Source organism: Alosa pseudoharengus, unplaced genomic scaffold (genome assembly GCF_046254945.1).
Source record: "Alosa pseudoharengus isolate Yale_2024_CS ecotype anadromous, Long Island Sound unplaced genomic scaffold, YU_APseudo_1.1 YU_APseudo_1.1_scf_15, whole genome shotgun sequence".
Lineage (NCBI taxonomy): Eukaryota > Metazoa > Chordata > Actinopteri > Clupeiformes > Clupeidae > Alosa > Alosa pseudoharengus.
In genome coordinates this window covers 23,529,289-23,600,555 of record NW_027468620.1, presented here as the reverse complement: position 1 = coordinate 23,600,555, position 71,267 = coordinate 23,529,289, and the positions used below count along the sequence as shown (strand labels likewise).

The window sequence follows — 71,267 nt, the reverse complement described above, 5'->3', positions numbered from 1 at the left end:
GCTCCAAGAAGAATGGCCAAAAGGAATGGCTGGAACAAACATGTGCTTTCTAGACACAGGTAGGCCGGCTTCTGTCCTCGCATACACTCAGGATTATCCGCTGGGGTTTGTGAGGTCAATCCATATTTTGCTTTTACAACACCGAATGGATAATAAATGATATCTCAGTGTTTCTTTCTTTAATGATTCGAGGATCCTTGCCAAATGCGTCAGTGAGACGGTGAAAGAATAGACCGTTTTCTATGGCGCTGTCCAGAGAAGGGAAGGACATCTGTGTAAGTCCTAAAAATGTAAACAGCCAATGGGGTCTGGGAAGAGGCTTGGGAGAGAGAAATGAGTGTATGACTTTGTAGAGGAAATGGTTAGTGGTTGAGTGTCCACTCCCACATCCAGGATTGTCTTGGCTATAAAAGGCAGTGATCTCCGTCTGTGTCTTCCCAGGGATCAATAGATGTCTTATCCAGAAGAAAGTCATTATGGTGGTGATGGAGGTGGGCACGCTGTGGAGCAGCAGCTGATGACAGGAACATGTCAGACACAGATGCCTGACAGAGACATGGAGCTGTGTGTGTGTGCGTGTGTAAGTGTGTGTGTAAGTCTAATATTTTGTGGACCACTCACCCGAGTCTCCCCAGGGTGTTGTCATGTTTGGTTCTAAATCTGGAGGGCCCTCTGTTTCCTCTGAAGTGGCTGCCACACAAAGGTCAGAGGGTGTCTTAAAGTGGCCTTGGGAACCCAAACAAAGGAAACAAGGAAGGACTTAATTCAAGTATTGAGAAATAGCAACAGAGTATATATGAATAGCCTCTGTTGGGAAGTAATAGACAAACTGAGCCTGTGAGTTTGTTATGAACACTGTAAAAACAGCTGAAACACAGTTTGTGTTTTACAATTTCCACTGCTTTGTTTGTAACACATGGACACATCATCAAACTCCAAAGTGTTTTCCGTTGAAAAGTCCAAGAATTGCGCACCGTATAGCATTTTGGTGGCAACGAAAGCAACTACATATGAACAGCATACCGGACAGGGCCCTCATCACTGATGAAGCCTGTGAGAGGACTGGCAGTGGGTTAAATTGGGATCTGCCTTGGTGTAAAAATAGGTGAAGTGCATGCTGAAAAACACCATTGGCTTTACCCACAGCACGTCAAGATAAGGTGGGAAAAACAGGCTCTCTTTTAGCATGGACATGGACAGAGCCTGCCAAAGCAAACACTGGATGCTTTTACCTTAATAACCACTATCCTGGTGCCAAAATCAGACAAGAGACAGTTGTGTCTGGTATCTGGATTGAGAGATGACATCTTTCATAGGCCCTCTACTCTGAACTAAACTGAGGACTGCAGAACTACAACTGAGAAGTAAAGCAGCAGTCTTCACTGTATTGTGTTGTCTTTGTACATTTATGTACACCCAGGCTCACTGTCTATACAAAGGTTATGGTTAATCACACATACTGATGACATTTTCCTGTTCTGAGGTGGCTGGTGTGAAACTTGTTTCCAGCAACAGTCACCAGATAGGCTGTCATGCTGAATAATTTCCTGTGTATTAGCCACAGTGTGTATAAACCGCTGGACAATGTTTTACGCAAGTTGAAAAAACAAAACCACAAATACCATTAACTGCCCCCTGTTTATTAATCTCATAGCTGAAGAAATTTGGTAAAATCAATATATAAACCTCGGCTAATAGTTGGGAAATTATGGTAGTCAAATGTGTGACGCATGGCACAGTGTCTCAAGGAAGTATTTAGGATTGATTGGCCCATTGCATTGCATCACAAACTATTATTATGATATGGCTATTCATATAATTTCCCTTAAACATCTGTATATAAATTCATACTGTATAATCACAACAAATATTAAGAACATACTAAGGCTAACTGCTTAGAGTCCACATCAACGGGGCCTAAGCATTTGTTAGCCTAAGCATTTGTTAGCAAAGCCTATCTATATATACTAAGTATTTCTGATATGTTGCTGATTGGATCATAAACGGCCACAGCAACGAAGAGGAATGACTGATTCTTTTCTATTATTGTGTTACATGTTACAAATGTAAAGCACTTTGAGCTGCATTCTATGTATGAAAGGTGCTATACAAATAAAGCTTATTATTATTATTATTATTATTATTATTATTATTCTATAATATGACTCTTTAGAGTCTAATATAGAGACATACAATGATTCCACGAAAGCACTGATTCATTTGAAGGGAATCCACCCCTGGCAGCTCCTCATTAATTACACCTCACTCTTCATGCCTCATGGTCCATTTACTGCATGGGTGGTACGGCTGCGCTACTGTGCTGTGTCTCTGTAAGCTGGAGTGGATAAGTGTTTACTTAGGCTGCCGCGGCTTCTCAGACCTCCACACATGTGACCCAGTCTGATCTGGTGGATGAACAAGCAAACAAACAAACTGTAGGAGAACACAAGCATCATTCACGAAGAGGGAGAAAACAAGAAGTGCCAGTGTAAAGCCAACAGACAACAAATGACAAACAAAAAATGACAACATAATTAGTCAAGGCATGATTTCTGGGCAACAGCACACTGTGTAGACAAAAGCTGTAAGCCAAAGTGCTTTGCACAAAAGTACAAAATAATACAAAAATTAGGAACTGTTACTGAACTCTAACATGCTACTGCTTTTGTTACTCATCCCTCCACATTCCCTGAACAAAATACTTTATTTCTTCATTTTCTAGATTTCAATATAAGTTCCTGTCTTTGCACACAATACTGAGTAGATAAAACATGACCTTGTTTTCATGCTACACCCATCAATTCCTACAAGTCTTACAAGTCGGGCAAAGAAGACCTTGTTCTGACAGGTAGGGTACTGGTAGTTCTACTCAAATAGAAAATCATTTACAGGAAGCTGTACACGTCTCAGCCTAACATAATAATGTGAAAATCAATTCAACACAGGCCTTACTTGCAAAAAAGTAAGAAGTCTTGGACCTGTGTTCACAGTGTTGGAGGAACTGAAAAGGAGATGAACGGGTGATTATAGTGTTTGGTTTTGCACCCACATGACAATGGAGGAAGCAATACAGTTGTTGACTCTGTTGACAGTCATGCCCAAGATTACAAGATGACGGAGCTTACCACATGGTTTTCTTTGGCTGACAGGGTTTACACAAGGTATGCCAAGAAACATATTGTTAAATGGCGCCACCTTTTGAACAAAAGTAGTTACTGCTAAGAAAAAAAAAAAAAACAAGAACATGAGGCCTAATATTTAAAGACTACAAGCATGGACGGATTATGAACTTTCGGGCCCCTGGGCCCAGATGTATTAAGAGCCCCCCACTAATTGTCGTATATGTGGGAGGGGGGGTTTGGGGGTCCTCCCCCAGAATTTTTTTTAACTTTGATGTGATTTCCTGTATTCTGGTGCATTTTGGGGATGGCCAATACTAAATACAATCAGATTCATAGCCTACATCCTGATTTGTTGATATTGAGGCAATGATTCCATGCAAAGGCTTGGGCTTCAGGGCCCCCTGACCCCTTGGGCCCCTGGGCCTGGGCCCGGTAGGCCCGTGCAGTAATCCATCCCTGACTACAAGTACAGTAGTGGCTGCTTACAAGCAGTTATTTGTTTGTAGACATGTGATACATGTGGGTATAGATGGATGCAAAGAAAGAATAAAATCAAAATAAGAAATACATAAAATTGAAACTACATGCTATTTAGCAACATGCCAAAACACAATCATAGAAGCAAATTAGCCTGGCTAACGTCAGACCTCATCTCATTGAATAAAATCAAAAGTGAATAAAATCGTGCGAGTAAGGTAGCATGGGAAAACCCAGGCTACAAGCAAATAATGTATGTAATATTTGGATCCAAAGAGTGAGAAGTGAGCATATTTTTAATTCATGTATTGTCTTGTGTTTTATACTCATTGCACTCAACGCTCAGTGCTCTGCATCCTCCCGCTGGGTTACATCTTTGACCTTGTCTCCTGGAGGTGGCCTATGTGAGCTGTACTGCAGCGATCAAGCGGCCAGGCAGGCAGATGGATCAACAGATTGGGTGGTGCTGCCCATGACAGATTGGCAAATCGAGGTGAGTGTGTGTGTGTGTGGTCCCTCTTTGGATTTTCAACCTGGATGAACAGATTGAGCCATGCTGCACCGGTGGCACCTGTTCAGAGACCTTAACGCCCCTCTTATGGCTGTCAATCAAGGCAAGGTGTTAACCGCTACAAACAATTCACCTAGGCCTATTACTGTGATGCTGCGTGGAAAAAACAGAGCTTGAGTATTTCGCCACCTAGGAAGAGGAGAGGCTCTTTCGAACTCTCCCATATCAGCTGTGCAAACAAGCACACAACAAATACCATGCCCACTGCCATCTTATTCTTCCAAACACTCAAAACCTGCCATGCTGCTGAATATCCATTGTGTTTGCTTTTATAGTGAAACTTGCCTGTAGGTCTGTTGCAAATTGTGGTTTGAATCAGTGGTTTGAATCTTCCTTCCTCATAGGCCTACAGTGAGTGTATTGTCATGAGCGTGACCAGGTCATTAAGATCAACGCTTACACTGTAATTAATGGCCATAAGCTCTAAAGCTGATTAAGTACCATGTAATGGGACGTCTCACTTCAAATCATGTCTGCGAGGCTTGATACTGCTCTAAAGCCAGAGGATGGCATATGGACGCCTGGTGTCTCAGGCTGTCCACCTCTCCTAACTCAACAGTCAAACAGCAGCAGGGGAGGAGACTTGTTGGTGTGTCCAGGTGGCGGGTTCTGGCATAATCTCACATTAAAACGGCATTCTAGTGATTTCTGCGGAGCCAGTGTGATCGTTTTCAGGCTACCTGTCAAGTCTCACAACACCTCGGCCCCGAAGCAAGAGAAAGAGAAAATCTCTGACGGAGCACGGAGCAGAGCGCTTGAAGAGTGTTTTTGGCGTTGAAGAGTGTTTTTGGCGTCTCTGACAGGGGGGTTGGATGAGCCAGAGATGTCGGCCGTGGTGCAGCAGACGCCCAAGTTGCGGGCCAGCGAGGTCTGGGCACTCTACGGAGGGGAGCTGGAGTACTGCCTGGGTGGCGAGGATGGAGAGGAGCAGGAAGCAGAGGTGAGGGGATGTGGCTGGCCTGGCCACAGAGTAGGTGCTGTTATCCTTGTTGTCAATATATTGACAATAAGAATATATTAAAAAAGTAAAGTAAAGTAAAGTAAAGTAAAGATGTCACTTTTATGCCCTCCCTCTTCCAATTCAATTGCACAAATTAATTGTGTCTATGACACAGTTGTGTTTTCCAGGGCAACAAATATTTGACACTTAACCTTTAAATTGAGAATGTCATGCTTCTGCAGGGTCATGACTGACTTCCTGCGGTTTGTTATGACCTCTGTGTCTCCCTTCACTCCCTCAGTACCTTGATCAGCATTCTGAGTGCAGTGATGGGCAAGCCTCTGTCGGTAAGCACCACACTCCATCTGCCCCATCTGAGTATGAGCTGGTCAGTAGGCACGCACAGGGTCTGGCCTGCCTCTCCAACCAAGACTACTACTCTCAGCTGGAGGCCCTGAAGAGAATGCACCTGCAGAACATAGCCGAACTGGAGGTCCTGTACCAGAATGAGCTGACGGCCAGCAAGGGCAAAGCGTCTCAGGGGACACAGGTGGACGATAAGGATGAGATGGACAGGTAAGTGAATTAAGAAAGTGAACACTGCAGTGTTCGTACTGAATTGTCAATTCATCATTATCACTTCTTGGGATGAATGATCGATTCATTACCTCTGTAGAAGCAATAAATAAGTCAAATATTTGATCACCATTATCCTGCTATGAGGTTGTGAATATATTTGTATTGTTATCTTTTCAATAGTCAATAGTAGCACCAGCTGTACTACTTACATTGCAAGTGACCACAGGCTGCCTTCTCCCCCTGATGTCTCCTTGCCTGTGCCTGTTGAGGTGTCCACTACCATGGCAACCCTGACAGGGACAACAAAGAGGCAGACATTTTGCCCCTCAACAGCCCCCTCCCCCTGGACAATTGTGCTACCCTATCCCATCTATAGTACACTATCTATATTTATAAAATGTACATACTGTAATAACTCTTATACGTAGCAATATTGTACTGCTCTTTAAACTGTTCATACTGCATATACACTTATTTTTACTACTCTTATAATTTTACTCTTACTACGCTGCACATATCTGTACATGTTGTTCATACATTGTTCATACTACATATCCATATCTATTCTGGTCTTATAAGGCCACTGCAAATACATTGCACATATTTATATTTAATTCATATTACTGTAAACCATACCACCTTCTTAACTGTATACTACTGTCTACACTGCACTATATGTCTTACGCTAACAGTCTTATACTGTTTATACTGCCCCAACTGTCTATACTATGTATATCACATTGCACTTTTCTGCTTTTTTGCACTTCTGGTTAGACGCAAACTGCATTTCGCTGTCTCTGTATTTGTATACTGCACAATGACAATAAAGTTGAACCTAATCTAATCTAATCTAATCTAAAGACGGAAAGTCTGCCTGATTATCTCTGATTATCTCTACAGTGCTCAGGAAGAGAGTGAGTCTTTGCCAGCTGGGCAAGAGACCAGCACGATCTCCAAACAGGACTTAAAGCTTGAGCAGAAGTCGGTCAGTGAGACAGACACACCTGGGAGCCAGGGGATGGAGCGAGAGCAGAAGAAGAGAGAGGAGGAGAAGGAGGAGAGAGCCAGCAGACAGAGCAGCGCAGATGCCACCAATGAGGCTCAGAGTTTAAAGCCTCCGGTGCAGCTGGAGCCCTCGGTCGTCTCTAAGGCAACTCGTGCTGGCTCAAAGGACCGTTCGAGGGCTCCCAGCAGACGATCCTCGTGGACGGAACGTTCCGGAAGGCGTGCCAGCAGGCCAGTGACGGTACCCAAACCGTTCCAGATGATGCTCCGCGAGGCTGACAAGAAGCGGCGCAACGTGAAGACACGCTCGGAGGTGGTGCTGGAGAACGCGCTGCTGCGCCGCGAGCTGGAGGAGATGCGCGAGTGCCGGCGGCAGTTCCGCGCCACGCCCGCCCCGCCGCGCTCTCGCAGTGTCGGCCGCAGTGGCGCAGGGCGCAGGGCCCGAACGACCTCTCTGGACCGCGTCTCCGAATCGAGCGCTGGCGGCAGCAGCAGCAGCGCCAGTGGCAGGAGCCGCAACACCTCGCCGCAGCCCTTCAGCTTCATCGAGCGCGAGCGCAAGAAGAGGGAGCGCAAGCTGGAGGAGGCGCTCTGCAGCGGCGCGGGCTCCCGCGAGGAGCGCTGGGTCTTCAAGGCGCGGCCCCTGCCCCGCATCTACCGGGCCTGCTCCGAAGACTACCAGCTGCTCGGGGCAGTGGAGATGCACAGCAGAGACCAGGAGCAGCAGCAGCAGCACCGTGGGCCTCCGGCCAGCAGAGGGCACCAAAAGCATGCAGGGAGATTGCTGGAGAGGGAGAAAGGGGGCATGGAAGTGGATGTGGACACGGAGACATCGGAGGAGAAACCAGAGGACCGAGAAGACGAAGCGGAGTCTATGGACGGACCGGAGAGGCCGATACTAGACAACGCCAACTGGACGCTGAGAAGGAAGCCGTCGCTGGTGGGTAAGGGACTGCAGCTGGAGGGGGAGACCGGCAGGGGAGTGCGGAGGGGCAGGGAGAGGGAGTGGTCCTACATCCAGCCCATCCAGCGCACCTGCATCAGCCTGAACCTGGCCTCCTCCTTCTCCGTCAGCCACGAGCGGATGCTGGCTGGCAAGAGCGACTACATCAGTGTGTGAGAGCCAGCCGGGACTTCGTCATGGCAGCACACAGGAGCACAGGCTATGCACTGAAAACACTGGCCACAGCAGAATAGGAAGGCTGACATTTGAGCCAACAGGCTGATGTTACACTATGACAAAGGTTAGGGAGGATTATGCATTAAGTACATATATGTGTAAAGTAGAAACTTTAAAAATCAATTTAATAATTTCCAGTTTTAGTGTTTTTTATTAAGGTACTACATATCCTTATGTTTTTCATGTGCAAAATAAAGCAATTATCTTGATTTACAATATACAATGTGTTGATTAGGAATTTTGTAAACTAACTCAAAGTAGCTTTTTACAAATAAAGTTTTTGTGTGCCACTCAGAACTCTCTCAGTTGCTGATATTTTACACAGCACTAAAACACACAGACAAGAAAACAGACACTCCCAAATGAAATAAGAATAAAGACACCAGGTTCTGTTTGTAGTCCTGCCCAGACATCAAAGGGCCAGTGGTGTACTGAGTCATTTCATTTTTTCCCCTTCACGTCATTCTTTCCTTCCACCTTCGTCAACCCCTTCCTGTTCTCGTCAGGTCATCTCATCCACTCTCATGCCACACTTTCTGAGCGTCCGTCTGACGTAGGGCACAGCCTCCTGGGTGAACCACTCCCGCTTGTACAACACCAGCATCACGTCAAGCAGCAGGCTGTGCTCCCTCTTCCTGCTCAGGAACACAACAAAAACGAATGAAGAAATAAACAACAAACAAGCAACAACAAACAGTGTGTATATGATGCTTGTAAATGGTGAAAAATAGGTAAATTAATCAATGAGCCAACATTATGCTAAATGGGGCAGCCGTGGCCTACTGGTTAGCACTTCGGACCTGCACTGCTCCCCGAGCGCCGCTGTTGATGCAGGCAGCTCACTGCGCCGGGATTAGTGTGTGCTTCACCTCACAGTGTGTACACTGTGTGCTGTGTGTGTTTCACTAATTCACGGATTGGGATAAATGCAGAGACCAAATTTCCCTCACAGGATCAAAAGAGTATACTATACTTATACTTACTTATAAATGCTAATATATGAATGGCAACAGTAGTGTGACTCACAGCTGCTTGAATATGTCTTTGGTCTTGCGTAGGCTGGGCTCCTGTTCGCGTCGGTTTTCTGGGTCTTCTGGTGGTTTCTCTGGGAACGTTGGTACAGGTCCTTCCTGGAACTCACTGCAGCTGGTGTAGCAGCATTTGCTGTCTGTGCAACACAAAAAAAGAGCATGTCAAAAAAAATTACATTACAATTGTGATCTATGCTTATACTTTATTTTATTTATAAAAAATATATTTCATGGTTTTCAGTACAATACTACCTCAACCAATCTTAGTCAATACTTGATAATAAAAATCTGGAAAGTGTTGCTGTTCATCAAACTTACTATAAGCTATAGTTTTGTGTGTGTGTGTGTGTATGTGTGTGTGTGTGTGTGTGTGTGTGTGTGTGTGTGTGTGTGTGTGTGTGTGTGTTACTCCTGCCTGTGTTTATTCCCCCTGAGCACTGTTGGGACACATGGTGAGACACCACCAGCATTTCCGTGTTGGTAGTGACTGTGTGGACATGGGAGGACCCTGAGTTTCCGAGAAGACCGTGGTTCACTTCTCTCTTCAAAGTCTCCACTCTCTCACTGAGAAGTGCATTGTCAGATTTCACCTGTAGGGGGAAGCAAGTGCATATTCTCTCACAGTTGGTCTACTCACTGTATTCTGTAAAATTTGTTCTGATTCTTATGCTATAGCAGTGTTTTTCAACCACTGTGCCAGGGCACACTAGTGTACCGTGAGAGATTATCAGGTGTGCCCAGAAAATTACCCAAATGTCACTCACTGGTCCAGTTGCATCAAAGAATTTATAACCACATGCTCTCATTGATTGTATGATTGCACTATTTGTGGTATGCAGGCATTGTACAACGGGGGCCCCATATCCAGTATTCACAGAATCATCACATATCCAGTTCATAACAACAATTAAATTAGATATAGTCACCTACAAATGAAACAGAGGGCGCTTGTTTTATTGAGCAGGTCTTGCATAGAAGCCATAATAAGGCCATATCTGTGTATTATTTGAAATTTTAGGCTATGGTATGTTTATTTTTTCTTCACACAGGATGTTAGTGTGTCGTGGGACATTTTAAGTGTCAAAAGTGTGCTGTGGCACAAAAAAGGTTGAAAAACATTGTGCTATAGGATGTCAATGCATACGAATACAGATTCTGGCTTTTAAGATTAAGAATATTTGTGATGATTCTGAGAAAGGTATTCATCTCAATATTATGCATGCAGCTTACCCTCTCGTAACATTCTCTTACTTCATCAAGATGGGACATCAAATCCTCCTATTAAACAAAACACAAGACAAACTTTGACACAGAGTCACATGCCTGAGCAATGCAAACAGTAGAAAAGAAAAACATGTCTGATGAGAGAATGAAAGACAGATGGGGCACCTTATCTTTCTGAAGCTGAGCCACACTAAGAGCTACATTCCCTTTGAATGTCTCGTGCTCCACACTGGCACTCTGCAGCTCCGATAGCAGCCTCTCCTTAAAGGTGAAGAGAGATGGGAACCCTTCTCAGATAACACAATCAGCACACTTTTATTTGCTTAAACTTTTTAACTCTCTCTTCGGCCAGCACCTCTGCTCACAGACTCTCAAAGAGAAGCATCTCTGCCGTCGCCAACAACAACAAAAACCAGAAAAGCCAAACAACAGCACGGAATGTTTCTGGCTCAGCCGACCGCCATGCTGTCTCCACAGCCTCTTCTCTCCCTGTGCTGTGTGGCAGACTGGAGGCTTAATCTTGTTGCGGTGATTAAGGAGCTTCCTGTGCTCCGGGAGCTTACCGTCTGCTCGCGCAGGCTGTCCTGCTGCAGGCTGGCCTGGTCAAGCTGCAATCGGAGCTCCTGGGCCTCTTCGGCGCGCAGCAGTTCGGTCAGGGCCTTCTCCCTCTCCACGCTCTGGTCCAGCTCCTTGTACGACACCACCAGCTCCTGCTGCAAGGCCAGCTGTAATGAGAGAAAGAGAAAGGGAGACAGGGAGGAAAGGCAGACAGCAGGTACAGATGAAAACAGCTTTTTTGCTAACTTTTTTGCTAACTCTGGCACATTTACTTTTTGACTGTAAACAAAAAATGTTAATTGATGTGCACTGTCCCTTTTAAATAAACAAACAAATAAATAAATAGGTAACCAGGGATATGGGGTTGGGGAAAGAATGGACAGAGAACATATGAAAGTGGGGACAAAGGGAGGAAAGTGACAACACAGAGGTGAAAAAATAAATAAGGATATTTATAGCCCTGAGCAAGGATGAAATTAAGGATGAACAGTTAAGTGATGATAGTACTTTTCTGATGACCTCTGTTTACTCACAATCTGTCCTTTGAGCTGGAAGTTCTCGTTCTCCAGGTGAAGAAGCTGGTCTGTGTTGATCATGGAGCTCACAGCCTCTACCTGAGTCTCTGTGTCTTCTCTCAGAGACTCTCTATCCTGTGGGGTTTCAGCAGAGCCAGGGGTTTGCTCCTACCCAAACACAAGAGAGATATGCACACTCAAGACACATACACAGATCTGTAGTTTGGTTTATCTGTTGAAATCAGAACTATTTCTCAACTAATTCAAATGTTACTGCGTAGCACAGAAAGAGAGGGCACAACACCAACATTACAAAAAGTCAGTTCTATTAGCCTGGCACAAATACCTCTGCATTGGCAGGTATATCAGTGGTGATACATCTAGAAATCTCCATGGCCTCCTCCTCTTTCCTCTGCTTGTGTTCTGCCACCTCCTCCTCCTCCTCCTCCTCTTCTCTCTGCTTGTGTTCTGCCACCTCCTCCTCCTCCTTTTCGCTCTGCTTGTGTTCTGCCACCTCCTCCTCCTCTTCTCTCTGCTTGTGTACTGCCACCTCCTCCTCCTCCTCCTCCTCCTTCTTTCTCTGCTTGTGTTCTGCCACCTCCTTTTCCTTGTTCTTCTCCTCCTCCACATTCTGTCTCTCTTCTCCTCTCGCCAGAAGCCTGGCCTCCAGCTCTGCCACTCTCTGGTGGAGGGAGTCTCGGTCTCTGCGCGCCTGGACGATGAACTTGTCGTACTCCTCCCGGATCTTCCGCTCCCTCTTGCAGTTGGGGCACTCGGCGAGTGACCCCTGAACGTCAAGGAGGGACGCAGAAGAGCACGGGAGAACACGGGAGGAGGTGGCCGACAGTCTCTCCACGGAGCGCCGTGGGGCAGGGTACACCACCCTCTCCACCCTCCCCACGCTTCCCCCTCCTCCTGCTCCGTCCTGGGGCAGAGAGAATGGATCGGACAGGCTGCTGGAGTAGGAGCGTGGGCGAGAGGAGAGCACGCGGGACACCCTGCTCTCTGCGCTCCTTCCTCCTCCTCCTCCTCCTCCTCCTCCTCCTCCTCCAGCTGCTGTCGATCGCTCCTCTCGTGGGCAGTTTCCCCTTCCAGCAGGATATCCAAAATGGCTGCCACCGCAGGCACCCTCAAACTGGCCCTGTTTCTCCAAATGGGGCAGGAACGCTTTGAGTTCGGGTTCATCTGGTTGTCTGTGGCAGGGCCGGAATGGCGGAGAGGAAGGGCCAAATGGGATGGGAGGCAGGCAGGTCTGAGCTGTAAGCTGAACAGAGACACAATCAAAAATAATATGGTGCAGGATTCATAATCAAATACCATGATTCACACCCCACCACACATTCATCTCACTATCATTCTCTGCATACTGTATGTACACAGTGCACAATTGTGACTCATTCAGTTGACTCTTCCTTATCAAGGAATAGACACAATGCTCACTAATGGAAATTGTATAAGATTGCCATAATGTATAACATCATCTGACGTAAGGGACAAAGAAAGACAATCATTTATTCAGTGTTGTTTTATATAATGAGCCAGAGCTGTGCCTCTTGCTCTTCTGGTACACCTGTTCCGTGGCAGTTTTAAGGCCTCTCCGTGTCTCTCCTCTCTATATGTTTTACGGGCCTCTGTGCTGTCGCTGCAGGCTCAAATAAAAAGCCCGTAGCTTTGGGTAATGGCCACGGGAGACTGAAACATTCCCATAAAAAATCCAGCGCGAGCGCACTTGGGTGGTTCGACCAGCCCGAGGCTCGCGGGGGGTCTCCACATTAAGCTTTATGAGTCCTCTCCATGCCTGTGTGAGAGGGAACACTTGAGAAGACAGACTCTGCAGGGGTCTTGGTATGCTCGGTATGCATCCTTTTGTCCCTGCTTAAGAGTGTGTGTGTGTGTGTGTGTGTCTGCTCAAAGTGTACACACTCCTCCCTGCCATCATGCTTGGCACCTGTGAGACAGGGAGCCACCTCTCTCTCACACACACACACACACACACACACACACACACACACACACACACACACACACACACACACACAAACACACACACACATTTCCCCAGTGACATGGTCCTATTGCCGCAGGCCTGCATAAACAGCGGGCTGTACTCATGTCCCACTGAATGCAAGCTCATAAAAATTTTAATTAGTTCTTAGGAGGAAATGTGACACCTATGCAAAACACAGAGCAGCTGTATGTTTTTAGGCATGCACTTGGAGATTAACTATTATACCCCTTACAGTACATACAGTTATATAAATCCTGTATGTTCTAGATCAGTGTTTCTTAACTGTTCTAGATGATGCATATATAGGGCCCTAATTCAAGCTCTTTGTCTGTCATTCAAATTAGGGCCCGTAAGTTTCCCTCTTCTCTGACCTGTGTGTCTGTTCCAGAGAGCCCTTAAGGGTGTGTGTTGTGTACCTGTGTGTCTGTTCCAGAGAGCCCTTAAGGGTGTGTGTTGTGTACCTGTGTGTCTGTTCCAGAGAGCCCTTGAGGGTGTGTGTTGTGTACCTGTGAGGGGACGCACTGTAGCAGCGAGCGGTGGACGTGTCTCCCGGGGATGGCCATCGCCCGAGATGCAAACTGCAGGCTGCTTAGGGTCTCAGTGACGGAGGACAGGTGGGGAGACACCGTCACAATCAGAGACATCCGGCAATTTCCTCCCAGGCTACATACAACACACAGAGGGAGTCAGATTAGTCAAATGGTTATCATAACGGTTAAAGACCATGTTATCATGTTATTCAAATACTGTAAATAAAGTAAATAAAGACGATGGTGGTGTAAGGTGTACATTTGCCGTGCCTTGAAAGAAGCAGAACTGATTATCTATTGAAGTCTTAGTGGGAAGTGTGTGCATTTGTTTCTTACCAGTCTCTCAGAACCCTGGTGAGCTTTGACTCTCTGTATGGAATGTGGTGACAACCAGCCGCACTGAGTGCAAAGATGACCTGTAATGAGACGGCAAAATACAGTAATTTCCTGTTTATTAGCCACATTGTGTATAAGCCGCAGGACAGTGTTTTATGCAAAATAAATAAATAAATATTAATACCATATTAACTGCCCCCGTGTTTTAAACTCATAGCTGAAGAAATTTTGCAAAATCAATGTACCAGTATAAGCCGCGGCTAATATTTGGGAAATTACTATACTGTAAGTAAGCAATGTCACCATCGTGCCTGCTGAAACACATCACAAGAACAGTGTGGAGTCAGAAAGTAATGTAACCATTAAGTCACTCATACAAACACAACATCTGAATTAAGGATCATATTCTACATGTCAAGCATTAGTCAAAATGTTCCTTGCAGTTCAATACAAATGTCAAAACCTTGTTATATCAACAAAGTCCATATGGGCCTCTTCGCCTGCCTTCATTGATGGGAATCCACAATCCAGTATATATGTAGCCACGTTACTTTAAAAAGGAAGAAGGAGGAGGGGGTCAACCAAAATTCCTTTCACCTTCTCTTGCCTTATCCCCTTCTCTGTGTAAGCCACCTTCATTCAAGTGGGGTACAGTCATTGTGTTCTGCCCTGCTCATTACGCTCAAAGACACATTCCACAGAGGAAAGTATGGGCCTCCTCTTATCTGTGGTTGCCACGGAGACGGCATTTTCACTTTGTTGGACTTGACACGTCCCTCTCCAAAGGGGAGATGTTTAACCCTTTACATAATTTCCTGAGTGGGCAGCAAGGGGGAAGGTTGGTTGGGGGGGGGGGGGGGGGGGGGTTAGCTGAAGAGTGAAGATCTAAATTGACAGATGCAAGATGACAGCATGAAGCGTGACCTGCAGGGGGGGATGACTCGAAGCCAAAAGCTGCATGTGATTATCCTCTCCGCCGTGCGCGGGCTGAAGTGTACGCACAGCTTTTTAGTGAACGTGCCATAACCTCCGATTAGCAAATAGCGCGGGGAGGGTGGATGTTTCAATCAAAACAAAGGGGAGGTTTTGCGAAAACACGAGAGAAATGTGACTCACATTTCCAAATATTGTGAGGGACCGCTTGAGAGTTTTGGCCTCCTGTGGGTTTTCCGGAACTGTTTGGAAACACCTCTTGACTTCCAGGGCAGCATTACCGCGACCACGAGCCTTTGGGAGCCGGCACAAGAGCGTCACACAGACACACACACATATGTCACAGGGCCAAGAGGAACAGTACATTCCTGTCCATTAGTATGACATCACCATGCTATGCATTAAGACCTGTTATCGCTCAGCCTATGTCAAACAGAAAAGCAACGTCAGGGGCCATCACAAAGACATTGTGTTATCACTCATGGAATTATCCTGGCTCGGTGCAGTATAGATGTCTGGAAGTACTTAATCATCTGAGCGTGCTTATGTGCGTATTGTTTGTGTGTGTTTGAGAGAGAGAGAGAGAGACAGAGAGAGAGACTGTGTGTTTAGGCATGTGCCTTTGAATGAGTGCGCTGGTGTGACTCTGTGTGAGTGTGTGTTTGTATACGCAGAAGGATTGGGAAATGGCCATGGGACTTACTTTCCCCGAGCTGGCAAGATCCACCTAGGAAAGCAAGAAGAGATACAGAGAAAGAGAGAGAGAGAGAGAGAGAGAGAGAGAGAGAGAGAGAGAGAGATAACAAATATTTGATGCTTGAGGACAGCTTGGTCTGTAAAGTGAATTTAAACACACAAACACCCATCCCACACGCGGCGTCTTGCGACATCACACCGGGGTGTCCACAAGTATGCAACACTTCCAATCATTCACCAAGAGACTCATTAGACACTTACCAGAGTGAGCTTGCTGGCTGTCTGGCCTCCCCCCTGCGCTGAAACATACACATAAGGACACAGGGATTCGTCTGTGTCAATTTGGCTAATACAATCCAGCCCTGCCACGTCATGGCATATTTGCACAAAAAAAGTATGAAAACAACCCGAAAGCAGAGCCTAATGGAATTTAGGTATGCACATACATACATATCAGCTCCAAGACATGATGTTGAAACACATGTGTACACATAGACACATACACACACACACATACACACACACACACACACACGCACACGCACACGCACACAGACACTCTCACACAAGGGAAATGAAATTCCACTGAATGCACATGAGGCTTGTTTTTTTTTAAAATTCTGGTTATATTGACAGAGGAGAATTCCAGTAATGAGGTTGAGGGAGAACTGTAGTGAATGTTATCACGTTGGTTTCACCTCAGCTTCTCTGCTGATGACAGCTGTTTAAGCTGACAGCTGTTTAAGTCTTTTTATTTCTGTTTTTTTTTTTTAATTTTATAACAAACTATCATTTTAAAAGTTGTTTCCAAAAAGTAAAACTTATATCTGAAAATGTTGATTACCAAGGCTTGCCTTTGTGTTGATGACCATGATATTGAATATGGAATGGCTTCTGGTGGCAAACTCCCCCTTTGAGGTGCCTAGAACACAAAGCACATAAAAGTAGAGAGGAACACATATCTGACGTGTTGGGGAAATGTCTATGCCTGCATTGGGAACATTCACTTATTCCCTACATAGTTCACTATATAGTAACTACTATATGATGTGGTGATGGTGATAGTGTGGTGGTTAGGACAGTGAAACCAGAACTGAAACCTGTCCGTTCGATTCCCAGCTGCCACAGTACCCCTGAGCAAGGCAATTGGATACAAGTTGCTTCAGGGAGACTGTCCCTTTAACCCTAGATACAAGCGTCAGCTAAATGCATAAATATTGTTAAATACTAGTGTATACTGTGAAGTGCACTATGTAGTGTGAATGAGTGAACACAGGCTATTTCTATGGGAGAGGACAACATTTGAAGCCAAACATACTTGTGGCAACTCCACTAGGGAACAGCACACAGTAAGCTTACGCAACAGCATGGCCACAATTAACAACATAAGCCACAGCATAAAGAAAACTCAAACATTTAATGTTGTGCGTCATTCTGCTGTAACTACATAGAAACTAAAAGCATTTCCCCGAAAGCGTTGACAAGACTCAAATTGTCAAATGACAAGAGATGATCAATTTGAACATTCTGTCCACAGTTTACATGCTGGCTGCTCAAAGGCCTTGAGAGATGCAGGTCTTGAGTCCTCCCACATCCATGAGTGAACCTGACATATTTTATGTATGTATGGCCCATGCACCCACCCCCCACCCCATCCCACCTACCTGCTTGTCTGTTTGCGGCCCCGCGTCGATATGCCTGGAGCAGGGCCTGTGGAGAGTCCACCTCCACCTCCTTCAGACCCTCCAGCACCACCGCGTCCTCCCCCTCATGGATGCGGCTCACCTCTGAGGGCTGGCTGTCCTGTAGGAGAGAGATGGTAGCATCGACTGTATATATAGACCCTTTCAACAATAAAAACAAAAACAATGCTTGAACGTTCTATTTGGGTCCCAATCTACTTCCTCTGCATTAAGATAACATATGGAATGTTAAAAAGGAAGTCTTGTGGGGCTAACTATGATGCTGATAATGGAACTCTCTTGAAAGGGTCTACAGTGCATACGGAAAAGTATTCACAGCGCTTCACTTTTTCCACATTTTGATATGTTTCAGACTCATCTTAAAATGAAAAAATAAAATTCAAATAAAAGACCATTTACATAAGTATTCAGACCCTTTGTTATGACGCTTGTAATTGTGCTCTGGTGCATCCTACTGCTATCATAAATGGTCCTTTAGATGCTTCTACGACTTGATTGGAGTCCACCTGTGCCTAAATTAATTCACTTGACATTATTAGGAAAGGCACACATCTCTTTATATAAGGTCTCACAGTTGATGTGGTGGTTGATGTGGCCATCATTCTCAAATGGAAAAGTTTGGAACAATTAACAGTCTTCCTAGATCTGGCCGCTCAACCAAACTGAGTAATCCTAGACTAAGGGCCTTGGTCAGACAAGTAACCAAGGACCCAATGGTCACTATCAATAAGATCCAGAGTTCCTTCGAGAGGATGAGAGAAGCGTAAAGAAGGACAAACATCAGGGCATCACTCCACCAATCAGACCTTTGTGGTAGAGTGGACAGATGGGAGCCAGTTTCCCAAAATGCACCTGAACGGCTCTCAGACCATGACAAGTAAAATCATCTGGTCTGATGAAATGAAGACTGAACTATTTGGCCACAACTCCCAACGGTGTGTGTGGAAGAAACCAAGCACTGAGCTGCACTGATGTTTGTCCTTCTTTACGTATGCACTGTAGAACTATATAGTCTACGGGTGGTAGAGTCCAGCATCCAGCAGTCCTTACGAGTATGCTGCAGGTTTGTTTGTTGCATCACTGTGGTCAGTGTTTGTGGTGCAGTATTTATATACATTTGCATTCCACATCTCTCAATTTTTTCCAGGTGTTTGTTATGAATGTACATTTTCATTTTCCAGAGAAGAGGAAAAGTGTGCAAAAGCAACACAAGGTCCACTCCAAAACAATCAAATAACATGCATGTAGTGCATAGGATTGTGGATACATTAGGCTTTCAGAATTAAAACCTTGTTGTAAATCATGCTGACAAAATCTGAATGCTTTTGATTGATGATAGACTTGAGTAACTGCTGGCATGCAAGCAACAGATGGAATGGAAATGGATTTCCAAAGACACACACACAACCACAGACACACACAAAACAACTTACCAACAGATCATAGATCTTGTCATTGGAAATGTGATAGAAGGACACTGTGACACTGCAGGTGGAAGCCTCGGGTGCTGAGTACAACCATTAAGGGAAGACAAATCTTTCACTAGACCTTTGGAGCCCTTAAAGGGCCATGTGCAAAAATTCACAAGAAAGTTTTGCATGTGCACCAGAAAGTTTCTAGTGAGCACGAGAAACTATCTGGTGTGCCCTATATTAAAAATTACGTTTTAGAAAATAAGTTTGAAAATATGACCTTATTGGGAAATGCACTTATTACATTATCGGGAAGTTATTACATTATCAGGTTTTTATTACATTTTCAATGGATTCAAGTGCAATTTTTTATTACATTATCGGGGTTATTACATTATCGGGGATTTATTACATTATCAGGTTCTACAAGCCTGCCAACTTAGGGGCCTCAAACTTCAACAGGAAAAGGATACAGTTGAAAATGTCCTCAGACATGCGGCTGAGGATGCCTCGCTGCTTGCCTGTCAAGCTCCCGCCAAGCATGGTGTAAGTCTTTCCACTGCAGGGGGAACCGTAGGCGATGACACAGCCATTGTAGCCTTGCATGAGGCCCCCCACCAGAGGCTGAAGAGACGCACTTCACGTTAAACCTGAGTCATGCGTCTTCCCGATCTCACAAATAACTCACCCGCAGCTTTATCACGCTGCGATTCAGTGACATTTTTCTCCCGTGACTTCCAGCCCGGTAAGTCTATCTTGTGCTGTTTTACTGGCAAAGTCAGGTATGACTGCACAAATTTACATTTTTGAAATCAATCCGAGTTTCCTCAACGTGTGGTGTAGTCCTACATCATTTAAGCTTACCTTTGCTGTGGATTCGTAAATATCATTTTGGTTAGCGCTCTCGTTCCACACTGCATCAAAGAGTAGAGAATGGGGCTGGTGGCCCTGAAATGTATTAAAAACATAATAAAGAAAAGGACATTTTAGACCAGGACTCCTGTCTTCAATGTTATTGTCCTACACCAGACAGACCATCATGCCATATCTGCAAAACGAGGAAGCTATTTAAGATCACTGCTCTATTAAAAATTGCTTTTTGATTTGGACAGTTGGACTACACAAACACTTACCCGGCCAGTGTCAACAACAATCCTGTTCGGTTCAACCACTTTGATAGAGTATCTTGCCTCCTCTGAACGAGAGATCATTGTGAAAAGATGGTTATTCGGGATTATTTTCATTGCTCTGGGAAGATATGCCTTGAGTTAAAACTGCAACGTAGCCTAGGCTATTCCAGTTTCCATGTTATGTTTATGGTTGTCATTTACAGCAGACTCAACTTCTTACAGCCTCATATTCTACGTTCTTCAGTCAATAATTCCCTTCAAATTGTAATGTGCCTGACACACCAGTACAGTGGTGCAGACTTTCCCCAGCAGTCTAATGAAATAAGATCAGTGCAAGAAGGGATATATGAGGAAATGTGGGTGACCTGTTTGGGGGTCCCACTGTCGCTGGGGGCACAAGCGAATGGCCACTCGAACGTTTCTCCCTGCACCCTGCTCTTCGTTACTGTCTTTTTGTCTGCCGATAAAAGATGAAATGCTTCAGTGACTAACTGAAGTTACAATGTGCATCAAACAGTGCTAGGTCATACAATAAAAATACGCTAATTGTTAAGTCTGTAATTTAAAATAATGAAATTAGGGTTTGAATAAAAGACATACCCTCTGTCCATGACAGGTTCTCAGATTTTCTGTTTTCATCACAACACAAACACGTAATAAACTGCACAAAAACTATCAGAAGCTCGTTAAAATTGGCAACGCAACACATTTTGGGAATATGAGTTATTTCATAACCGTGGGACTAGGCTACTCACCTGGTGGATGTCCATCAATATTTGTTACAGTCACAAAATCATCAGACATTACTCCATCAATCATAGATACCTGCTGACTTTCTCCAACTTGGGAAGACTAGGGAAACCGTGTGAATGAACTATAGGCTATGCCTTCAGGAAAGTACGAACAAGCGCTTTGGAGAAAAAGCGCACTGTTTAGCAGAAAAACGACTGGATGTTCCAGCCGTATAGACCAATGTGAAAGTCGACCACCACAACTGTAAGCATCCTGCGAAAGTCATTGCGAACAAGTGAATAAGCCCTCGATCCGCACCTTGACGCAAGTTGGCTACAACCAAAAAGACGACTCGCCCACTCCCATTCATCCCGAAATGTTCTCGTGAATGCGCACAGGGTCAACTGTTTTTGATCCAATGCGACTTGGAGTTAAACCCTTTCCCTTAGTTACCCTGATATAAGGCAAGAATTAAGTTAAAAATGCAGGACAATGTTGCGACGACAGGGATGCGTTTTGGTCACCAAGCGCTGCCGTAGTAAAATTAATTACGCTTTTCTTTCAGCAAAACCTGTAATAATGTAGGCAATACATTAAAAAAGATAACATTTCGGTTCCTCCGGAAACTTCTCTCACGGGTTTAAAGCAATTCAAAACACATTAATTTACAGTCGAATCAGCTGTGAAAACGTCACATCCATGGCTACCTTGACATGTGTCTGAAACTGTATTTATTACCAGTTGCCTGAGAGGTAGCCAGGAACGCTGAGCGCGCACAGACTCAGCTGCTCCTTCGCCCTCACGCTGCTCCCCTGTGCTGTTCTCATTGTTCGCTTTTGCAAAGTGAGAATAAACTGTCCGACAGAGGCCCCTTATTTTTTCCACATTTTTCCACATTTTTCTTGAATATACTCCCCTCTCCAAATTTCAGGAGACCATATTTCGTATGAAAAGACCCATTTACGTTTTGGCGTTTAAGTGCAGGGCACATTTGACTGTATGTTACACCAGGACAGAGGACATATTTCAGTGGCACAGAGGTTCCTATCCAATATAACAAACTGCTGCACATTTCAGATAGGAATGTGTAATGTAGATTAGATAAGATCAGATTCAACTTTATTGTCATTGTGCAGAGTGCAAGTACAAAGAACGAAATGCAGTTTGCATCTATCCAGAAGTGCAAAAAAGCAGAAAAGTCAGTGTTTCCCATACATTGACTTATTTGTGGCAGCCCACCACAATATCAACATTGACCACCACACAATGATTTTCCAGGTTGTACTAAATTGTGCTTAAATCTGTGTGATATGTGTTTTGTGATATGTGATATACAAAGTAAACACCGGTGGTGCATAGACAGGACAATATATATAGTGCCGTGTAGACAGTAGGTGGTTTACAGTAATATAAATTAAATCTCAAAATGTGCAATACTATTAGCAGTAACCTTAAGAGCAGAATAAATATGGCTATGTAGTATGAACAATGTTTGAACAACATACAGATATGTGCACTGTAGTAGCAGTAACATTATAAGAGTAGTAAGAATAATATAGATATATGCAGTATATTAATATAATATTTTATAAGAAAAACATAATAAATATGGATATTTAGTATGAACTGTATAGACAGATTGTAATAGTAAGAATGTATGTGCAGGTGTATTTCACAGTCCTATCAAAATCAGCCACATCATCTATGGCAGGACCAAACATTAGGTATGATCAAATAAATGATAGATCTAATACTTTAAGACCACATTTGCTACTTTTGTATTTCATAACACCAAATCTTGGGATGTTCTTGTGACATGGTGCAGAGTTTGGTCAGCTCTTATTCAGCACTAAGACAACAGACATTTAGAGTCCCTGACAGTGATGGAAGAGGCATGAGCAAAGAACTGCTGTGAAGGGCCCTGTAATGAGAGACTTAGGGAAAGTTATGGCCCAGTGAGATGGCCAGCCACTACAAGCTGACACAGCTGTGCTTGCCCTAGCTGTGCTTGCCCTAACAAATAGCCAGAGCCATCTCAGCCTGCTGAGACTACTACAGTGTTGCTTGCTTGAAGAGAGGTTAAAATCAGACTGAGGTTGTACTGAGACATAGGTCACTGTAATAAATTAACTTCACACACCTGTCATGCAAAGATTTCTTTCAAATATGAAACGGAGTTCTACCTTAGATTAGGACTGCAATGGGACACAGAAAGTCACATTTGGTGAATAGTCCTTCATAGAGCCGGTTGGTGCTTAATTGTGCTAAGTTGCTCCTCTCCAAGTAACTCCAGAATTAAACTGAAATCTCTTACTTTGGCCTATAGGACACTTACTTGTACATCCCCAACCGCCCACTGTGGTCTTCTGATGAGCGTCTGTTGTGTCAAACAGTCATAAACGCTAGGTCAAATTCAAGACTCTTCTCCTCAGTGGTTCCTTGTTGGTGGAATGAGCTGCCCGGTACTCTCAGTTCCTGTGATAGTTTGGGTCTTTCAAGCGAGGTCTAAACGCATATCTGTTCACCATGCACTTAGTTAATTAAGTGTTTCTTATGAGTTATGGTTTGTATATAATAGTATTTGTTTTGCCATATATTGATTGAATTGACATTATTGTTTATTATTGCTATTCTCCTTAATGTAGTCTTACCAACATTTTAAATTGTTCAGTGTTAAATTTAACAATTGTATTGTTTTTATTTGTATGTCGCTTTGAACAAAAGCGTCTGCCAAATCCCATACCGACACACCCACACACATGCACAGACACAAACACACTCACACACCTATAAAACACACACACATGCGGGCGGGCAAGCAGGCAGGCAGGCACACACACACACACACACACACACACACACACACACACACACACACACACACACACACACACACACACACATCCAGAAGCCCACTCTAATCAAACTAGCACACACAGTAGCACACATATACACAATAACATACACACATTATGCACACACTCATTTACATACACAAAAGTAGGGGATGGAGTAGGAGGTGGAGACAAATTGACCATAACCATAACACATAAACACACCCACACACATGCACGCACAAACACACCCACACACACATAAAACACACACACATGCAGGCAGACACACACACGCACGCACGCACGCACGCACGCACGCACGCACACACACACACACACACACACACTCACACACACACACACACACACACACACGGGATGGAGTAGGAGATGGAGAGAAATTGACAAGCGTGATTTATTTTTGCGGAGAGAATGTGCAGTTGTATTTTGTACCGCTCTGCAGTACATCTAGTTACACATCATTATAGAGAATGTTGCAGATAATATATGCATTTTCACAATATGTCAGTGGTAAAACACAGTGTTTCATTGAACCCAGTGCAAGCTTCTACCATGCCCACCCAAGAACCAGTCTTTATGATATCCTCCAGCAACATCAAGGACATGTTAGCATGGAATTGTGCAGCTTTTAACTGACATTCAGATACATTACCATTGTATGCTAGACTTCTTCATAAGGGTGATGAGAGTGTGTGCCAACATAAACAAGCCACTGTGCACAAACCCTTCACATCTTATTATAGAATGTAGCTTAAGAATATCCAAATGATCAGTATAACACAAACATTTGAATCTTAAAATCACAATGGAATTGTCTCTGCGAGACACTCTGGCGATGAGCAATGATGCACGTTACTTTTACCCCTTGCATCCCGGGGAACCAATCAAATCGGTGTATCTGATATATGCGGGCCAGAGGTTAGCTAAACTGATGACGACAGCACTGCAACGTTGGAGGTCAGTAAACATTGGTCGTAGTGTTATCCAATTGCGTCGAAGTCCGGAATCATTCAGAGTAAACATTGGTCTAGTGTTATCCAATTGTGTGCAGTGAGATTTTCAAATACATGCTTGGTGCCGCCCCTCGAGTTGGGCCATTACATTGTTCGTGGCCAGACCCTTAATCTTTCTAGATTACCAGGGTCTGGATTTTCCAGGCTAGTGAGGTATGGCAATGTATGGCAAATCCACATTTGTAAAGGGATTTCAAAATGACGAGCTACTCTTTATGTTCCACTGGACTTGAGTATGAAAGCTGTCCAACTTGGAACAACCACAAGTGGAGGATAAGAAAAAAGTAGTCTACTGTAATGCACGTTTTTTTGTTGTCTCTGTACTTGTACTCTGCACAATGACAATACAGTTTAATCGAATATCCTTTTTTTGTGCTGGTGTATGATGTCAGTCAAGCTCACACAAAAGGTACACTAACAATCTAAAATGACTTTTTGAAAAGTTTAACTGGTGCCCATGTTGCACTCCAAGAACTTATTTTGATGTGTTCAACTTTTTGTGAGGCCTCCAAATGTGTATGAAAATAGTCCACAATTTGCACTTTCTCCAGCGTCTTTCTCCACACTAACTAATATTTCTTAGAAAGTGTTGGAAAAACATAAACACATTATAGTGTGCCCTGTCTGGCCTTATATCTAAGTCTGGATAGAGAAAATAAATCACATGTCAGTGTATCTTAATAAACATAACAAGTAACAGGTGAAGTGAGGAGGCTAATAAACAGAATCAGGTGAGGGGTGGGAACAGAAACACAATTAACTGAAACACATGGCTATAAAAACAAAACATCACATGTTATAAGTAAACAAATGGCCACAGCAACTTTGGAATTACCCATATCCATAAAAACCATGTTTGATGCCTTCGCTAATATAGTTTGAGTGAAGCTACCAACTCAATATTTGATTGTCTACTATAAGGTAGACGTTGTCATACATGGGAAACACACACTAAAAACATAGACACATTTTAATTTAATACCATATTAAGCAAGCCATAACTCTGGGACATACATTAGAATTTGAAAACATCAAATTCTACGTTGTGCAATATTCCCTTAAAATGTCAAGCATCTAGCCTGAATTGTTAAAAAAAACTGCATTTTATCAGACTCATGACCCTATTTTTTAAGCCTCCATATCTCAGAAAATAAAGTAAATACAAGCTTAAACTTTTGCACAGTAGTTGTTGGGTATAATAAGATTATTGACATAACGTATTAAGCAAATCCATGATGGTCAGGCCAAGCGGGAGGCATCTGTTGATTTGGCACAGAATGACCCTTCTTCTCCCTTCCATGTCACTCCCAACCAAAACCCCAAAGCCCACAGAACACTGTACACAATCATTTTTATTAGAATTGTTATTTTCATTAATGTCATGTTTACATTCAGCCTTCCTGTTGTGTTCTGTTGCTATAACGACAAATGACTACAGTAGCTCATTATTACTGTAGTATTGTCATTTGTAAGAATAAAATAAAGCACGCACATCCAAGTTCTAAAACTGGGTGCTGGACGAAATGGGCCTAACAAAATGAGTTAAGGAAGTCTGCCACACCAGTATTGCTCCCAATGATACAATGAAGTCTGCCACACCAGTAATTGCTCCCAATGATACAATGGTATATATTTTTTACTTATTTCTTTACTTTTATAAGTAGGCCTAAGGAAACATCATTGGGAGCAAATACTGCCTGGTGTGGTGGACTTCCTTTACTCAGTAGCCTATTGTAATTTGCCTATACATTTGTGTAACTTACATGTAAGTGTTTCGGTTCCACAGGGAGGGTTTTCCCCTTCAGACAGATTGGGCAAGTTTTAGAGAGAAATGAGCATGGTTAAATAAGAAGTGACCTGTGTTCAGTATCTAAATACAGGTTGTTATCAACGTCATCATTTTGCCCACTTCAGAGCGACTGGAGTAGGCCTATGTGAACCAAAGATTCTAGCTCCGCTCTAGAATCTTTGATGTGAACTCTGCAAAGAGGAGTTTGTTGTTGGGTTTCTATGGTTACAGGTGTGCTAAATTATCCACCCAAAATGGATCAAGCTGGAACCTGCCAGCGGCCAGCCTCTCTCTCCGCACTCAAGATGCGTTCCCAATTAGATGCATGCCGGCTCCCGGTTTGCCCTTTCGGGACTTATTTTCCCGATGATCGGCATTATATTATCCCTTACATATCTATGCCAGTGATTACTAGCAGTAAAAAGTCTTGAGTGGCGTTGTGCTGGGATATCGCCACTTGTGAGGACTCATGGAATGCCTCTCGTCCAATCAGAAATGAATAAATAGTTCGACCGGATCTAACTGTTGTAGGCTATATTAAGCTAGGCTACTCCAATTGGTGCTTTACTCTAATTGTTTTACGCATGTAGTCATGTAGCCTACATAGCCTCATATACAGTAATATATAGCCTTAGGTTGATATAATCTTATTGATATCATCATAGTGCCAGATATAGCCTATCTATGATTATCACAGTGCCAACTAGTGGTGGCCATATGGCCATTTCTCAATTCATAGCCTATTGCCAGTAAAACCCTTAGGCCTACTCACATCAGTAGCATACTGCGATGAAGGGGCTATCAAACAAGGCTCTGTCAGAAATAACATACAATCTCCACTAGGTGGCAGTGCAATCATACTGGAATCAGCCGATACGGCTGGAATAACAAACAGCTGAATGTCGAGCGTAGGAACAGCCAACTTTATTACGCAGGCCTCCTCTGCAGGACATTTTTATCGGGTCATATTTCTTTGTCTAAAATAGACCTGCCGAATCTAGGATAGCCTAGTAGACTTTTTGTGGTGCCATAGCCTATAGGCTACATTTTTTAACTATAGGCTATCTAGACTGAACTTGTAATTTTACCCTCCACAGTTTGGTCCTCCTTAAACAAATGATAGCACTTGTGTCGGGTCACACGTTCACCTAAATTGCCCGCGGCAGCGGTGGGCCGGTGGCACAGTGCTCTCGGTGATGTATTTTTAAATCGAGCGTTATGACAGCCAAATTGGCCAGGGACCAGTGTTTCTGCAAGCGATTCAGCTGTACCCCCGGCCCCGGATGGCTCCCCCTAAGTGGGTCAGGAGGAGATGCGTCTCATGTTTCCACGGAGGTGCATCCCCCGACCGGGTGTGGGGGTGCAGGGCATGGAGATCAGTGGCCATCACCCGTCACCACCACCAACTGCGACGGAAATGAGTTATGGTCTAAACGACCACACATTTGATTGCTAAACAAACATCATAACCATCTTTGAGCAACTCCCGTTCCACTGACAGGAACAGGAGTTGCCTGGTTTTCCATTTCAGCTTATTCTATGAAAAAATACGTTTGAGAACCAGAGCATCGGACCTATTCAAGGATACTGCACCAAGTAAGAAACCGAATGCCAGCATGTTATCAGTGATTAGTAGCTGCAAGGTATCATTTTACTGCGAGCCGCACCTCGACAAGCGGAAATGGAACGTTGCCACAGGAATAACCATGGTATGTGTTACAGAAACCAGCAGTGGACCCACTTCCCTTACCCGTATTCTGTAATTACATGTTTAGCACATGCAAATAATAGTTATAAAGGAATTTCATAATAATGTAAATTTAAGTTTGGCTTTATAATATATTTAAGCCTTCCCCATAGTTGCTGATTATGCAGACCCATTGATCAAGATGTGAGAACTGTGGACCATCAGGTCAGGATAGGGATGGGAATAGCCTAGCCTACCACATGTAGGCCTACAGAAACTTAAGAACTTGAAAACATATACAAGAATACATTACAATGCATTATTACAACTTTTTAGGGCAAACTTTAGTTTAATAATTCGATTATTGTTTAATAAATCCATGACCATTTCACAGTAAGGCAAGACTTAATCTCTACTTCTGAGCCATGGCACTGAAGTACAACATAATTAAATGCACTAACAAATCAGAAGTTCTCTCAGCCCTGAGGAAAAAAAGAAAAGTCCAGTACTTGGAGGCATCTACTGGGAACATTTCAAGGCATTGTGCCTGGCACGTTGCCTGCAATAGGGAACCATAATGTTGACGCAAGACTTTCCACCAGCACAAAGTGCTCTCTGTGAAATAAAGAAAGTAATCCAGAGACGTGATTATAAAATTCTTTCAACTTTAATCAGTTCAAAAAGTCTCACAACAAATGTAACACTTAGAGAAGGGGACTGCCACTAGCCATTGGTATTTGATTTTTATACATTCCTTGCCTAATTAGATTGTTGGCAATTACATTTTTCCTCTCTGGATAAAAGCAATTTGTTTATTTGAACAGAATTTAAAGATAAAAATGAAAATGCAAAAATACAAAATTAAATGTAAACCGAGTTTTATTTTGCTCTAAGTAGTGTCTTGAAGCACTACAGCATGGTAAACAATGAAAATTAGTACAATTCATTCTGGAAAAAAGCTGAGTTAACATGAGTTGTTATAAAGATGTAACCTACATTAACCCATAAATATTTCTGAACCACTTTCTTATACTTCGATTTATTGAAAGCTCACAAATGAGCAACAATCCTCATTGAGGAGAACAGAAACTTGATGTCGGCAACGCGACAGCACACACACACGCACACACCCATCAAAAAAAAAAGGGGAAAAAAGAAAAAACAAATGACAATAATCTTATGTTCCCATGTTATGAAATATGCTATACAATTGGGATGATATGCACATAATCCAAACACACCTCCAACCTCAGCTAAGAGGTCCCCTAGAGAAAAGGCGCCACAAACACAACCCTGACATCACTAAAGAGGAAGAAGACCACACAAAAGAGAAGAGAGGAGAAGAGGGGAAAAGAGAGAACATGAAGAGGGACGAAGAAGCAGCATCTTCCAGACCATTCATAATCACATTCTCTTGCCACCGGCTACAGAGAGCCACAGCACAGGGCTTACTCGCTCTCCCTTCAAAATACTGACATCACTTCCTGTGGGCAACATCTTGGGACTGAGGGGGAATTTCTGCAGATGACACTGGAGACAGTTTTTACGTAAAAGAAGGAAAAGAAAACAAACCAAAACAAAACAAAAAAGAAAACGAGATGTCCTGCTGCCATATATATATATATATATATATATATATATATAACAAATGGGGCGGGGGGGGGGGGCAGTGAGTTGTTAGGGCAAACAAATCCAAACAAAAGCAAAATTTTAAAATGTCTAATTCTTACAACCTCATGCAGCTCATAGTTCAGGTATGTCCAACTGTATGCTTGAATGAACAATGCAAAGATATTACACAGGTCTCCATATAAAACGCATACTATGTAAAAAGGGCCACTGGGTGAGTAGCATTTACATATTGGCATTGTTTTGGTCGACAACCACCCGAGTGCTGATCTTACCTCTCCACAAGACAGGCTAACTACACGCATACACACACACACAATCGTCAAAGAGCATGTACGCACATATACACACACACACACACACTCAGGCTGCCCAGGGAAGGTGTGCCGCCTCAGCACTCAGCTCTCTCGGTTGTGTATATTTTAGTTTTTCATTTGTGTCCTTATGTACAGGTGTAGGTGTGTAAGTATATGAGTGTATGCGAGTGAGACTGTGGTGTGTGTGTGTGTGTGTGTGTGTGTGTGTGTGTGTGTGTGTGTGTGTGTGTGTGTGTGTGTGTGTGTGTGTGTTTGAGTGAGAGGGGGACAGCTCAGTCACACATCTCCTCGGGGATCTCGTGGGGGTTCAGGATGCCGGGCACAGACATCTGAAGCTTGTGCTTCTCCTCCTGGGCCTGTCTGAGAGACGCCTCCCGCTCCTCCAGGAACAGGTCTGTAGTATCTTCACCTGCAAACTCCTACAGCCGCGAGAGAGTTGAAGTAGTTTACCCTCATGTACTCACATAAGGAATTATAAATAATGAAATTCTTATGCTATAGTAGTAATTAAAAAGGTATATTGTGTGGGTTGAGGGTGGGGGGGGGTAATGGGGTGTACCTGTGTGTGTGTGTAAGGAGGGGGTATGTTTGGGGTGGGAGGGTGATGAAATGGTGTGTGTGTGGGGAGGGGTGTGTGTGTGTGTGTGTATGGGGAGAAAGAGAGAGAGCAACCAAGAGAGAAAATGCATATGTGTATTGGGGGGGGGGGGGGGCGATAGAGAGAGCACGCCAAGCAGAAGTATGTCAGGGGCTCCAGTTCTACAGCCTCTCTGCCAGAAATCTGTCAGCTCACCCCTCCACACGCAGATACACACCCAGGCCAAGTTACAAACTAATCCTACTCTACCCCTCTCCGACTCACACACTGGCAGGATTACATAGTGCCCCCCATAAACTTGAGCACACACATACATACACAAACCCTGTCCCACTGCACTTTCCCTGACAGTAAATCTGGACTTGATGCCCCACACAAAGACACAGACACACACACACAGACACACACAGACACACACAGACACACACAGACTTCGCATTCTGGTGTACCCCTGATCCCTCACTCACAAATTCTCTCCTAATAAAGCTCATGGGAGGCCCCGGACCAACACTTTGTAGGAGTAGGAGGGGGAACGATGGACACTCAGTGGACCGATGGCTCTTTGGGCCTGGGACAGACATAGTAGAAGCTTACCTTAATCTGCACCAGGAAGTCCCTCAGGTGCTCCTTGAAAGCGGGGATGTCCTGGTTCAAGCTGAAGAGGCCTGTTACAAACACCTTCACCTGGGCACTATCAGAGAGGTGGTGGACACGGAAAAAAAAATATTAGTGCATCATATTTTATTATAAGTGTATTACATCTTATTTTACTATAAAAAGAACATTAACCAAACACAGTGCCAAGTTTCATCAGGTGTATATTTGTGTGTGTGTGTGTGTGTGTGTGTGTGCGTGTGTCTTACTCTTGCAGGTGAGGGAAGGCGGTCTTGAGCAGGTTGGCCACATACTCCTGGATGAACACCTGGTTGTTGACTGGGCTGGAGGGGTTCAGGGTCGTGTTGATCTTGCCCTCCTCCACCAGGTTGAACATGTAGGCCAGGATGGAAGCGTGCATCGTCAGACCTGCCACAGAACACCAAGGCTCACCTTCACTCAGTTCATTGAATTACATACTCTGGGCCAAAGGCACTCCACGAGGTGGCCAAGTGAATTTAGGTCCTGTGCAACTACCCAGGCGGGGGCAAAACCACAAACAATAATAAACAAACAGCAGTGATCCCTAAACAAGTCCCACTAGTCAGACCTCAAGCCAGCAGCACAAACAAACATGCCTTGATCACACACAAACACAGACGCACACACACTAACAAACACAGATGTGCGCACAAACACAGACACACACACACACACACTCACTCACCAGCAGTATGCGACGTATCTGTGACAACTGAAAATATGTGCTGGAGGATGTCACAGAAGTAGGTCTGGTAGAAGCTCTGGGCTGCAGCCTCCTCCTGCGCCACATTCTGCAGCAGCGTGTACAGGATCTGCAGACCTGCAACAGGAACACAGCCAGGGTTGAGCCTCTTCACATACACATACACAGCCACTAGCGCCAAGAGCTCCAGTCATTCAGCGATTACACCACTGAAATCATTTCTGTGAAATTACCACTTGTGCAACACAACAATGTTGCGCAACAAAGTTAAAATAATTTCAACTACTTAGGTGACGAGGGAGTTGTTGCACATGTGCACAGCACTTTAGCGGATTCCCATTTAACAATACTTGCACAACAATTTAAAATGACAGGATTTACGATTAAAATGGTGCATTTTCCATGAGGTATGTGTGGTGGACATCAAACAGGCTTATCTCAAAGAAAAGCCTATGCCTTTAATTCAAGGAGTTCAAAAGAAAAAACAAAAACAAACAAAAAACGCTGCCGTTTTATGAAACACAATGCAGCTAATACATTTAGATAAACGGCAACATCAATGCAACCCGGATGCCGTATAACAAGAAAAAATAAGATGAGGGAAGCGTCGGATGTAGGCCTATCCACCAGCGCAGCTCTCAAAACAAGTCACAAAACCTTTAAGTCGCAGACAAAAAAGACAATCCCCACAGCACACACAAGCACAGGAAGAGGAGACATGAGAGACCCGAACACCAGACCTGCAGGAAACGTATAAGGTCCAGTTGTGTCCGACTGATATGGATTTTGAAGGCTGATACCTATATCGATATCAGAGTATTTAAGAAGCCGGAATCCGATTTATCAGCCGATAGTCATTTTAACCAACACAATGTAACAATTTTCTCCCAAAACAAAGTTTTGATCAAGGTGGGAAATTATGTGTTTAAATAGGCCTAACTATCTGGTTCCCTAATGAAAGGCCCTTAAAGGAACATGCCACCCAATGTCAGTAGTAATATATGTTCTTACCTTAACTTTCACGAGTCGAGTCATACCTCTCCCGTGTCGGTACGTGCACTCAAACGCTCTGGTGCGCGGCGCGAATGTGTTAGCATGTTGCTATGCTAGCGGGCTCAGACGTAGCCATAGAGGGAGGAAGATAGCAGTAATCAAAAACATCCACGTTTTCCCCACTTAAATACAGTTGCACGAGTAGTTGATAAAAATGTGTAAGGTCACAACATGAGGGGGTACTTGGGAGTACTTGGGAGTACTTCGACCTAGCGTAGTAATATTAATTAACACCTAATTGTAGATCCCAGCCATGCTTTCCGCCGTTTGCAGCAAAGCGGAATTCTATGAAACATGAAATCACTATAATACTTCTGCTTGTTATCACAACCCTTCACAATGCATGTTATAACCATGATGGTTCACAATCTACTTTACCACTACCTGCTACTTCAGGGCAGGTTGTCTCCATTTACGGAAATTACTGTGTGTGTGCCTCGGAGGGGGAGGGGGAGGCTGAGGGGTTGGCTGAACTCTGTGGTGGATAGGATCTACAATTAGGTGTTAATTAATATTACTACGCTAGGTCGAAGTACTCCCAAGTGCTATTGCGACACACATTGTAGTTCTCCTGTTTATTCGCTTGGAAAATCGCCACGTTTCATGTTGTGTGACCTTACACATTTTTATCAACTACTCGTGCAACTGTATTTAAGTAGGGAAAACGTGGATGTTTTTGATTACTGTCATCTTCCTTCCTCACATGGCTACATCTGAGCCCGCTAGCATAGCAACATGCTAACACATTCACGTTGCGCACCAGAGTGTTTGAGTGCACGTACCGACACGGGAGAGGTATGACTCAACTCGTGAAAGTTAAGGTAAGAACATATATTACTACTGACATTGGGTGGCGTGTTCCTTTAAGGGTCATTAACACACCAAGAACGATAACTATAACCATAACGATAAAAGCGTTCACACTGAACAACGATAAACAACATTTCTCCTTGTGTTAATGAATGTGACCGCTACAATTTGATGGGTTCTGATTGGCTATTAGCTTTTTATCATTCTCAAAACTGCTCTGAAAGTGATCCCCAACGATATCGTTCTTCATGTCGTTATCATTATAGTTTATGTGTGAACGTAATCATTCATATTATCGAGAACGATATTTGTTTACCATATTTTCCGGACTATAAGTCGCACTTTTTTTCATAGTTTGGATGGCCCTGCGACTTATAGTCAGGTGCGACTTATATATGAAAAAAATATATAATTGAACATGTTTTTAAATGTTAATTCATATTAACTGACATGAACCCTACATGAAACATTACTGTCTAGCCACGAGAGAGCGCTCTCAAATGCACAAGTTCTGTGCACTTTCAGTCAGAGATTAGTGGTTGCGCTATGCCTGAAACACACGTGCATACCTAAATCCTCAAATTACGCCCAGGATTCTGTTTTGGCCTCAGATTCGGACAAATAAAGGCCAGTAATAATTTTGTTTCAATTTAACTCATAAAAGAGCTCTTCTTAATATTTTATATTGTTGGTTGGTTTAATATTGTTGCCAATGAAAAGTCATTGTCTTACACGTCTCCAACACGTTGCTCTCAAGCTATCAGTTGCATGCTGCCCCCTTCTGAGCTTGCCAGAGGCTGAAGCAGTAACCTAGCCTACATTTAAACACAATTGTTGCTGCCAGGCATCAGCCTACGAATTTTATAAAAAAGTAAATCATGCATGATTAAAAATAACTAAATTTAGGCTGAATAAGGTTTCCATTTCAGCACAACACACGTTCCATGAATAAATGAAAGCGGATGCCTTATCTCGCAATAAGCGGATGGAAATCCCAACACCCTTACATGAAACTTAATAGTGAACCATCAAATACCCCGCAGATTTCAGTGGTCATCAGTCCCGATATTTAGCAATATAATCAAACAGTAAGCCATGCCCCAAATAAAGGTGCTATGCTTTGTGCAGCCTAAATAAAAAGACCCCAGCGATAATTTGAAGATTACTCCTAAACATTCCTCACCCGTTATCTAGACATGCATGAAAACATTTGAAAACAAAACTCACTGCCATGTAGGCTAATATTTGATCGCTGTTTTGCTACTAATTATATTTCACGTACTGAATACGCACACTAGAAAGTGAAAGTAGGCCTACTTTGCGCTCCGTGTCTGTATGTCTGTTCATGTCCGCAATCGATTATAACGTTCCTCAAATAGAGAACACATCGATGTTCTCTCGCGTTATAGGCGGTCATGCTTCTGTGTTTACAAAATTCCTGACGGTTCCTGATCGCTAAACATTTGGTTTCCTTTCCTGTCTTCATTTGACTTCAGCGATGAGAGAGGGAGAGAGAGAGCAAAGTGGTCCATGCGCGCTAGGGTGGTCCTTATTTTTCAACTTTTGAAAGTTCATGCTCTCACCCCACAAATATGTTTGAATAAATAAAAAAAATAATTGGGCAAAATTTTTATCAATATTAGTCAATATTTAGAGGTTGCTCAAGACCTTTGAAGTTTAACACATACTGTGCAGTGTGCATATTCAGGATTATTTGCGTATTATGTGATACATTGTGCTAGGATGTATAATTGTTTAATAATATATGCTTATGGCCGCAATGGACTTATTTGGCCATGCAGTCAATGTGTATTGATTATTGGTGACCACATTAAAATGGGAGTTCCATATTGTCCATGCAAATTTGCAATGCGTATTTGCTGATCTCATCTGCTGATTCCGGTATTTCCCAATAATATGCTGTTGTGAGCAATTCATAGCAACTCCTGTTTCCATTGTGATATGTCTTTCAAGGCATCAATGTGAATGAAGCACAATAGACAATATACACTGAGACAATGGCTGAAGCAACACGAAGCAAATCCGCTATATGGGTGCTTGGATCAGAAGAGACTAAAATAACTGGAACGAAGTTACCCTTCAAGAAGCAGGTTTTATGTTTGTTGTAATATCACCATAAAACATTGAAAAAAACTTGCGGTGATCAAAGAAGTCTTGGTATTCTAGGACAAGGCTAGGATTCCCGTTCGTCCCCAACATGCCATAAAACAACTGGAAACACTTCACGACAAGTGGCAGAAGCTGAAGAAAAATGCCAAGAGAACTTCTGAGACTCAGCAGTGCAATGTAGAGGCTTTCATAGACCAGTTGGGAGACCTGTTTGATATTGCACATCAAGATGCACTCATTCTTCTCAAGAATCCAGAAGATGGAGACTTTCTCCTGGCCCAAAGAGAAAGAGGACGTCCCGAGTGTACAACTGTACAATATGATGATACAATTTAAATCTCTCACTTTGGCCTTTGGCCTTGGACACTGACTGGATCTGCTCCTTGTTATTTTAATTCAATGATCAAGATATACATCCCCAACCGCCCACTGCGGTCTTCTGATGAGCGTCTGTTATGTCGACCAGTCATAAACACTAGGTCAAATTCAAGACTCTTTTCCTCAGCGGTTCCATGTTGGTGGAATGAGTTGCCCAGTGGTCTCCGTTCCTGTGATGGTTTTGGGTCATTTAGGAGGGGTCTAAAGGCATATCTGTTCAACATGCACTTAGTTCATTAAGCGCTTCTTATGTGTTATGGTTTGTAAAATATTGTTTTATTTCCATTAGGCTGTTGATTAATTTGACATTGTTGTTTACTATTGATATTCTCTTTACTGTAGTCTTACCATGTTATTGTTTTTATATTATTGATTGAATGGACATTGTTTATTATTGCTTTTTTCCCCCTCATTTTCATTGTTTATTTCATTAGGCTATTGATTAAATTGACATTGTTTATTATTGCTATTCTCCTTATTATAGTCTGACCAACAAATAATATTGCATTTTATTTTGTTGTGCGTTCTTAAATGGTACAATGTCTGCAAAAATGAGCGATTCCGGAAATATCCAAAGGCCTTGAGCTACCTCTAGATATTGTAGGAACAATTCAAAATTTTGCACAGTGTGTTTTTATTGGTATCCGAACACATTTAGGGGGTGAGAGTTGAACATTTCCAAAAAAAAGTTTTTTACCCCATATAAGGACCACCCTAATGCGCGCGTGTGTGTGTGTCTCTGCATCGGGTTCAAATGAAGTCAGATTTGGTCCGTCCAGTCAATAGTCCCGCATTCAGGCCGATCCATTATTAGATTAATGTTATCAGACAGCACTGTAACATGTGTGGGAATTTCTCTCATTATGATAGAGTTGTGGGACTTTTATTATTATGCTCAATACTTAATAACTTAAGCGCAATACCCGCAATCCTGCGCTGAAATTTAGGCCCTGGTTTTAAATGCGCATCTTTTTTTCTCGCGCTCTCTCGGAGGTGGCCAGCCGAGCAATTGTTCTGCTACCAGTTTGTGCCAATATATCGTCCAAAATGCTTGATTGCATTCTCCACATTTTTAGCTAAATTTTCATGTAACACATCAGCATTTTTGTTCAGTGAATCTTTTGTAAATTGCTTCAAAATTAGCGCGGGCACTCGTCAGCAGGCTTCGGCTTGCCTCTTGCCACTATTCACTCCTTCGTCTTCATTAACATTCCCTGTAGAATTCTCAATATTTTTGGCCTCTATGTGTCCAGTTACATCTGTCTGTTCTTGGTCTTGGATTTTGTGAAATAAATTTCTAAATATCACCTGCTTGCTGCAGCTTTGGTCTGCACATCCTATTAAAACCGGTCTGTGCAGTCTTTTTAAAACGCATCTTTTTCTCTCTCGTGGGCATTTAATCTGCTGCCGGCTTGTCACTCCACATCGCCCAAAATGCTTGATTGCATTGCATTCTCCACATTTTTAGCTAAATTTTCATGTACCACATCAACATTTTTGTTCAGTGAATCTTTTGTAAATTGCTTTACAATTACTGTCGGGCCTATAGATCTATGCCTGGCTTGCTTCGGTCACGTCTTTTTAAAACCATCTTTTTCTCTCTCGTGAGCATTTAATCTGCTGCCAGCTATTAACTCCACATTGCCCAAAATGCTTGATTGCATTGTATTCTCCACATTTTAGCTAAATTTTGATGTACCATATCATCATTTTCGTTCAGTGAATCTTTTGTAAATTGCTTTACAATTACTGTCGGGCCTATAGATCTATGCCTGGCTTGCTTCGGTCACGTCTTTTTAAAACCATCTTTTTCGCTCTCGTGAGCATTTAATCTGCTGCCAGCTATTAACTCCACATTGCCCAAAATGCTTGATTGCATTGTATTCTCCACATTTTAGCTAAATTTTGATGTACCATATCATCATTTTCGTTCAGTGAATCTTTTGTAAATTGCTTTACAATTAACTTCGGGCCTATAGATCTATGCCTGGCTTGCTTCGGTCACGTCTTTTTAAAACCATCTTTTTCTCTCTCGTGAGCATTTAATCTGCTGCCAGCTTGTGACTCCACATTGCCCAAAATGCTTGATTGCATTGTATTCTCCACATTTTAGCTAAATTTTGGTGTACCACATGGCATTTTCTTTCAGTGAATCTTTTGCTTTACAATTAGGCCTATCCGGCCCTCTTCTTGGCTGCCTTCACTCCTTCTTCGTCTTCATTAGGCTAACATTAATCTTTTTGGCTTCAATAGTCCAGTTACATAGTCTCTGTTTTTGGATTTTGTGAAATACATTTCTAAATAAATGCGACTTATAGTCCAGTGCGACTTATATATGTTTTTTTCCTGTTCATGAAGCATTTTTTGACTAATGCGCCTTATACTCCGGAGCGACTTATAGTCCGGAAAATACGGTAGTTATCTTTATCGTTCTTGGTCTTATCATGAATGGGCCTTTATACAGCTTGTCTTTTTTAAATGAAATAAGTGGTGTAAGGCCTTTCTTCTTTGATAACCGCCATTGCACTATCTACACTGGATGCAAATGCAAAACGTATCTTTTACTTCCTATGCACTTCCTCACTTGGTGTAAACACCTTTGTTGAAATGCCAAAAAATTGAAGACTGAAACTAGAGAGAGTAAGTGTGTGTTTGGGAATTAACGTTGGCTCAGAAGTCTTGTTTCATGCTTAATGTAACAGTTTACATTCACTGACAGGACCATCAAGGACAGTGCGAGCGATGTGACAACGTTGTAGGCTTGGAAGCGGAACCAAGTCAATCAAGCAGCATGCATGTCTTGCAACAAGAAGCTACAGCATCTGGTGGACAAACCACATAACGACAATACTGGAAATCTTAATGAAGGATCAATAGTCGGTTTTCCTTTATTTAAAAGGTACATTATGCAGGTTTAGGTATTTTTGGCTACTGTAGAGCTCCCTAGAGTTGCGATATATTTATATTTTACTCTGCGGTTAATAGCAGGATACTTGTCCCCCCTGTACAAAATGAAAATGCTTTTGTTGTGGAGGTGAAGGATTAACAACAGGCAAAAACTCTCCAAAGAGCTATATCTACTGACAAGATAATGTTTCACGATTCTCACGAGATTTGTCGGTAGTTCTTGAAGTTGCATGGCTGGTTTTCTCGGTAGCGACTCGCTATGCCTATACTGTATAGCTATGCTAGGTGAATGATTTGCCTTTTACAAGTTTATTTACCATCAAATTGGCTTCGTAAAGATTATACTAAGGTGAAAATCTTTCATAGTGTGTGTGTGTGGGTGTGTATGTATGTGTGTGTGTGTGTTTCTGTGTGCTCACCCGTGTCAGCCACATTCCTCATGGTGTGCTTGAAGGCCCAGATGATGGAGTCTAGCACCAGCTTGAACTGGGCTGGGGGGATGGCCAGGAATGCTGGGAAGCAGTGGGAGTTGACCGCCTGGAGCAGGTAGAAGAAGTGCGTCCTGTGCTCGGGGTATTCCTCAAAGTCCTACACAGAGAGAAGGGGGAAACGAGGGGGTGAGGAGCTTATTCGCCTGAACCTCACAGCAACAGCATTTCAATTGGGTGGGAAGAGTCCTGCAGTAGGACAGAGGTGCGTCATTATAAGAAATGACCACCGCTACCTTGGACCAAATGGCCTCAGTAACTCGGAAAGCCAAATAAGGTGACCTGGTAAAATTATTGATTCAGTGCAGTGTGTGGTTCAGAGGGTGTCACCTTGTTGATCATGTTCAGAGTGCACTCGAAGACAGCATCAAAAATCTGTGGGATTTCCGTGGTGATGTGCCCGCCAAGTTTATTTACGATGGTTGCCATCGTGCTGAGCACTTCGGGCTCCCTGGCAGCCGGAACATTCCGCTGGTAATCGATGAGCACGGCATCCAGAAGCGGAGGAACAAAATTCTCCCCCACCTGCACAGGCGCGCACACACACACACACACACACACACACACACACACACAAGCACACAGGGATTAGACAGGATCAGTGGCAGGCACCAGACGTACGACTGCTTGTGTCGTGTCAGGACTAGACTAATCTCAGACAGGAGGTTAGAGTCAGGTGCACCTTGGGAACACACCTCGGTACGAACATTTACATGTCTTAGGATTTTTATTACGGTATTTAAAGAAACAAAACTCAGCTCAAATCAAACACAACAATAAATACAAACATTTAGCACACACTCAGAGCAAATAAAGCTATTGCATTCAACAGCAACTCAAAATACACAGAAAACCCTAAAATAGTACTGGCTGTGAAGTACGTTTCTTAATGCAGACACTAAATCGGTCTCTTCAAAGCATTGCACTGTCACTGACTATGAAGGAGTGCATCTTGGGGGGAGAGAGCGTTGCGTGCGCTCAGCTGTGCTGTGTGTCGGAGTGTCTATGGGGCGGGCTCACCATCTGGGGGTCATTGGAGCGGCTGACCCAGCCGGAGATCAGCTTTAGCGTCTCCCGCTTCACCGTCCTCATACTCCTGATTAGAGGCTGCTTCGTCACCATCTCACCTGTGGCAGACGGACAGACAAGACACCCGTTAGAGAAGACAGATGATCATAATCACACACACACCTATCCTGGACAGTAAATCTGGACTCCCAGGAAGACACACACACACACAGTGGACGAATTTCAGACACACACATTGGCAGGGGGAGAGGACAGAACTCTGAGATGTACGGTAGTAAAATTCTCAGGGGGTGCCTATCATATCAGGATCATCACTATTACGCACACAGCCTGCAAACACTTACATTTCCTTCACACTTCATCCTATTTATAGCACCATGCCGCCAGTAGTGAATATAGATCTGGCTTACAGAACTATTAGTAGTACGAGCCCACAAGACTAGCTCCCACACATAGCTGTACGGCAATAAAACAAATCTGACTCACACACACACACACACACACACAAATGAAGACAGTAGGTGTAAGGTCAATCACATAAGATGCAAACAGTGCAGGGTATGAATGTGAACACACAGACACACACACACCATTGGTCTGGATGGCAGCGGAGATGTTCTCGCTCAGACACTTGTAGACGTTGAGCATGTCCAGGTAGATGCGCCCCAGCTGGATGACGAAGGGGTGGCCAACGGCCTTGCAGGCCCGCACGTTGGTCTTCAGGATGCTGCCCAGCTGCTTTACAGTCTCTGGGTCCTTCAGGATGTCCACGTTCTGAAGTGAGGAGAGGGGACAGGACAGGGAGGAGACTGGGGAGGTTAGGAAGGCCACTGCCGTGCTGGGACGACTATTATCAGCGAATTTACAGTGCTTGTTTTCTTTCTATTTAAAAAAAACAGGAATCAGTCCAAAATGTGACAAAATGAAGTGGATGTTGAGCTACATACAGTCCACATGTATGTCCATGCATTATTACACAATGCAAAACTAGTCTACATTTGAAAATATGGACACTGATCTCCCTCCAGAAACACACACAGCACTAAAACAGTGGTTGTGTATAAGGACCGTGTGTGTGTGTGTGTGTGTGTGTGTGTGTGTGTGTGTGTGTGTGCGCGCGCCTTACCTTGGTCGCCTGCTGGATGATGCTGTCCCACACCTGGTTGGGCAGGAGCATGTACTTTTCTATCAGGTGCTCCTGTGTGGCCTGGTCGTTACTTGCGCTGATCATGTAGCCCACCGCCTCGTAGAACGTGTGCACCTGGAATAAACGGACAGCAGCACAGGAGAAGAACGGCAGAGAGAAAGCACAGGAAGAGAAAACAGCCGTGTTCATTAGACGGGTCCTGACAGGGGAAACAAAGGGAGAGTGCAAAACAAATGAAAGACAACATCCAAGAGACGACTGCTGATTTTCTTCCCAACCCTGAGGTCAGTTATTCATTCCAGCTAATTTCCTGCCTCTAAGCCTCTACAAATTACAAGAGTGGGGACAACTCAGCTGCAGAAAACAAAGAGGGGTGGGGGGGGCATTAGGGTTTTTCATAAGTAGAGAAAATCTTTACTTCTAAAGAAATGCAAGTGTAGCACCGGTAGTTCGTTCGATCATACAATTCTGCGGTCAAATGAACTGGCACTACTGATAGAACGTAAAAGCACCTAATCAATAACTTAATAAAAGCAATATAAAGGCCAAGTCATCAGTAGATCATGATTGGGCAAAAGACAACTGTGACTTGATGCTCCAGAGAGAATGTGATGGACCTTTTAGTAAAATGGAGCACTTGTCCTCAACATTGATAGCAATAAAATGTATGGATAATAATTTAACTTCAAGACTACTTTTAGTTAGCCATGTAACCCTTCATGGTTTTAAACAAAGACCCCATCCCCTCCCCCAATGGAATGCTAATGTGCTGGTTTAAGGCCTATCACTTACACAAGACAAAGGATGCTACCTTGATATAATGTATCCATGTATCATGAAATGTAAATGTATTCATGTCTGGTATCATTTTGATAGTCTCATTACAAGGATTGTAATGATGTGATTGTGAGAATGTTTGGAACATTCTATAAGTGATATTTCTGATATATAAGATATCTCTCCTCATGCTATTCTGATAAGAATTCATAGGTGTGAAGTGGGTGTGAGTAGGTGTGTCTGATGCCAACTGGAGAACCAATAGTGGGATTGTTCTTGGCGCCATTTTTGTTCTTTGTTTAAAGCATTTAAAAGTAACTAAACTGCAATGTTTGTCAGATCAGATTTTCTAGACTTGGACTAAGGATGTAGCGGAAGAGAGGATAAGTTGGCTACAGGCCAACCTAGGCCTCAGGCCTGGGCTAGGCCTACATAGACCATAGACCTTTTTTTGTACTCTCTCTCAGCTTGTAACATAATAAACCTGATTCCTGAGTTTTTCCTGAAGTTCGCCAGTCTAAGATCAATATTAAGTAATTAGTCACCCACAATTACTTTCAACATCATCTCTAAATTACCATACAAACAGTTACTCTATGGCAGTGTTTCCCAAAGTCTGGGTCGCGACCCACGGGTGGGTCGCAGGAGATTTTATTTGGGTCGCCAGCACAATTTATGTTGTGTTATAGGCCTAACTGATACCATTTGTCATTTGATACTAGGAAAGCTAACAGTTTTCTATTAGGATGTAGTTTGTTAACTACCACAGTCACGGTTTTGCCATAAAAGCTCATAACTGGCGCATGAAACTGGGGGACGAACGCATCGCAGAGGGGGTGCCAGAGCATGGATATCTACCTCTCAAAATGAAACCGTTCTGTGGGGCGCCTGCCATGTACCTCGTAGTTGCAAACTACAAAGGACATGAATCCGCCTATTTGCACGAACATTAACAGATACCAGCTCCTCAACTTTACCGATTAAAATCTAGTGACCTGACCGTGCTGTCAACTAAAGCAGACATCCATAGACCGGACATAAGGCCATTCAATTTGCATGTAGATAGTTTCGATTGTAGATGCAATATTTAAAAGTTAATAGCAACCTCCTCACATTCTTATTTCTGATTTAAAATGCACAACAGTGCATTATATTAGGCTACAATTTAAATGGACATTTTAAACACTATTCCTCTCGTTTTCTACCTCGCTAACTCCAAAGTAAAGGCGCATTCTTCTGGCTATTGCGCAAAAGCCTCTTGTTCTGATATAACGACTATACAATATAACATAATACAACAATACAATATAACGACTTGAGTTATTTGCGGTTTACATCAGAATTGACATCCACAGTGTTATGGACCCATTTGTCTGCAACGCAATGTAGCCTACAACATTTTTTTTTAGAAATACAGGAACAGCTTGCTGACGACTGCGCAACATGCGAGAATTTCCCCAAACTCTCGGATGCGCATTAAAACGTATCTTTTCAGTAGTCATTTCCAACTTTTCACGCTGATGGTGCTCAAAATGCAACACAACCGTGTTCAAAGCAGGATCTATCTATGTAGATCCTATAGCAATGTAAAGTTGGGGAAGGCATAGAAAAGTTGGAGAACCTGTGGCCTAAAACAATATTGGTGGTTGCAGGGTAGATTTGAAGTGAAATGGGTCGCGATTGTCTGTCATTTTTAAAAAGTGGGTCCCCAGAAAATAAGAAAAAACGTTTGGGAAACACTGCTCTATGGGATATGACAATCTCAGGTGCAACATGCGTTTGGTGTGTAGCGAAGGTGAGGCAGGAGGCAGAGATCAGGAAGTGAAGGCCTCACCTGCTGCGGCTGGAGGTCACAGATGATGGTGTTGATGTTGTTGAGGATTTCGTCGATGAAGGGCATCACCTCACCCACCTGCACCTGGACAAAGTGTCGCCGGCACTTCTGGGCGATCTTGATGAACGTGTCGCAGGCCATGTCCTGCACGCCATCATGGGTTTCTATAAAACATAGTGAGTTATAAGCATGCCACATTATACAAGAATGTGAAAGTATACTAATTCTGTTGGCAAGTAATTTCTTGCAGATAAAGACTGATTGTTAGTAACATACAACAATTTATACTACTATACTGCTATTGTCAAACTTTGCCAAAGATCCATGATGTCCATGCTAAACTGAAGCTGCAAACCCATTGTCAGTCAGTCACTCACTCACCGTGCATGAACTCAAAGAGTTTGTTGACGACAGTCTTGAGGAACTTCCAGTGGGCGCGCAGGAATCGTGGGTACTGGCCCACGATATACATGATATTGGAGGCGATGATGGCCTTGTTGTCCTTACCCCTCTTTTGCTCACACAGGCCCAGGAGGTCCTGAGGCACAAACAGATGAAGCATGAAGCACCAATCATCCCTAAGTGCAGAACTAATAACTACTAACTAATCCCCGTCCAGGAACTAGGCACTTAGTGATATCCAGTTGCCCACCTTGATGACTGTGACCAGGAACCTCTTCTCGTCCTCCTCGTGCATGGCCCCACTGATGGAGCCGATGGCCCAACACAGCGTGTTCAGGTTCTTCCAGGACCACTCGGTCCCGTTCACCTGGTTGTGAAGCTTCTCCGTCATGATGCGTTCAGTGTCCGCATAGTCCAAGTGAGTCAGGTAGACTGAGGCCCATGGAGAGGAGGAGGAAGAGAGAGAGAGAGAGAGAGAGAAAACATAAAAAAGAAATGGTTTAAAAAGGTATTGAGAAGAGTGATCCCAAGCTAAAGAGCCAGCAGTAAATACCCTCAGATGCATCAACAACAGCTAAGCTAAGAGGATATTAAGTAAACAAATTGCCCAAACAGTCCCTGCGCTATGAGGCAGAGCACTCACCCAGCGTCTCCCTCATGTTCTTGTAGAGGTTGATGGAATCGGTGTCCTTCATGAACTCGCGCACCACCTCGCCCTGGTCATTCTCCACCACCAGCACCTCCTCGGGCTTGGCCATGCGGCTTACCATCAGCAAACGCACCTGGGGGACAAGAAGGGGGAGGGAGGGAGGGGGGTGTGTGTAAACGGAGGAGTCTTCTCCTGATGCAGTGGTAACACTTCAGCTGCTTTGAGGAAACTGTGCAAGAGGATGTGTCTAAAAAAAATAAAGTTTCAGTGTTTAGCTGTGCATATTTACAAGCTGCTTCGGCTGAGGGTTTGCAGTTAATTATACCATGGGGAGGTATTGGGCTTCAAAAAACAAAAAAACAAAACGCCTCTTAAAAAAAACAAAACGGCCTCTTATATCAGCTCACAAAAACTAGACGTAAACTGATGTGGTCAGTCTTTCAGTATTTTGGGGGTTTGCCTTTCTAGGCTTCCATCATTGTTTTTAATACTTGGACTCCATGTTCCATATATGGACGAGCCGCTTACGTTTGCTGTAAAGGACCTCTCTCTAACGTGGCTGAATGAGGACGCACTCACCTTGGAGAGGACGGGCAGATAGAGCTGCCTCCTAGGGGGCACGTCGAAGTGCTGGCTGCCTGACAGGAGTGGCGAGGTGGAGGTGGAGAAGGGGCTCTCGCGGTACAGCTCGGACGCCAGGTGGTTCCAGTACTCCAGGCAGATCTTGAAAATCTCCGTCTCCTCCACCTCAGAGACCAGCAGCATGTAGTGCAGTGCCTGTGGAGAAGGGGGAGCGTAGAGCAAGATGGAAAAGAGTGAGAAACTGCATTAAGTGTTCTATCTGACGGAGAGATTGTGCACCACTATTCCACGATGGATCAGACTGATAAAGAGACGTACGTAGTGAGTGAGCGTAATGCCAAAGTGTTGCTTAGAGAGAAGTGCATGCAGAGTGAGATGGACGGGCTGAAAGTTTTTGGGGCTCATTCTAATTTCGCAACCACCGTCTTTTGGAACTTCAAGGTGGCAGGGCCTGCGTGGTGGTGGAGACAACACTGACTAACATCAGATGGTTAGATGGGGACGGGGGTGGTGGTGGAGGAAGCAAGTGCAGAGGAGATAGTGATCAGAGGCCTGTGGGCTGCTACTGCTGCTGCTACTGCTGCTGCTTTAGCTGGTCTGCTTTGGCAGATAGGACCGGGTGGCCTCACCTCCATGAGGGTCTCCCGCAGATTGAGGCGTTTCTCGATGAGCTGGCCGTGCTCCTTGAGGAAGGTGCAGAGGAACAGGCTCAGGTTCTGGATGAAGTTCTGCTCGTCGTCCTTGCCGTTGGCGTAGGCCAAGCGGATGTTGGTGTTCAGAGGAAGCATCTGTTACAGGAAGAAGGAACAATATATATTTTTTTAAATTATTTATTTCACCATTGGACAGAGCTTCACAGCTGTCAACTGGGCATGGTCAAACACATGATACCAACAGCATGTCAAAAACATGCTGATGACAGGCCATAAACATTCCCAGACAAACAACAACAATATTTCACAAACAAAACAAATATTCAGACTAGTTCAGACTTATTCAGCCAGTTCAAGTCTATGGCGAATTGATTTCTTAACGTTACTAGTAGCGGACGTGTTACCTGTTTGAGTTGCATCATGGTGAGTGTAAACAGCGTGACAAACTGCTCCTCGTACTGGCTCACGCTCACACCTGCAATCTCGGTCAGGCACTTCAGCGTCACGTTTCGGAACATGGGCACGTTTAGAAACTGTGGGAGAGGAAGGGGGGTAGAGCAACAGGGTTTTTACTGCCAGCTGGTAATACGACACCCTTTATGGATGTTGGGCCTTTCCTGAGCACACAGAAATACTGGGGTGTCAGAGGAGACTTAAAGTATGTACCTTATACACGAGGGTGCTGATGAGCTTGGTTTCAAATATGTAGCCCAGAGGGATCCAGTTGAGAAACCTAAGCAGTGTTTCTAAAGTGGCGTGGACCAGTGGGGCATTCTGGGAATTTTCCTATAAAGCACAGAAAATTAAATGTATGTTTGATTTTCATATAGAAAGATCAGGGGGAGACAACCACACAAACATTCAAAGTCTGATACATACCATGACGAACTGGCAGAGCTGGAAAATCTGGGAGAATTCATTACACATGCTGGAGGGAAAAATACACAATAGTGGAGAGTTAATAATGAAGGTACAGTGGGCATGTGTATGACAGTCTTGCCCAAGTTTACTGAACATCAGTAATTGTGTAACTAGGTTGAAGGCCAAGAGTAGCTTTAGATCCAACCAAGCCTATCTGGTAGAGGTAATTGTTTTTATTTTATTTCAGGAAAGTATCAGCATGCTGGAGTTCAGACGTTTTATTTTTTTAATCAACCCTAAGGCCATTGTTGGAGTTAAGTATCAGAGGGGTGGTATCAGTGCCTCACCTGTCTTTTAGATGCTTGGCTTTGACCTGGGTCATTTGGCCACTGGAGAAGTCAAACACCTCCTCGCTCAGCAGTTTCAGGATAACCATGTTGTTCTGGCACAGGCTCTCGCTGGTGCGGCTCGCACCCACAATGTCGCTGATGAAGGTTGGCCAGTGCTTGGGCCACTCCTGCTTCAGGATCTACGCATGTGCACAGTCACAAAAACACAACAAAAACACAAACCACACTCCAATTTGTCCCTCTGCATAGTTAAAATACCAACACTGCCACAGGAATACAAGACAGGAATAAATACATCATGTCATTACACATGCTTAGTATTTTCAGTCACTCAGGTGTTTATTTACAAAAATGTAGGATAAGTAGATCTTACCTGCACCAGGATCATGTTTAGCTTTCCTATGTATACCTTCTCTTTCTGCAAAGTCACATAAGAATAGTGTCACATTTCTGGAAAGATAAATTCCCAAAATAAAAGCTGCAATAGACTGTGATGCATCTCCAAGCAGCTCCACTCACCTCGACAGTTGCTGCATCAGACGACGTCTTGATAATCAGACCGACAACATACTTTTTTATTCCTGCACACAAGCAAATAAAAAGGCCGGGCATTAGAGTCCGCTGATGGGCAGCAGAGGCCACATGCAGAGCCAGTCCTGACAATGGAGGCTTTGGGTAGGGGGGCACTTAAGGGTATCAAATAGTGAAGGAAATAAAAAGAGAGACATCTGTAGGAAAATAAACAAAAACCCAGCACATTTCAGAGATATACATTGTCTCTTGCCATGCATAGCTCAGTGAGTAAACTAGCGTGCGCCGGATTTGTTTGTATTAACTTGAAGATACATATTTTTTATTTCCTTAATGTGTTTGGAGATATTTGCCAATTCTAGTACTGGGAATAATTAATGACATCATTCCCTTTGAACAGGACAGGAGAGAAAAAAAAACAGCTCAAAATAGCTTTTAGACACATTGCTTGTTGGAAGATGAGAGTACTAGCTCTATCCACATTTGCTAGGAGCATCATCACATGACCACAGTAATGTGTAGAGAACCAATCACAGACCCGGATGCAAGGCAGAACGCTGACACGTGAAATGACATACTTGCCAGTCGCCCTGCATTGGTTTGCCACTTGAACAAAACTCAGGCATCTACGGTCAGAAGTGGGAAGTCTTAGGTCAATGATGGGGAAAAAAAAAAAAGAGCTAATAACTTGGAGGGGAAAAAGAAGTGACTCAATAATAGAATGATTAGATTTGACTTTAACCTAAAATGTAATAAAAATCTTGATTAGAAGCCAAACATTGGGCATACACTGTCTAGTCAGTATTAAGACTCCTGCAATGTTTCTTACAATTACATACTCTTACTATGGGCAGCCTTAAGTCCCTTAATTTAAAAAAATGTGGTAGCATCTTAACATGGATGTAGAACAATCAACAATTTCTCTTACTTGTTAAGCTGTTGGGATGGGCAAAAGAGTACCGACTGAATCCTATTAGTAATCTGGAGTCAAAAGCTCTTCAAAAGAACACATACATCCTGTTAGCATTAAAAAATGTCACACTCTAGTTTGTGTGCACTTCAAAACATTAGAGACCTTCTCCCAGCTCTGCTGCTGATTGCATGAGTCTGAGGATTGTGAGTGATGGAAACGCATGAGGAAATGGATGAAGGCTAAATTAAGAGGCATGTGTATGCAGTTCACCACTTCATTCTCTTCAATGCCTGGTGATAGTACCATTAAGTGGCAGATAGGGGGCAGCAAAGTATGGAACCTTTAACAAGGGAGCCAATCAACTTTGGGGTTGTCAATCAAAGGGTAGGCATCTTTGTAATTTCATGTATTATACATACTAACAAAAAAATAAAATAACCCACGTACTTGCACACACATACACACACAAAGCACTTCAGGTAGAATGAAGAGCAGAGAGGCTGGCCGAATTACACCCCAGGGACAACAGTTCATAGTTGGAGTACTTCCAACTCCATGACGTCTAATGCTGTGCTGATCACATTACACTGGGAACTGAATAATCATATGGGGACAGTAGTGATCAGAAGGGGACATGTTAAAACACTGGGTATAGTTTGTTTTTATTTGGATTGATGGAATATCAAAAGAATATTACATGATCTAAAGAATCAAACAAACAAATTCAGTTACATAGATGAATAACTAGATGCTTTAAATATACATCCCAAATTTTTGCAGCGGTTGCCTGTAGCTAAATCGGGGGAAGCCACAGCTGCCTGTAAATGAAATTACAAAACAGTTGCTGCGACAGGAACCATCAATAATTTGTTTCCTATGCTTGGCACTTGCAAAGCACTCTGTATAACAAGTTTTATCTGATCACTTACAATAACAGCTAGTCTTTACAATACGCCCATTGGGGAAACAGCTCTGCCACAAACAACGTGTTCTTGCTTTGACTTGCCTTTTTCTGCTGTGGAGAAGGGCTGCCCAAGTGCTGAATCCAATCCTTTTGGAGAGGGAACTGCACCCAGCCAAGCAGAAACGCACACCAGCATGCTTAGCAGAGGACACGGCTCAGCTTGGCAACGGCACGTCGGGCTACTAAATGCGAATTTGTGGCCGCAACTGAAAAGTGCCTTACGATGGTTCGCCTTTTGAATGGTATTGTCGCAGCCGAGTCAGAGGCAGCGCCGAGCCGCTCAAAGCCTTCTCTAACAGCTAGGGAGGTGTTGTCCACTGGGGTGTCATGTATGGAGAGGAAAAACTGCTCCTACAAAGCCATTTGATTGGTGAGCTCCGAATGCAAAAGCTCTTTTGACCTCTCTCTTGGCCTTGGGTCAGAAATGTGAGCATGGACGTTAAACGACACATACCTTCACACTGGTTTCGTGGTAAAATCTTCCATCTTGTTTTTATAACCGTTTCCAGAATCTGCAGGGCATAGTACTGTAATGCCAAAAGAGAAATAGTCGTTAATGGCGTCAGATCAACCCAAGCATGTCAAAACATGTCACCATAGCTGTGCAGTTAAACCACCAAAAACTATTTTTTTTAAAAAGGTCTGAATTGAGCCTGCCTGAGATGTTTTAAAATGTTCCCTTTAAGTAAACACAAACATGAAGGGAAGGGGAGGGGGGTCTGATTTGGACAGGTTTTCATGCAGATTTTCAGTGGGGTTAAAATAATATGCAACTCTCTCTCTCTCTCTCTATGAGCCGCTATTTGGATGAAAAGCCTGTAGCAGTCCTGCTGTTATTCCCCGCATCACACCAGAACAGTGAAAGACAGCAAAGAGAGGAGGGAGACGGAGAGAGGCAGGCCAACGCCTACGCCTCACGAATAGCATCTGGCTGCTGAGATGCTCACAGCTCCAGACGCTACCAAGCACCACAACAAAACGAATGATGCCACCCAAAAAGGAAGGAGAGGAAGAAAAAAAAAAGTTGCTGACCCCCAAAGAGAGCCAGAATGGAATGATCTCTGCCCTCCTCGTGTTTTTATTGGTTTCTTTTCTGGGGTCAAAATATGGTCAAGTCAAATAGCCACACCCTCACAGCTCATTTGCTGAGGATAAAAAAGATAAACAAATAAAGAGCTAAACAACTAAGACAATATGGCAAGTCATCCTAAAAGCTTGTTTTCACCTTGAACTGGTGTGCCTCGTAAGAACAGCAAGACAGACCACAGGTTTGATTTGACACCCTCAAATTCTGTAGAGTGATATGCTCCTTATTTTGGTTTGGTGTTTTAGTTAGTGTACTTGTTAACGTCACTAGTGTTATTCAGATCAACAGTATTTCAGCTGTAGGGATCATCGACTTTAAAGGTGCAGTAAGTAGGTTTTGTTGCAAAAGAGAAATTAATATATTGGTAGGCCTAAAATGAAGGTGTTTCTCTTAGCCAGGAGTGGAATGATTATGTTCCTCAAATTCCTGTGCCCACTGAGCATCTTGAATCAATGGATTTTGACTCATTCTTATTTTCTAAATGTGTTTAGTACATTGTACATGAACATTATAAAACATAACTTAAAGGCTTGAAACAGAGAACCAAGAAGCATAGAACGCACAGCAATACTGGGAAGCTGTTTTTTTGTCATTGGTGTTGTGAGCCTATGACTATTTATCTATTAATTTATTTCTGCTGACAACCAAAACTACTCACTGTACCTTTAACTAGGTGAGGGTGGTTGTGGTGGGGGCAAGGGGCAAGTCTGAGAAATCAAAAGATGCACAGCAAGCTGTTAATGTTTCAAAGCCACGGGGTAAAGGGTTGTAGAGGGGTACGTTTTCAACACAGATATGGTTATTAAAGGTGAACTTGAAGGTTGGACGGCCCTTAATGCTAAACCACTTTAAACCTAGAAAACCTTCCAAACCCTCTTGCAGTTTCACCTTTAACTTCTGATAAAAATAAAAAAGGAGGAGCCAACAGAAAACAGCTACAATAAGCAACAGCTCCTTCCAGCAGACATGTTTTATTCTGCCCTGCCGTTAGGATTTTAGATTTTAGTTTTTGTTTGTTTGTTTGTTTGTGGGGATAGCAGAAAGTGTTGAGACCTGAAGAGAGGACAGTGAATGCGAGACCAGACACAGGAGAGACATGAATGATCCCTACAGAAGAAATAGCTGCTGCTAGCACCTGGCTGTGATGAGGTCTAGATAGTGCTGTTTCCGGAAACCCTCCCTCAGCCCAATGAAACAAATGCAATAGAAAATTGATGAACATAATTCAGTCAAAGGGAATCAAAAGGGTAGACCTTGTGGAGGCCTGCCGCCAAAGCCTAGCTGTGTCAAGATGCACAGGAAGACACACCCCTTTTCTTCCTATTACAAGCAATCAACAATAATGGAACATTATGATTAATATCAAATATTAACACCTTCAATTAAGTAAAAATACAAGCTTTCTTTAAAAAAGCAATTTAGAAAATAAAGATAGTTCAGAGCCAAATATTAAGGAGGTGCTTTACTGATAACACTTTTTTTCTGATTGATTTTTTTTCTTTCCTTTTTTAAAAGTAAGAAAAATTAAGACTTTAGACAAATTTAAGAAGTGTTTACCTTTTCTGCTTTCTCTGTTCCTCTAATGATCTCACTTTAGGGTAAATTACATGTTTGAACTTATACTGTTGATAGATCAACTCAAACATTAGTAATGACTTGTCAAGTGTTAAGAGCAATGTCACAGGCAAGCAAAAAAAGGCAAACTGGTTTACAATTACTTTGAGGAAGCCTTTGAGATACTGAAGAGGCTACAATTTCCACACAAACATCAGTGGCATGAAAAACACTACAGAGAAGTAATGGAAACGGGCCACGTTCAGTTTGCTAACTCCAATCAAGACCAAATCAATGCAACTTATTTTAGTCGAGGAGATAAATAAGGTTTTTTTTTTTGTTTTTTTTTTGTCAGGAACATTTTACCGGTATCTGTTTGCCAGGGCAGAGATTTGAGGGTGAGAGCGGCCGCAGCCGGAGTCATTTTGTGTAAGGACGTGGTATTATAGGAGAAGACTGGGCACTCTGCAGAAGTATTTCACTGTAAACAGAGGATCGTCACACAGTGCCTTGAACTTGCACTGTGAGTTTTCTCAGTTGAGAGTGGAGCCTCTCAAAGGGTGAGCGGGCAAGGAGTTTATTTGTGCTTATGCCTGTTGGGGAATCTGTACGTGTGAGTATGTGTTTCTATTAGAGGAGGGAGATGTTGTTAAAGGGTTATCTGAAAATACTCCAGTGCCATCACTCCAAATGATTCACACCACCAGAGGGACAAAGACAAACAGAACACCCTCCCCTTTTTTGAAAACACAACCAGAGCAGGAAACAGGTGGTTACACTGGGAGGGACAGCACAGCTAAGTGATCAAAGATTCAATCAATCTAATGCTCTTGATCAGATCTATTGTGAGACATTCTGCCCGATAAATTTGACAGGACTTCCTCAAAGTAGAGAAATGGCCTTCCTCCACTTGAGTTGCCAGGCTTACTTTGGTGTTCATGTTCTGTGAGAACTCCAGGATGGTGTCTACTCTGGTCCAGGCATCCGGATGTTCTTTTAAATGGGTCAACACCTCCTGTGCCATTCTTTGCTGCACGGAGGAAAAGCAGGGGATAAGGAACATATTTATCACAGATCATTATTCGGTAGGTGCACCTTGTGGTACTGTCAACTGACATTCAGCAGCATAAGAATTACAATGCCATGAGGTCCTCTTGTCTACATTAACACATTGATTCAAGTTGAACAACTAAAACTAGAGCTATTCTTACCTGGGGTCCCACACCATGGTAGAGACAATTCACAACGTTATCCAGCAGGTTAATATCCAGTTTCTGGTTGAAGTCCAGCAGCTGTCGCGCTGCATGGTCGGCTAACATTGTCATAATTGCTGGCATAGAGCTCTGCAAGGACAGGGAGGTGAGGTGAGGGGGCAGAGAAAACATCCAACAGGCAAAGTCATGTGAATTGAAAGTTTGGGCGCACAATTCCAAACAGCTGACTGTATCCACCCCACTGTGGCAAACAACCCCTCCCCTCCCTCAACAAAGGTCTACTATCAACAAGCCTTATTTAACCTGCTCTTGGTCCTGTGTAGTGTCGGTCAACTTCTTTTCTGATACACATAAATAGCTTGTAAAAAGACCTTCATGTAAAGTAAACAACAGGGGGCCTTAAATACCGCTGGCGGTGGACACCAGAAAGCACATGTTTGTGCTTAACCAAAGGCAATGCATGCCAGGGCACATTCAGTTCATCCTCACAATAGGAGCACGTGCACCTCTGCACGTCCTACAACGTCACACTGTTTACATCTACAGCTGACAGGCATGGAATCTCTTTCATCTATTGCTGTGCCTTCAAACCAACCACTAGATAATTAATTAAGAATAACTAGCTCATGCTTAATAGTGTGCAATCAGTAGGTTTATTTATAACCTGTAAAAAGAATGCAAATAAAAAAGCTGGGTGCCATACGATCCAAGAACGTGATGAAATTCTTCTAATATTTGTTTCCTGTGACATCCAATGTCTGCAAGTGCACTTCAAGAGCTTTTCCACAGATGAGTGTCGTAAAAGTTAAAATATATCATTCAACTAAAGAGAAGTCAAATCGTGCAGTGTTATTAACTCTAGATAAACAAATACTCGCATGTCGAACTAATTACGCTTGCCGACGTTTCTAATTCACCATCTAACAAAGGCTGGGAAAGTTCATGTCCAACTTCCACAATAACTTGTTTAAAAACTTTGGTCGAACAATTTATAAAGGCTACATGAAAGCCAAAATGGACTTCCTAAACTGCTAGCTTGTCCAACCAACTTTCCAAGATTTCCTCCTAACACGATTAGCTAATTGTTGGCTTGGATACATTGACGGTTAGAGTAACCGCTCAAATTACACTGAGCAGGTAGCGGATTTACAATCCATGTTTGATATATTGTAACGTCACCAGCAGACCCATGTCCTTGTACAGAAAAACGTAAGTAACTTCTCTCAACTAACTAACGCAAGTAACGTCAAAGCTAATGTACACAGATACCTCTAACGTTACATAATATGACGCTATAACGGTTCGAAATTGGCCAGTTTGCAAACCTACTACGCACTACTACTAACCTAACTGACTTGGAAAAATAGTAAACTGATTTGCTTAACGTCAGTGAACACTATGCACTCAACTACATCCGATACATAATTTGTCATAAGTTAGCAAAATGTGAAGCGTAACAATTTGCATAACATTGCATTAACGTGGGGTTCTTGCTACACAATTTAAATCAGTTCGCAAATGCATAAATTACATCAAGACCATCGTGCAGTTACTCCATCACGCGATTTAAGGGGGTGACACCGACTTGGCTTTCCTCAAGTTGAATGGGTCTACTCGTTTCCACGCTGATGTTACCCCTCCCACCAACATGCTGTTTGACGCAACCAGCACACAGTTGGACGAGGAGTGATGGCTAGCTAGCTACACAACTGGAGTCTAAAGCCTAAATCACCGCGAAAAACAGAGAAACGTCTACAATGAGGTTATGATTCATTATATTCGTTACTTGTCAGTCGAGCTTTCAGTGACATTATCTTGACAAAACTTAATTGGACAAACTGCCGTTAGTCTATCTTACCGTTACAAGGAAATTGTCTTTCTCCTGCAACGTTAATGAACTGAGCAGCACCATCATAACCCGTTAGCTAACCTAGGTGGCTAAGGTTTAGGTTCATTGTAACGCGATGTCCATTAAACGTTAGCTACCATTGCAAGGCGTTAGTTAAAACGTTTTCTGCTGGCTAACGTTATGATTAAGTCAAACGTGCTCACGACATATTGTATAGCTAATCTTGAGTATTCGCTAGCCACCTGGGTTCATTCAATCCTGACTCACACCACAGCTTCTAGCTAGCTAACATGAGAATCATGCATCCATTCATGGCACGAGTTCTGTCACACACCCGCAATACCTGGTAGACTAACGTTAGATAGCTAGCTCAGTCATCGCCAGCTAGCTGCGAAGAACACTCTTGGTCTTTTAATGTTACTTACCTACGATAAATCTGTGATGTGCTTCTTTGGATTTAATCCCAAAGTGAAGTAACGTTAAAACAAATAACACTGACAATTTTACAGCTTTTTGCTCAGGTATAACTTGCGTCAAGCCCAAAGAAAATAATGTTAACGTTAAGCCGTAAGTTTTGACCCAGCACTCAGCGTTACCTACCAAAAATCCAAGCCTTTGCCTGAGAGAGGGATGGCTTTTAAGCCACGAACGTACACAAACTGACTAGCTTCAGTATTCCAGTTGCTTGATAGTTGCTAGTTTGCTAGCAGAAGCTACCTAGCTACAGCTAAAAAAGGTTGTCTATCCCCTAACGTTAGACAGCCCCTGTTCCACTATCAGCAGCTATGATAACCTTAGTTGTTGGATGGTGAGGACCACTGATGTGGAATTCGCACCAATAATCACGGCAAACTGAGTAACTTCGTACTCCGATGCATTTTACGAAATAAAATAAAGCTTAATTTATAAATTGTATCTTTACTGAGATAAATGTTGCAGCGGGCGGTTTGAGAGACTGTGAGCCTGTGCCTCTTCTCCTCTCAAGCAACAAACTCATAACCGGTTGAAACCGGTTCAGACTGGGAGATTCCATCTCGGTTTAGTTTTCAGCCGATGGCGCCTCGGAAAGTTTGGACTAACGTCACGCCCACGTTGGCTTTCAATTGGCTCTACCTCTGAACGGGACATCCCTCTTTCACATCTATTGGTGCATAGACGTGCCAATTTGTTTCAATTCTTTCAGGCGCCCACGCGACCGCTCCGCCCGTGGTCAGAAAAAGAAGGCGGACTCCTAGCTGAATCTACAGAATGGAGCCCGTGTCTCCCCAACATGAGTGGCAAATTCTGCTGTCAATACTGATATTTAACTACGCGTCGTACGTCTACTAACTTACAAGTTGTTAAGTGTCTTTACTGGTGGATCGGGAGCGTTGAATGATATTCCTTCGAGTATTTCGTGATATCAAATTTTCTCAAAGACAGCGAAATTGAAGCAAACGTTATAGGCTGCATGTTTTGACAATGCTCATAAACAAATTAAATGTAATATGTCGTTAATATACTGATAACTTGTCTGTCAAGGGCGTCCTCACTGTGACTTCATTTCGGATGTTGGTACTTCCACCGTTTGTAAGCTGGTAATTTTCCACTCGCCACGAAGGGGAGTGGTTGCACTGAGACAGTGCATGTTAGACGCATGGCAAGAGGGGAAAGGATAAATGTGCGTCTTTGGATTTCGTAAGGTTAAAACTGAGAATAAATAGGATCGTAACTACAGTTCCACGAAGACTTGGGTCTTGTACACATTAATTGGAACTCTTGTCCATATGTTCAAAAGGCAGAAGGTGCAGTAACAGCGGATGCAAAAATGATTAGCCTAGTTTTTTTCTCTCTTGTCACGTGATTCTACGCCAGTTGATGGAAAAATACAGGACTTTCTGTAGGCAGTGTGTTCGGCTTTACAAAGCTTGGAGAGTGTCCATGCGAAACAACACATTTGAACGGCTATTCTGTTTCATCTGCCAACCAAATTTTTATTTACTTTGATGAATGACCAAGATAAACATATGGTTACAAAAACAATATGAAGGTGTTTGGTTGAATGTCCAGGATGAGCAAACATAGGATAGGTTGAAGATGGACAAGCCTGCAAAACATAGACTGCAATTTTGCAATGCATCTCAAGCAATGCATAATCTGCAGGCTAGTCTAGTGCATCATGAAACCTCTAACCTATAACTGCAGCCTAACCTACTCCCCACCTAACTAATGCCTCACTAGACAAAAGACAAGTCCCTGTGAACTTGTGTGAATAGCCTACATTATTAGGCGACACTCAAGCTGTTTACTTTCCTGCTGACATAGAAACGGTCGAAGTCAATGTCAAACGTAAGAATGCAGTTAACTGCTCCTCAAAATACAGGTCAGGCAGCTTTCCAGGAACTTCAAACATTCATATAACACATGAGGTATATAGTTACAAGGTTCTCTGAGGCAGCAGAGCCTACATTTTATGACCTAATTGAGTGTGTTGTAGTTAAACTCATCAGTGGCATCCTTTTTAAAGGATGTCGTGATTGAGGCACTGTGTTTCTTATGCATTTGAGGTTGTTTTTTAGGTTCAAGGCATAGCAGTTGAACAGTTGCAAGATGAGAAATTGAACATCAACCTAGTACCAAGTATTTTTTTGTCTGTCAAGTCCTGCTACTGTCTGCCTGCCCATCTTATTTGTGTAGGATTTGCCTGTTATCTGTTGCATAGAAAGCATGCATATAGCAGCACTATCCTTCTTCACCTTTTCCACAGTCATCCAAAATTGCAATGTCAGATATATAGGCCATATCCGGCCTATCATCTTGATTGTCCTAGTAAGTGGTTGCTATAGAGGCTGCATTTAAAGATTGCATTTACTGCTAAGATAACTTTTCCAAAGTCATAAGAATACATTTTGTGGTGGGTTATACTTATACCCTCAAAAATAATTTTCAAAGTTTCTATGACAACACATCACAGTGGCAGTGGGCAAACTGAAAATCACAACAGCCTCATCTGTCAGTTTACCATAAACAGCAGAGGCACGTGTGAGAGTTCAGGATTGAGCTGGCCAAATCTTGTTCTGTCTGGTCTTGGCAAACTGCTTACATACATTATCATTACATCACAGAAAAGGCTGACCCTTCAATAACATTCACACACAATGTTGTTGTTTTTTCTGCTCCAAGCATGGAAAAAAAGCAGTGGCATTGTTTACGGAGCAATAGCAGTGGAATGCATGGCAGTGTATGCAGTGAAAATAAATCATGCTCTTACACATCTTCTCCTGCTGTAAAATGCACTTTGTTGATTATTTTCTATGACTACAACAGTAGCTGAAGTTGTGCAACTCTGCGGTCTTTGAATTAAGATTTAGGTTAAAAGATTATCAAAGCTTTAGTGGCAGTGAGGACTAACTGGACTATGCAGAACTGTAAAGTGGATTTTCCTCCATTATATGTCATATATGCATACAACTTTATGTGCACACTAAACTTATTCTACATGGTTTCTTTCCCAGCTATATATCTGACCTCTTGAAGTGCCTTAAACAGTTGCACGTATAGAGAATCTCTGGTAGTGTCTTTTTTCTCAAGACTAAAGGTGACAGGGCATTTAGTGTCAGGGCCCCAATGCTTTGGAGGAAATCAGGTTAGCAAAGTCAGTGTCCTCTTTTACATCCCTCCTCAACACTCATCTTTAGGAAAGCCTACCGTTCTTAACAAGTTTGATAGCCTCTTCAGAATTGGCATTGATTGCTGCATCTAATTGTTTAATTTTGAAAATGTATTACTTTTATATTTATTATATATATATATATATACATACATACATGAATATTATTTATTATTATTTTTATTATTATTAATAATAATACACTATAAATTGTACCTGAGCAAGTCTAACACTGAACATACAGAATAGGGGAGGGGGAAGGTGCAGCTCAGTCCGGAAGTCTATGTTGTGAAAGCAGAGCAACCTACTCCCCAACATTGTTATAACCAAAACAAAGAGCTCTCTCTAGTGGCTGATCTGAAAGCCCTAATGTCTGTGATTCCAGCACTTTAAGCCTCGTGAGTGGGTATCAATTAAAGGTGCCTTGTGTAATGTCTGTCAAAAATCAATTCATACTCCACATTCCATAAAAGATGGGGCAGTATACCTCCAGAAAGTGAGTTGGTCTACCCCAGAGTAACAACCGAGACACGTGTATTGCAGTTTGGCTGGCGGTTATGTTGCCCGCATACCGCCTCCCATGGCCGAAACTGGTATTATGACACCTGTCGGGCTGTGGCTAGTAATTTAGCATGCTAATTCAGGTTGATATCTCTGCAGCACTATACCTTGTCATTTTTTTAATGACATCATCGCCCTTATTTCTTCTCATTCTTTTGATGCGTGTAGCTCATTTTTTGGATATTTTTACTTCAATTCTTACACATGGCACCTTTAAAACAACCATGGTCAGTGATTTTGAATGTTAATAGTTGAGGTATATCTACAATGTAACAGATTTTTATTATTTATTTATTTATTTGTTTGTTTTTCTAAGAAAATCATATTCTTTGGGATGATGTATAATGATTAGCAACCAGCAAGCAGTGAAGTTGGAGCATTGTTTTCTGTATAATGATAGCAGTTTTCTATACAAAACATTCAAAGCATAATGTTTGTGCAAATAAGACTGTCTTTGGTTGGAACAATAGACAAAGGGCAGACATAAAAGGCCGGATGTGTCCAAATGTTCATTGCACAAAGAATAGAGACAATGTCTACTTTTCACTTCACTCTGTCCAGTCTTTGTTCCCCAATACCAAATACAAGAGCCATTCATTGTACCCTTACATGATATCAGTTTGCTCTGTGGCAACAGGGACAGTTCAAACCACTGGAGAGGCAGACCAGTGTTGGAAGGAGATCTTATTCCCAACCGAGGTCGAAGATATCAACATTGGGAGTACAGGGAGAGAATTTACATAAAAGTTGCTTTGCAGAGCCATAGCACAATGGCTTACTGTCAGTACTCGGGAGTCCTTGCTTGGGATATTGAATTAAGGGGATGCTATGACCATCCAGCTCGTTTTCCAGGAGTTGGTGATGTCACATGGCCATTTGTGTATTGTGCGCCAAGGGCCCAGACTGCCCCCCCCCCCCCCCCAGCCTTAGTTGTCCTCTCTTCAAAACTTCTGCTAAGTCTTCACGTTAAGGTACCAGCCTGGCTTCCTGTGCCATTTAGGTTCAATGCCGTCTGCTGAGCCAACCAACCTTGAATCCATCTATACCCACCTGCTCCAGTTCTCTTGTACTCTGTCTTTCCTCTACACCTCTGCCGGGCTCTGATTTCCGCTCAGTGTCCTGTAATAAGCACAGATGGCTTGTATTGCCAGACCACCTACATGACCGACTGATGGGGAGTCCACAACCCAAAAATGATGACTCACCGTGGAGAGCTGAAAGAGAGCCTCTCAGATGGGGGATCTTCTCCAAGTACCAGACAAAGATTGTGGGTGGCAGGCTATGATGATGCGTCAACAACTGATTACTTGTAGGTAAAACCTTTTTTTTTTTCTCTCAGCTTTCCTTACTTTTTTGTCAGTAAATCCTATAAATTCATCTTACTGCCTTTTTTAGTTGCATCTATCCAAATTAACTAGAAAATTCATGCACGGCACAACATATATAGTGTTTAGGGATGTTATTAGAATAAATATACAATCAGTCACACACCTCCAAATCATAATTAAGTGAGTCATCATATAGCACACCAGTATAAGAGAAGATGATGAAGAGCATTGGGTGGATATGGAATTGACTGTTCCTTCTTGCAAAAATAGAAAAATAAGACAGGAAATATTTGAAAGAATGTTGCTGCATAAGGTCCATTGTTAAACAGGTGGATTTGGAAAGACCAAAAACTTTCAATATCTAAAAAAGTGATACCGACGCAGGACAGTGATAAGAAATTATTTGGAACAAAGCCATTGTTATGATACTGACAGACTATAGGTTATCAATAACAAACTGATTTTGATGGTTTACAACTTGTTACCACTTTTTACATTTAACAGAGAGGACAGGAAAACAAAGAAGAAATAGTTACCGTTTCAATGTTTCTCTAATACATTTTAACAGAAGATGGACAAAAGACAACTTGATTTTAAACTTTTTATTTAAGACTTTTAAGACTCTTTTTAGCCTCAATGTTGCACAAATGTTTTAAGCCTACATGCCACAAGAAGGTAGGGATGGAGTCACAGGCATCGGACCATCAGGGTTAACCATTCATTCACGTCACCACAGCATTGCCCTCTCAATAAAATACTAAATTCTCACACAGAGATTGATGAAGTGAATGGAGGTGATCAGTCAGTCATGTTAGTTGAACTTCAGGCCAGTTATTTCAGGTGATAAGAACTACCTTAGCTACTGCAGACCAAGCAGGCTGGGGACCCGGGTCCAGAAGTGGAACCGAACCAGACGGCGTCATATTGGGCCTCTGAGCGGCTCTGGGGCTGGAGGGGAGCAGAGGGACGTGGGGATGGGGGGCTCTGGAGGATCCATCTGGACTGCACTGCTGCTGAGCATCTTGTTTTCTTCTCCAGTCCACATGTTGCGGCTCTTATGTTGGTCTGGACTGAACGAAGCGTGACTTCGCTCTGCAGACCAAGAGGAGGGGGACAAAGGGAACAAAATGCAATTTGTAATGGTATATGCAGAAGAGTGCTTAAAAGGAACAGTATACATGTATGGCAATGTATCAATGTATAAATTAATGATGTATAAAAATGGCTATTATTCCTTTACTGTTACGGCAATATTTTTGTTCAACCCCTTGAATTCAAGCTGAAACTGTACTCTTCAAACATCATGATTGCTGGATTTCAGATCCATTCTGGTGGTGTACAGAGGCTAAATGACAAAACTTGTGTGACAGTGCAAATACTTATGGAACTAACTGTGTGGTACATACAAGGGACAAAAATGAGATCTGACACGTGAGAATAATTTCAGCACTACACTACATTACGATGTGATGTACCTGTGGGTCTTCTCAGAGCTACTATGTCGTCCACTTCCTTGGGAAGCACTCCTGAACTGAGCCTCAAGCTTGGAGTAGATTCCTCCTGCATACTAGAACAGCATCCCATACAAAAGTAATGAGACCCAAAAAGATGCTATTGCATGCTATTCAATGACCACAACCACCACAGAAGCTTTCAAGTGCAACCCAGTTCAAGTCATATTACTTGTACATAACTTAAGTACAAAATAAAAATGCTTAAAGGCAGTAAGTATATAGAAATGAACACAAGGATGACCATTTTGGGAGCTTAGTGTTTACCTCTTTCACATCCTTGGATTTGTTTTGTTCTACATCACCAAACCTCAGTTTTGTGAGATGTCCGATAATTTCCACCATCCTCCGTTGATCTGAGACACAGGTCGGAGAAAGCAAAGCAGGAGCAAATCAATGCAAAAGCTTACAGATACTGAAAATAGAAGACTCCACGTGACATGAATAAAGGATCTATTTTTGGCCAATCACATCACTGCCATAGCTGTCAGAGCTTCTTTTTTAAACTAAGCAAATAAATAAAGTCTACTAATAACTTTGTTCCAACACAGCTATTACTATCAGGATATTGCATTTAGACAAAAATAGGGCATCACAGTTATTTTAGCGTGTAGCACTTCAGACAAGGGTGGAGAGCACAGTGAAAGGCATACCGTCTTCTCTCTGAGCATCCTGGTTGAACCGCATGGATCGGGAGCTGTCCCATTTACTCTTTTGGATGCTTACACTGTAACCACATCAAATTTCAGTTCCATGGAGCTAGCTTTTGTTGCATGATTAAATCTTAGTTATTTTGAAGTGAAGTATGATCAGAATGGAATGATTGAACAGATCACAAGCACAACATTTACTTGCGGAGTGAGACACTTGTGAACAAGATTCAGAGGGCGTTTGTTATGTATGCATTGCACCCCCCCCCTCAGGATTTGACAGAATGATCATAGTGCATGACTTATGCGTGTACTCACGTAAATGGAGTGGAATCTCGTGAGGCAGCCTGTTCGTAACAAAAACAAAGGAAATGGTCAGGGCTATATTTCGCTGGCCAACAGCGTACAGTACACACATTGGAAAGAGTGGACAGGAGACAGGAGACAGGAGACACACCTTCTCTACACTCTTCTCTTTGCGCTGAAAGTTGGGTGAGGAGACCTGCCTCTTCAGTGGTTTGTTTGATTTCCTTGCTTTCTTTGCAGCTAGTCGGGATGAAAAAGAAAGAAAAAAAAACTTTAGTGACAATAATATTTTAACATAGCAATGTCTGCATTATAAAATATAAAAATGTAAGCAAAAGACTGATGCCATCTACTGGCCACTCCTTGTAAAGGCAAATGACCTTGCTTCTTTGAAACCTCCTCTTCATCCCCAACCTCATCTTCAGTGACCTCTGACCCTGTGGTGTAGTCTTCATCCTCAGAGAGCAGAGACTGAGGACGCTGCAGGATGATACATTTATATCAAACACAGGACAGACACAACACATGGCAGAATCCACGCTACATTTATTTCTTTAATGCCATAATGGGGGGCAAAAAATGCTTTTCACAAACCAACTGCAGATTCCAGTTTTTCAGCAATGAAAACTGTAACAAAAATGAAAAAAAAAAAAAGTTTTAAACCAATGAACCATTAATAAAGCATGTCAAGTGTGGTTGAGAGGAGTACTCACAGCAGTGAGTTCTCCTGTTCTAAGACAGGACAGGACACCTGGCTCCAAAAGGATGCCGCAGTCTGTTGCTTTCTCTTCCACTGGAGGTGACTCCACAGGACTACAACACACACACACACACACACACACACAGTTCTAAGTATGTGATAAATAAGGCAGCTATATGGATCATTTTATACTTTGATTATCTTACTCGGATGCAGTATCAAGGGAGGCATGTGTACATACGAATATCTGCTTCATAAGTATGGATTTGGGGTAAACTTGTCCCTCACCTCTCAGGTTGTGGGGCAGGGGTCATACACACAGCATCCCTGTGAAGCAGGAGGTCATCGAGCAGTCGCGTCTGTGCTGTACTCACCGGATGGCCGCTGCAGTCACCACCATCCGCGGCACCAACAACATGATCCCGCATCTTACAACCCTGAACACAACACACAACCCACACTCACACACATTGGCTGGTTGGCTCTCCACAGCAGAATTAAACGCCAAACAAGGTCAGCATGTGTACACTCTCCTCCGACGACTTCTAGAAATAGCCTGACTGGCATGGAAGTTGGCATGGGGGCGTGCGGACATACCTTGGGCATGCATGTGGGGTCGAAGCGCAGCACTCTCTGGTTGCAGCAGGGGTAGATGCCCGTACCATGCCAGGCCTGCTCTGCCCCTATGCCTGCATACACCACCACCTCCGGGTGATATTTGCAGTGGGACAGCTCAGTGCATAAAAACGTCTGTTCAGAGAGATATAAGACACAGCTGCTTTGTCAACACAGTACAATACCAGGATACAAGGAAAAACATAACAAAAACAAAAATAAGCCAGTACCGGTATTTATCTTTTTTGTATTTAGTTATGATAAGGACAATGTGTGGTCTTTATTCAGTTGAAAACTGCTGATAAAAAAATAACTGCAAGCATTCCTCTTTTTATGAAATAAATGCGAAACTTCGCTGAGTCATAAGGCACATAAATGCGAAACTTCGCTGAGTCATAAGGCACATAAAGCTGACAAATAAATTCTGACTTTGGTTAAAGATCATCAGATAAAACAGTGTAATTTATCGATTTATAAGAACTTTATTTACTGGTAATAGCATCATGAAAAAAAAAACCTTTCCACAAACCAGCTGCAGGCTGTAAACTAACTAAACCAACCAGTCTTGTGTACTTTGACAATATGCTCACCTGTTTACAACAAGAGCAGGTGAGGGAGTTGATGGTTCCCCAGATCCTCCAGTAGACCAGCACCCATGACTTAAGCTCCTCATACAAACCATTCAGGAAGTCATGGATCTCCCAGCCTTTGTGCCTGAAGACCACACGATCGATTGATAGATAGATCGATAGATAGATAGATAGAGATACTTTATTGATCCCGAAGAAAATTAAGGACCAGAACTTCACACCTAATTCTGCCTCTTCAAAGGACAACCATGGGCATAGACTCTGCCACAGCATTTGGTTTAGCTGGAAAAACAGCAGAACAACAGGAACACACTTTTACTATGAAGACTTAAAAGGCCGCGGAGGGTCTTGTTCACCTGGTGTGAGTGTATATAATGTTGCCATGAGGGTCGATGTTGATTTTCCCTGGAACACAAGGGATTTTCCTCTCTGTGTCCTTGGTCAAAAGTTTGTGGCAGAGACCACATCTGGGAAGGGACACACAAAGTAGTAAAATAAAACTGAAACAGAGAACACGCATATCCCCATAACACTATTGTTTGGGTGCAAGTTAAAGCGAAATAGAGCAATGTGCCTTGAAAACATTACGCACATACAAATTATTAACGGGAGCTGTTTTGGAGTGCAAGTTGATTTTTTTTATTTTTATATTATCTCATACATAGTAGTCAGGTACCAGTAGTAGTAACAGTAGTAAGTGAAAGTGATGATTCAATCTAACTACCGGCGATGTTTGTCTGACCTGTACAGAGAGGCAGCACTTCCTGGTGAGTCGGAGTTCTCACGATCAGGTTCGAAGAGCCTCTCAATTTTCTTCTGAAATAATTTGCTTCAAGAGATATCATGCCCATTTATTGATAAGAATAATTTACAAAAAATATATATTCCCATAACATCAAAACCATGATATTGTTGGGAATGGAAAGGAAATTCAAAAGTTACCTTTTGAATTTGTCCTTTTTGTCCTTAATCTCATCTGCTTCGTTATGACTGAAGAGGTCAGCTATACGTGCAGCCAGGTTGCTGTTGATGCAGTTCATATTGCATGGTGTCGCTACAATGGCACTCATGTTTTTGTGACAGAACTGAATACAATCTTCAACCTAACAAGTCAGGAAAAGAAACAATTGTTGTAACTGTCTAACACCTTCCAATTGAAATACCAAGACAAACACCTTCTACATTAACATGCTGACACAGCACCATACCTCAATAATATAACTCACATTTATGGCCACCATGCATGCAGCATGCCATGAACACAAGATCACAATGGCTTCACATCACAACACTTACTAATGTATCCATCTTCAAGAATTCAGAGGAGATCAGGATTGAGATCACATTGCTGGGTTCTGTAACCAACAAACACCACAAAACCCACCACGTGACAGATGGCCAAAAGTAGAGCCCGCATGACACACACCACCACAAGCTCCCACACCAGAACAACACACAACACGGGTCACGACCCCACCCTGCACAGCACTACCAGACATGGATAAATAAACCAAGCACTGACAACCACCTAAAATGAGCGCTGTTAATATGAACAGGAGAACCCCCCCACCCCAAACACACACACACACGCACACACACACACACATACACACAGGCATTTGTGAGTGAAAAAAACCCCCCATAAGCTTGAGTTGAGTTTTACCGAGCTTGGGCCTCTCGTGGTGACTCTCGGTGTCGGCATTCCTCTTGACATAGTTCATGAGCCAGTCGAAAATCTGCACATCACAGTGCACCGAGATGTCCACCTCCTCCCAGCGCTGGGGGTCCACTGACAGGTACTCTGCGAAGTAGCGCATCTCACTGATCAGCAGATCCCGAGGGCACACAAAGTCCTGCTTCAGATTCTTAGCCTCATCGCACACGTGGATGACCATGTTATGGCTGTGAGGGGAGAATTAAACTCTTAGCACTGTAAACTTAGTACAAACAGGGACTCACCTTCAAACTATGACATTGCTATTAGCTGTTAGCATTAGTAGCTGATGTCCCTGACATGCCCCAGCTACAGCCAGCCAGCCTTACCTCTTCCCACTGTTCACCCTCTCTCCCTCTTCAGACGCCACATTGCTCTCGGTTTCAGCCGCTGCTCCTCTCCCAGAGGGTAAAACCGTAAGGCCTGTGCACAAACCACAGAATCTTCCGGTAAAGCCAGGAATGGTGCTCAAGAGTCTTATATTTTGGACACACCATAAAGATGCCATCTCTTATTTCCCATGTGATTGCTGGCTAATGCTTCCTCGACACATCTTGTTAATGCCCACCTGAAACTGAGATGGTGCTCTGGTTGGCACGTGCGTCTCCTGTGTCTCCTGTCAGCTCCAACAGAGACGACTTGATGTAGGAGGAGAGAGTGTCTGATGGTGAGCTCCCACCCACCGTCAGTGGGTTACACTGCTCATCCACAAGAGGGAAACTGCCAGTGTTTTTCAGCTCCTCGAACCTACGCGCACACTGCACACAGGAGAAAATGAATATGGGGAACAAAGGGGATATATCTCATAACATTAACATGTCTGAATCCATATAAATATTAAGTGAAACACATGCTGTACTTTTATATGATCTCTTGGCACCACCCTCCATAAGAGGCTAGTGCACCGGATAAAGGATGTTTTACTAAATTAGATAAATAAGGACTGTAGAAAAGGTAGTTGCAAGTGACTACTACTCCCTAACTAGTAATATGGCAAGATTTGGAAGTTGGAAGCTACATTTACCTCCTTCGGTGTAAAACCAGGGACCAGCTTAGCCACACTCTCCCAGTTAATGGGCTGTGGCATTCCCCAGAGAGAGCTGAGCACCATGTCCAGGACCAGTGTGTTGTTGTCATATGGGAAATTGTTGTTGACTGAGCACAGACGACTCATTCTGAGAGGGATACATATTTAAATGATTGTAACTGTGTAATAATAAAAAAGGAGCAGAGGGTAGCCCTGCAGTGCAAAGGACATAGTTTTGTAACACTGCCACTCTTCGACATTGTTAATCAGACGGTTTAAGCATACCCTAGACCAGTTTTGCGAGTCTAAATCAAACTCAAAACTGCTGCTATCATATCTTCAAAAGATACATAAATGTGTGCTCATGGCTGAGTGAGCTATCTTGACTTACTTGCTTATTCTAGTGGATGTTTTATTGCGACAACGTCCCTCGTCTGTCGGATGCCGTCACCAGATAACCTTACTTCTTCGGTGCGCCGGTGGGGAGGCCAGCTTTTTTCTAAAGTAACATGTAACAGTCTGTAACAAATGCTAAGTTACGTCGCTCAGCGGAAGACAAAAACAACTTATAGTAAGAGCTTGTTGGCGTACCAACCAACGTTAAGATAAAATAGCTAGCTACTGAGAATCAGTAACGTTAATCGATAGCTATGTTGACAGCCCAAAATTAAGACCATCATAATACTATGTTGAAAAGTTACTTACAAACATGTCTTATTCTTTGAGTGGAAGCTTTCGTAGTTTCAATGAATGACTAGAAACCCATGTGAGCATTCATTAACTAGCTAAGTTAGCAAACTACAAGTAGCGCCGCTGCTGCTGTATGGTAACGTTACTGTCAAAGAAGTCGGTTCTGAGCAAAAATCTAAATAGCTAGCTACTGCAGCAGCGGCCAACCTCCTCCCATCAAGAACACTGACAAAGTGCCAAAATTGATGTACGGGTAAGAGACGCAATCATTGCCACTCTGAGAAAGGGGACAGCTTACTTGGACTGTGGAGAAAGCTTAGGCGGGCGTAGCATCATCTAGCTGTTCAATCTATCCCTTGCTCGTGCACTTCCGGTGCCGCAGTGCAGCAGGTGCAAATATGCGTCCTCGTTGCTTGGTGACAGCATGACCTCCACTACCATCCTCCTCTCTCCTGCTCCGACTTTATTTTCTTGAACAATCAGCCCTTGCTGACGTTACCTTCGTGGCAGTGATGATCTGTACATTTGCTTGTTATGGTCCGCGTTTGCAAAAGCGCTCGTCAAATGTTGACCTGAAGCTGGACGCATGCAAGGTCATGAAGTCATGAACTCACATATGGCTTAACAGTGTCATTGCTTTTGTATACCTCCCTCCCTCCCTTTTGTATTACGTATACCTCCCATAAATGTAGTCTCAAAAACGCTTTTACAAAAGCTTCTACCAACTCATGATGCCACTATATGTTTTGGCAACACCACCATCTGCTGGTGAAAGTAAAACCTCACAGATTGCTTGTATTACCGCTAGATGGCCGTATTGTACGAGTTAGTTAAACGCCATAACTTCATTGCAAGTCATCAGAGGCATGTTTGCTTAATTCACAGATCACCCTTTCTTCTTCCTGGTTAACTTGGTTTGTTACAAAACCATTCGTTCATTAGGGTTTATCATCACTAGATTACAGATTTTAACAGTGGAGTTCAGAAAGTCATATAGGCCTACAGCTGCATGTGAACAGTAGGGCCTATACTTTTCATATGGAGTTGGTGGGCTACACCACAGCATAGACAATGGATTATTTTAGGCTACTTGCTAAAACCCCATCATATTGTGATAGTTTTAAGAATAGTATGACTGCCACCAGATCTTTTGATGATGTCAAGCTAGGCTCATTGAAGTCAATTGAAGTATTTAGTGTTAAATATGGATTATGCTAGCAACCTGCTTTCAGGATAAAACTGGCAGCAGGACTCCTGACAGATGCCTGGTTATTTTTTTATTTAACATAGAGAAATCACTGGGGTCACATTCAGACAAGATAGTTTATGGACATTTTTATTCCCAAAATATTGGCTAATATGTACATAATTACATAGTTGTAAATGTGTCAAGAAGAATTAACAGGCAAAAATGAAATAACCGCAGAAAAAAAGTGCATATTTTCAGGAAGGATTCAAAATGAAGGGATGTAAAAGCATAAAATGGTTTTACTCATACATCACACTCAAATGGGTTAGCAAGAAAAGCCATCAATCTAAACTGGTACACATAATGTGGTTCAACAGTACGCCCTTGAAATATCATAGAGTAGACCTACACAATATGAGGCTGTTGCAGTATTAACAACGGAATTCCTGGAACATTCCTTATTTATGACCAGGGGTACACGTTAATGATGTTTTCAACTATTTCATAACAAGCAAAAGAACATTAACATCTCCTTCCTTGCTTATTTTATCAACAAACCCGATAACTGAACATGTGTTATGAGGGCACATAATGATTTGACATGTTATGGCTTTGATCTGACTAATTGTATGCTTCCACAATATCATGACCGCAATGTTAATC

The 71,267-nt window shown here is 43.0% G+C and overlaps 4 protein-coding genes across 11 annotated transcripts in view; all 4 read right to left on the bottom strand.

Annotated features, from left to right (window-relative positions):
* Positions 1-7,947: 7,947 nt before the first annotated feature.
* LOC143123929 (uncharacterized) lies at positions 7,948-20,892 on the bottom strand. Its single transcript, XM_076285192.1, has 21 exons — positions 20,551-20,892; positions 20,316-20,407; positions 19,954-20,015; positions 19,685-19,768; positions 19,294-19,444; positions 18,842-18,915; positions 17,370-17,508; positions 16,550-16,627; positions 15,967-16,004; positions 15,713-15,736; positions 15,193-15,303; positions 14,077-14,156; positions 13,717-13,873; positions 11,549-12,466; positions 11,221-11,370; positions 10,693-10,854; positions 10,295-10,390; positions 10,136-10,183; positions 9,321-9,495; positions 8,901-9,042; positions 7,948-8,509 (listed from the first exon to the last, which is right to left on the bottom strand). Exons 1-21 carry the CDS (start codon positions 20,559-20,561, stop codon positions 8,377-8,379), a joined length of 2,925 nt encoding a protein of 974 aa, XP_076141307.1. The 5' UTR covers positions 20,562-20,892; the 3' UTR covers positions 7,948-8,376.
* Positions 20,893-29,686: 8,794 nt separating this feature from the next.
* On the bottom strand, positions 29,687-57,226 carry xpo1b (exportin 1 (CRM1 homolog, yeast) b). Of its 7 annotated transcripts, XM_076285950.1 has the most exons (26): positions 56,675-57,070; positions 56,500-56,523; positions 54,223-54,354; positions 53,940-54,041; positions 50,825-50,897; positions 48,482-48,543; positions 48,336-48,380; positions 47,960-48,141; positions 47,631-47,679; positions 47,418-47,537; positions 47,156-47,284; positions 46,728-46,886; positions 46,096-46,293; positions 45,511-45,649; positions 45,118-45,299; positions 44,847-45,003; positions 44,466-44,629; positions 41,834-41,968; positions 41,298-41,481; positions 40,699-40,805; positions 40,009-40,203; positions 39,610-39,778; positions 31,895-32,029; positions 31,437-31,596; positions 31,168-31,264; positions 29,687-30,394 (listed from the first exon to the last, which is right to left on the bottom strand). In XM_076285950.1, exons 3-26 carry the CDS (start codon positions 54,346-54,348, stop codon positions 30,248-30,250), a joined length of 3,216 nt encoding a protein of 1,071 aa, XP_076142065.1. In that variant the 5' UTR covers positions 54,349-54,354; positions 56,500-56,523; positions 56,675-57,070; the 3' UTR covers positions 29,687-30,247. The 7 variants fall into 7 exon arrangements, with proteins under 7 accessions (XP_076142065.1, XP_076142061.1, XP_076142063.1 ...); XM_076285946.1 differs by lacking the exon at positions 56,500-56,523 and having other exon boundaries at positions 56,997-57,226; XM_076285948.1 differs by having other exon boundaries at positions 56,500-57,070.
* A 4,973-nt stretch (positions 57,227-62,199) lies between these two features.
* sanbr (SANT and BTB domain regulator of CSR) lies at positions 62,200-70,007 on the bottom strand. 2 transcript variants are annotated; one of them, XM_076285944.1, is made up of 22 exons: positions 69,714-70,007; positions 69,117-69,224; positions 68,723-68,873; positions 68,267-68,456; positions 68,028-68,121; positions 67,648-67,886; positions 67,281-67,339; positions 66,927-67,087; positions 66,727-66,813; positions 66,341-66,451; positions 65,985-66,108; positions 65,377-65,529; positions 65,068-65,216; positions 64,793-64,892; positions 64,674-64,706; positions 64,460-64,559; positions 64,231-64,319; positions 64,092-64,120; positions 63,777-63,850; positions 63,391-63,479; positions 63,088-63,179; positions 62,200-62,704 (listed from the first exon to the last, which is right to left on the bottom strand). In XM_076285944.1, the coding sequence occupies exons 3-22, from the start codon at positions 68,870-68,872 to the stop codon at positions 62,668-62,670; spliced, it is 2,160 nt and encodes a 719-aa protein (XP_076142059.1). In that variant the 5' UTR covers position 68,873; positions 69,117-69,224; positions 69,714-70,007; the 3' UTR covers positions 62,200-62,667. The 2 variants fall into 2 exon arrangements, with proteins under 2 accessions (XP_076142059.1, XP_076142060.1); XM_076285945.1 differs by lacking the exon at positions 69,714-70,007 and adding an exon at positions 69,431-69,696.
* A 728-nt stretch (positions 70,008-70,735) lies between these two features.
* pex13 (peroxisomal biogenesis factor 13) overlaps positions 70,736-71,267 on the bottom strand; it is a 3,558-nt gene continuing 3,026 nt past the window's right edge. The window contains exon 4 of the mRNA XM_076285942.1: positions 70,736-71,267. This exon is cut by the window's right edge and continues 621 nt beyond it. The gene's annotated coding sequence lies outside the window, so the exon portion shown is untranslated.

What these genes read in the sequence shown, in the direction of transcription:
- xpo1b (XM_076285946.1), bottom strand. Translation starts at nt 57,107, where the DNA reads ATGGAATCTCCCAGTCTGAACCGGTTTCAACCGGTTATGAGTTTGTTG. An exon ending in CACAGAACATGAACACCAAA is followed by an intron (nt 50,898 to 53,939) that starts GTAAGCCTGGCA and finishes TTGGCATTACAG; the next exon opens with TACTATGCCCTGCAGATTCT. An exon ending in CGCTGCCATCCAGACCAATG is followed by an intron (nt 40,806 to 41,297) that starts GTGTGTGTGTGT and finishes CGTCTGCCACAG; the next exon opens with GTGAGATGGTGACGAAGCAG.
- LOC143123929 (XM_076285192.1), bottom strand. An exon ending in TTGTTGTTGACACTGGCCGG is followed by an intron (nt 19,769 to 19,953) that starts GTAAGTGTTTGT and finishes AATACATTTCAG; the next exon opens with GGCCACCAGCCCCATTCTCT. An exon ending in CTCAGCTTCAGAAAGATAAG is followed by an intron (nt 10,184 to 10,294) that starts GTGCCCCATCTG and finishes TTTGTTTAATAG; the next exon opens with GAGGATTTGATGTCCCATCT.
- sanbr (XM_076285944.1), bottom strand. Translation starts at nt 68,872, where the DNA reads ATGAGTCGTCTGTGCTCAGTCAACAACAATTTCCCATATGACAACAAC. An exon ending in AGGGTGAACAGTGGGAAGAG is followed by an intron (nt 67,887 to 68,027) that starts GTAAGGCTGGCT and finishes CTCCCCTCACAG; the next exon opens with CCATAACATGGTCATCCACG. An exon ending in GGAGGTTTCAAAGAAGCAAG is followed by an intron (nt 64,320 to 64,459) that starts GTCATTTGCCTT and finishes CATCCCGACTAG; the next exon opens with CTGCAAAGAAAGCAAGGAAA.